Source organism: Anguilla anguilla, chromosome 7 (assembly GCF_013347855.1).
Source record: "Anguilla anguilla isolate fAngAng1 chromosome 7, fAngAng1.pri, whole genome shotgun sequence".
NCBI classification, from domain to species: Eukaryota; Metazoa; Chordata; class Actinopteri; order Anguilliformes; family Anguillidae; genus Anguilla; species Anguilla anguilla.
In genome coordinates, this window is record NC_049207.1 from 51615761 (window position 1) to 51686561 (window position 70801).

The 70801-nt window shown below is 44.5% G+C and overlaps 4 protein-coding genes across 4 annotated transcripts in view; 3 read left to right on the forward strand and 1 right to left on the reverse strand.

The window, feature by feature from the left end:
• Nucleotides 1-4876, forward strand: part of htra3b (HtrA serine peptidase 3b) — an 8256-nt gene extending 3380 nt beyond the window's left edge. Inside the window, exons 2-9 of the mRNA XM_035425674.1 lie at nucleotides 522-621; nucleotides 1056-1278; nucleotides 2230-2424; nucleotides 3027-3059; nucleotides 3187-3301; nucleotides 3681-3738; nucleotides 4058-4153; nucleotides 4581-4876. Coding sequence (XP_035281565.1) covers nucleotides 522-621; nucleotides 1056-1278; nucleotides 2230-2424; nucleotides 3027-3059; nucleotides 3187-3301; nucleotides 3681-3738; nucleotides 4058-4153; nucleotides 4581-4749 — 989 coding nt within the window. The 3' untranslated portion in view covers nucleotides 4750-4876. The remainder of the gene's footprint in view (nucleotides 1-521; nucleotides 622-1055; nucleotides 1279-2229; nucleotides 2425-3026; nucleotides 3060-3186; nucleotides 3302-3680; nucleotides 3739-4057; nucleotides 4154-4580) is intronic.
• Nucleotides 4877-11998: 7122 nt separating this feature from the next.
• On the reverse strand, nucleotides 11999-25821 carry acox3 (acyl-CoA oxidase 3, pristanoyl). The gene is made up of 18 exons (XM_035426662.1): nucleotides 25723-25821; nucleotides 24884-25064; nucleotides 23972-24205; nucleotides 23724-23798; nucleotides 23245-23334; nucleotides 22623-22766; nucleotides 22395-22483; nucleotides 20950-21046; nucleotides 20647-20829; nucleotides 20434-20556; nucleotides 20189-20309; nucleotides 19693-19815; nucleotides 19458-19571; nucleotides 17419-17534; nucleotides 14830-15004; nucleotides 14337-14404; nucleotides 14126-14212; nucleotides 11999-12225 (listed from the first exon to the last, which is right to left on the reverse strand). The coding sequence occupies exons 2-18, from the start codon at nucleotides 25049-25051 to the stop codon at nucleotides 12106-12108; spliced, it is 2127 nt and encodes a 708-aa protein (XP_035282553.1). The 5' UTR covers nucleotides 25052-25064; nucleotides 25723-25821; the 3' UTR covers nucleotides 11999-12105.
• trmt44 (tRNA methyltransferase 44 homolog) lies at nucleotides 25822-38365 on the forward strand. Its single transcript, XM_035426663.1, has 11 exons — nucleotides 25822-26305; nucleotides 26644-26761; nucleotides 27595-27814; nucleotides 28257-28325; nucleotides 28826-28933; nucleotides 29453-29524; nucleotides 30178-30284; nucleotides 30663-30846; nucleotides 31370-31691; nucleotides 35585-35701; nucleotides 37052-38365. Exons 1-11 carry the CDS (start codon nucleotides 25945-25947, stop codon nucleotides 37315-37317), a joined length of 1944 nt encoding a protein of 647 aa, XP_035282554.1. The 5' UTR covers nucleotides 25822-25944; the 3' UTR covers nucleotides 37318-38365.
• Nucleotides 38366-66713: 28348 nt separating this feature from the next.
• gpr78b (G protein-coupled receptor 78b) lies at nucleotides 66714-70627 on the forward strand. The gene is made up of 3 exons (XM_035425256.1): nucleotides 66714-67882; nucleotides 68251-68364; nucleotides 69222-70627. The coding sequence occupies exons 1-3, from the start codon at nucleotides 67215-67217 to the stop codon at nucleotides 69457-69459; spliced, it is 1020 nt and encodes a 339-aa protein (XP_035281147.1). The 5' UTR covers nucleotides 66714-67214; the 3' UTR covers nucleotides 69460-70627.
• Nucleotides 70628-70801: the final 174 nt, after the last annotated feature.

A 70801-nucleotide genomic window follows, 5' to 3' on the forward strand; every position in this document is an offset into this window, starting at 1 on the left:
ACAATTTATAAAAGGCTTAAAATTAAAGACACTGCTTTTTACCAAACACATGGGACAGCAATTGTGGGTATGTGTGGACTCAAACTCAGCAATATTCTTGCGACTGTAAATGTTTAATGGGAGTGAAATTAGCATGAAAAACATTTTCATCCTGGCCATAAAAACACTTTTATAAGTCTCTGAGAGCCTAATCTAGGCAATGTGTCCCATAAGACTCATTACTGCAATGCTGGTCCACCCACAGTGAGCAAAATATAGAATTTAGACATCTAGAGGGGTGGAAATTTAGGTTGAAAGATGTTTTGACATAAACTGACTAGCTTAACCCCAATATAGCTCAGTTTTTCCCCGGATGTAGCCTGCCTGGCATTTCACCGACTTTTCACCACAAAAATGTTCTCTGGGAATGATGCCATTTTCTCCAGCCTGTCTGTATAAGTCTGTCCAACATGTACAATCAGAGTTTCTAACGGTAGCAGTTGTGAGTTTATTAACATGTGTAATTCTTTCTGCTAGTATAGGTCCTTCAAACCCCATCAGTCCCAGGTACAAGTTTAACTTCATCGCTGATGTTGTGGAGAAGATCGCCCCCGCGGTAGTGCACATAGAACTCTTCCTCCGGTAGGTGTTTACATCCTGGAGACTTTCCACACCTGCTTTGTACTTTGGGTCCTTGATTCATTTCATACCAAACTGTGCTTGGTTAACTCGGTTATCCATTCTAGTGCAAGATCTAATCCTAATCTTTTACACGGTATATTGTACATTCAGGAATATTTACTGTATATCACTATGTGCTTGATCCCCATGTTAGACTGGGAGTATGAATTTACCCTACAGAATGGCATTGATTTGAAATTAATAATCCTGGATTCAGAAATACAGTAATCCCTATGTCTGGAACTTCTCTTTGAGGATTTTGTAGGCAGCTTGTTGAAGTGAATCACATGACAGAGAAAAATGAGTCATATTATTCAGTACTTGGCTGTTATATTTGTTGGGAGAGGGGTATAATGAGAGATGTGTTTTGTTCTTCATTGCGTTGTTGCTGTCAGGCACCCTCTCTTTGGCCGAAACGTTCAGCTGTCCAGTGGCTCTGGCTTCATCATGTCCGAGACAGGCCTCATCGTGACCAACGCCCACGTGGTGTCCAGCACGACGCCGGTCTCCGGGCAACAGCAGGTCAAAGTGCAGATGCACAACGGGGACGTCTACGAGGCCACCATTAAAGACATCGACAAGAAGTCTGACATCGCCACCATCAAAATCAATCCGCAGGTGAGCGCGTGGGCTGCAGAGTGAACCCGATGGCACATGTGGCAGGCAGCTGTGACCTCCTCCTTCCCACAATGCACTGCGTCAAAGTGAACATGGCAGATATCATCCGCTCTGTTTCCTGTGCATAAGATTTTAGTTTTATGCACAGTGCCAGAGCCTACATCACAGGGGTTTTCAACCATTAACAATCTAGGGACCTCCACCCATGCTCAAGAACATCCAGGGGACCCCAATATGTTAAAAAGGGTTATATTTTTTATTTTTAAATATTTTCTGAAATATCAAGCCTGGCCAGGGACCTCCTACAGTACCTTCAAGGACCCCCAGGGAGTCTGCAGACCCCCTGTTGAAAACCCAGGCTTTAGTACATAATATAGTTTATATTCCTTGCTGTAAAATAAAGAATCGATGTGTTGTAAGATGCTGTTTCCCCCTGCGTGTTTAGACTTGGCTCTTGTGTTAATTGTTGCCTGCTGTTTCCTGCTGTGTCTGGACTGCGCCCCAGTTTTTGTCTAAAAGCTGGAATGCACAGCGCTGATGTTTTTTTTGTTTTTTTTTGTTCTGGTCATCAACTGTAACACACTGACCTACTTACAATTGTGGAAAGAGTACTTTAACATTGAATCAGTAAAGGGCAAAAGTTGACAATATTTCAAAAAATATTTTTGTTTTTGTTGTGACATCTAAAGACTCTCTCGGGAGTCTAGAGAGAGAGCCAAAAAGAGTTCACAGCTGACACAGAAGAGACTGCTGTTACTGTAAGGCCTGGGTCAGAAGAAGACCAAGATGTGTCACTCAGAATAGCAGAATGCACCCCTATGAGGGAGAGGCCGTGGTAGGTCACATGACTGAATGTGTGTGCTGCGTGAGGAGTTCTCTCCCTCCCTGCCAGCATCTCCACTGATGTGTCTACCTCCTGTCCGCTGCCCCCTGCTGCCCCCCCCCCCCCAGAAAAAGCTGCAGGTGCTGCTGCTGGGCCACTCCGCCGACCTCCGGCCCGGGGAGTTCGTGGTTGCCATCGGCAGCCCCTTCGCCCTGCAGAACACCGTGACGACGGGCATCGTCAGCACGGCGCAGCGCGACGGCAAGGAGCTGGGCCTCCGCGACTCGGACATGGACTACGTCCAGACCGACGCCATCATCAACGTGAGCCCCGGCGACGCGTCCGCCCGCGCCCGCGCGCGTGCTGCTAAAGAGCGCGAGGAAGGGTTTCCCACCTGCTGTGGCTTTAAGGGACAGGCCGCAGTCCGCTGTTCCAGCGCAGCGCAGTGTTCACCGGACACGGTTCTGTTTTAAAATGGAACACGTGTATCGTTCCTCTTAAAGTCTCGACCCATAGAAAGCTCTGTGTACGTTCTGTAGTGCAAGGGCGTGCATTAAGGGCCTCATCTATTTCTGGATTTCATCCCAACTTCTGCTTTCAGTGTGAATTATCCCAATCATTTACGTGTACTAATGTAGTATCTAATTTTGTGATAAGATCATGGTAAGATCACAGAATCTGTTCCTGTGCCACTATGTGAAATATTTTATTGTGATCAAAACTACTAGTGATATGGCTTCAGTTTCTACAGCAAAATTAGCTAAATAAGCCAGGCTAATTGGTCGAAACAAAAACATGCGTACCCTGCAGTAATGAAGTTGGCCACTTCTGCTGTAATGGAAAGGCCCACACCCTGAATGGCACACAAACATTTTAAACAGTTTACATTTTGTAATACGACTGTTTTGTTTTTGTTATTGTGCAGTATGGGAACTCTGGAGGACCCCTTGTAAATCTGGTAAGATAACTTTAGCATTATTGCTGTACATGTCATATTATTTGCGTAGTGAGTTCCTATGTGTATTAGTATTTTTTCCTATTTGATTTGAAAGTTATGAATAAGGTGTAAATCTTGTTTATCTTAGGATGGCGAGGTGATTGGGATCAATACCCTGAAAGTGGCTGCTGGGATATCCTTTGCCATTCCCTCAGACAGAATAACCCGCTTCCTCAATGAATCTCTAGACAAACAGGCCAAAGGTAAGGGGCCAGTCTTGTCATTTTTTTAACTACTCAGAATTTAAGATATTAACCAAGAATTATGGTTCAGATTTTATGAGTTTGGGCTTTTGCCACACAGAAGCTTAAATCTATATTGCAGGAATGTAATTGTTTTATTGCACGTGTTTTATTCCATATGTTTCTGTGTGTTTTCTATTACCAGATTTAACATTCAAACAGTAGGTCTCCTGATAAGAGATATGACTGTCCTTTCATCAAAGTTGGCCCTGACTTAAAACACCCTATATGGAGAGGAATTAGCATTGTTTTGTTTTTATCAGTTCCTGGTTCATTGCCATAAATAAGTTATTGCCATAATTTGTAACTGCTGGTTTTGCATGTTTGTTTGTTTTTTCAGAAGTGAGGTCAGTGAAGAAACGCTTTATTGGAATCCGGATGCTTACAATCACACCAGCGTAAGTGAGATTTACTGAAATAGAAGGATTAAAAAGGGTACACTTAAGAAGTTGTCATTGTTGGTGGCTTGTACACATTTAACATTTAAGTGTTTGAACAAAAGTTAAAGGTGAACATTCAGCTAAAACATGCATGCAGGCACACTCCCCTTAACTCAGAAATCTGACCACTACGGCTCCCGGAATGTTTCTTTGGAATGTGATGTCATAATGAGAGTAATGACATCACATTCCCCCCGGATTGGTGTTAGTGGTCTGGGACTGACTGAAGCATGGCTCTTTACTGACCATGTGATGTGCACCTTTCTGTGTGACGCAGGCTGGTGGAAGAACTGAAGCAGCAGAACCCGGACTTCCCCGAGGTCAGCAGCGGGATCTACGTCCACGAGGTGGTGGCCAACTCCCCAGCGCAGAAGTGGGTGCACTCCAAACCGACTGCAGCGCCACTGAAATATTATTTCTGAGGCTTATCTCACCATTTATCAGACGTTGCCATGAAAAAAGCTCTCAAAATACAGGGTTGTTTAATTTTATTTACCCTCTTCACACATTTTAATATTAATATTAAATCTTAGTATGTGGCATGTAATAAGCAGTAAGCAATGTTGAATGGATTGAAGGCAAAGGCCATTAGACAGGGAGTCTTTTACCATCCAGATTAATTTCTCAGTATTCATCTGAATTATTTAGAATTGAAAACCAGAGCCAGAGTCTGTGGAAACCGCTGAATTCTGAGCTCTGTGTAGACATGTGCAGACGGCTATTAAGTCTAACTGAACTGGAGCAGAGACGAGTTTAAATGTTCCCCTTACTGCGGCTGAAGGGTTTTTCTTTCCGAGCAGAGGCGGCATCAGGGACGGTGACATCATCGTGAAGCTGAACGGCCGCGCGCTGATGACCACCAGCGACCTGCAGGAGGCGCTGCTGGAGGAGACGTCCCTGCTGCTGGAGGTGCGCCGTGGCAACGACGACCTGCTGTTCAACATCGAGCCCGACATCATCATGCAGTGAGAGGGACGCAGAGCAGGGGGAGGGGCGGCCTCGCCACGTGGAACTGTGAACCTGATTTTTAAACATGAAGAAAAAAAAGAAACTGTACTGTGTTTTTTTTTTTTCCCTCTGGGCCGGCTGCTGTTGACTACAAACCCCCCCCCTCATTCGGCTTCTCCCCCCCCCCCAACACGGGGTGTATACGGCCAGTATGTGGGTCTGCCCACCAAGATTCAGCAGCTCTTATCAAGTGTGAATGAATTTAGTTCCCCAGAGTTATTTGGCGAGGCATTGTTTACTCCAAATGGATCAATACTTGCGAATATTAACTAGATATCAGAAGTGGCATGCAGCTGCAGTGAATGGGTGAAGCACGTACTTTTATCGCCTTTATTAAATATAATAATGCCATGTGAATCTATTACGTCAGTGGATAAAATAACCCTGTAGATTATAGTTTTTTAAAAAAGAAGAAAACAAAAACGAAATTATGATTACGTTGACGTTGGTTCCGGAAACCGAATATGTTTACTCCTGTGTGAAAATAAAATGGCTGCCGGTCAGGTGAACCCTTGTGTAAAAACTCTTGTGTGAAGTCAGTGGATGAGTGCGGAATGACTGTTTCCTATCTTACCGCTGCAATCTTGTTGCTGTTTTCATTTGTGCAGGTTTTTTCTTCCTCTATACAGCATTGAGTGATCAACAGTGAACACAAAAAATTAACCCAGTTTCCTAACAGCAAATCATATCTGGACCGTCCCTGAGATTGATTTGTACAAATAAAACATATGCAATAAACAAAATGTGTCATGTTTACGTGTGTATATTGATATTGATATTTGAGCAATACCCCAAAGCTGAAAATAACAGAACTCAAATAATGTTAATAATATATAATCATTATAATAAATGTCAAGGGAAACGCTTACCAGGACCCACGGTGGATGACCAGAAGGCTTTCATGCAGGAATGAGGGTAACAGTTTGTAAGCATGCAACAGGGAACTGTCTGACCTTTCCACTGACCTGTTAAGAAAGCAAACTGCAGAGAGAGGGGGCCCCACTAGATTTATTTGGGCAGTTCACACAGAACAGATGATCTCTCCTTATACCCGGGAGAAGACGTAAGGATTCATGACGAGAAGAACAGACCACTCAGCCCGGATCAGCTGGCCGTTTCCCTACGAACTTAAGAGAGCATCCTGGACTACATAAAGCCCAAACCTGGACACCCCGACGGCATCTGCCTCTGCTTCATGACCTCGCAAGCTTCTCCGCACATTCCTAATGCTCTGGGAAAAAAATAAAAATAAAACTTCCTGATTTCACGTGAAACTCATTTACAGCACTTAAAACAAATAGAAACCATCTGCAACAAAGAAAACATCACCATGTGCATATAAGGAACATGCAGACAGGATTATTACAGGACAAGACACACACACACAGGTTCACAGAACAGTCAGAAGTATAGAAGTCGTGTGCTGGGAAACAGGAAGTCTGGTGTTGCCGTCATTCGTGAAAATATACTCCATAAAAATAAATATATCACAAGGTTTCCTAAAACTGGGGATTACAGTTAGTTGCAATGTAGAATACTCTTCAGCACAAACACGCACACACACACACTGCATGCACGCACACACACACACGCACACACACGTGAATCTTGTACATTACAGTCTATTGTCTGAAGATCAGGGGAGGATCCCAGCATTGTGCTGAACCTGCATGTTTTTAGGGGCACTGTGGGATTATGGGGGATATGGGGGAGTATCCACTACACCAAATATAATGTCTGTTTTTCCCCAACCCCTGTTTCTCTTGGCAGAGACCGCTGAGACGTTATCAGGCATTAGAAGTTCATCACCCCGTTGAAATGCAGGAACCACCCAAACCCGGACCTCACTGGCTAATTGATGCTTGGAGCATGGCCGTCCCCTCCTGCAATTGGAGACAAGGGGCATTTATGCTGTGGATCTGAGAACTGTAGCCAGCTTCTCGTCCTTTAACGTGTTCGTTGTGTCAGTATGACAGAACGTCGCATTATGTGTTCATCGGTCCTTTACCATGACTGATTGCTAAAAGAAGAGCAAGTGAAGATTGAGTTTAAAGGAATTTTTTTTTTAAAAACCTGTATTTATTTTTATAATCTGAAGATAATGTGACCATTCAGAGGCCAATATGAGTAATGCCCAGCTGTATGAGCTAGCCCTCTTAATAAAAATGAGTCCTTGGTCCTGGAAAGCCACCGGCTCTGTTCGTACTTGTTGTTACTCTGCACTAATTAATCAATTAGAGCAGCTTATTACACAGTTAACTCACTTCACCTGGCTGCTTGGGTCTGAATTGGGGGGAAAAAAGCAGCAGAGCTTGTGGCTCTCCATGACTCAGGTTGCTGATTTCAATGGGAAGGAACTCCTGGTAAATATGAAAAGTATATGTACATCAGCATTCATGCTCCAGGCATTTTCTCATTATCTTTGTGGTTTCAAGTTTAATGAAATATGCATGTTCAGTACTTGTTTTCTGCCAGTAAAATGAAACTGGGTGGTTTTTTTCCCCTTAAGTCTCTTAAGGTCAGCACTTAGTCACCAGCCAGTAAAGACTGGGGTCATACCCTTGACATCACTCGTTAGAGCCTGGGCTATGTCATAAGTTTACTATGTCTGGGAGCCTGCACAGGACACAGTGGGCCGCATTTCATCATGGGTTGGGTGGGTTTAAATTGGCCAGGGTTTCTAAGGTTACCGCTGCTCCCAACAACAGTCTCCACCAGCGAAATAAACACACATTCTGGGTTGCAGCACTCAAACACTTGCATACATGTACATGTATATTTACAAGACATACAGTATTTCCTCTAAGAAAATGCTCTAGTCCAGAAGTGGGCAATGAGGGCTGTGTCTGTTTCTGGTTTTCATGGCAGCTTCTGGCCTTAATTACTTACCCTGCTCTAGTCTGTAACATATCTGTTTTTTTACAATGGTTCAGTGATCAATCGTGTTAGAAGTCATCTCTAGTTTTAGTTTTATCTAGCTGGTTATGTACCATACGTGTGCTCTTTTCTGCAAGGAAAGCTCCACATTTCTGTTAAATGAGTTTCAAACGTGACAAAGGACACTGCTTGGATCTATTCCCGAACAATATTCCAGGCTTGGTTTCCACGGTGCTGCGAAAATAAGCTCAAAGGATGAAGTCATTCATTTAACCAGCTTGCGGTGCAGGCCAAGATATTGGGAAGAACTTGCAGACTGAAACACACATCCTTGGGCAGAAATGAGCTGACCATGTCTGAACATACTGTTAAATACTGTCTCATTTATGATTTAGATACTTGCTCAGCGGTTTGATATTACTGTAAGCCAATGTTCAGAGGTGTATAGCATACACTTATTATGGAAATTATTGTCTTTTAAGAGTTCATCCAATGTCTCGCTTTTTCTCTTTCTCCAGCTCCCTCACTCTTTCACTCACACACACACACAGACACACACACACACACACAATAGATCATCCGGAGCAGTATCCGGACTGATCCCACAACTATTTGAACACATATTTTGCACATATGTGAACCAAATAGATCACTGTTACCAATGGTGCCTTTTCAAACAGAACGAGTTAAGGGAAAAGAGGTTGCATGTCCTCATTTTCCCACTGAATCTCAAAATATTTGTCAAATAAATAAATAATTATATACATATATATATATATATATATAGCACCTCAATGTAGACCTGCTGGAATTACAAGCCTTGAAGTGCATCTTTCACAGAACTACAGACTTCACATGTGCGAGTTTCCTTCAGTGCATGCTTTTGTTTCTGCTTCGTTTGATTTTTTTTCTTCTCAATTTTGTAACCCATTCAAGTCGAGGTTCCTTTGACTCAGCACTTGATTATAGGGTGATGTGGATCAGCTGTTGATCTGTGTCTAGGAGTCTGGGAGGTAATTGGTTATTGACAGAAGCTGTAGTGGATTTTCTCTCGATCAATGAGGGCACGACGACACCCTTCCTGTTGGCATTAAAAGGCAGGAAATGGCACATCCAGGTGAATTTCTGATCCTACAATCGGTCTGTCTACGCGCCTCATAGCAGCAGCATTTTAGCTTGAAACTCAGTGGGTCTTTTGGAACTTTTCAGTTGAGATTTTCATTGCTTTAGTTGTGTGACTGATGGAGGTTAAGCTGTAGGACAATTGGGAAGCCTTGCCATTTTCAAGGTGTTATATTTAAAAACACATCTATGCAGGGTCACCTGTACTAGAGCAACTAGCATAGCTAGCCTTGGCTAATCATTGCAAGTCTATATTACTTGCCTAAATAACTGTCTAGCTGTATTGGTTACATTCTGAGAACTCTCCTTCACTCTATTTTTTTATTTGCTGTTCAATTTAAATGATTGTATTTTTAAATTATGAATGGAAAGGGAGAAAACTCCTAATTTAGTTGTCTTAAACTGAAGAGGCATTCATAACTTTATATAAATCCATTCCTTATGTGGTTGGAACTAGGATTCAGATTCAGATAACGGTGCCACCACACCAGTCATTCACCATGCAATTAATTATCCAATCCCCAGTTTTCCTCCTGACTGGACAATAGGCTACCTATTTCAAGGGCAAAAGGGCTGAAAGCATATGTCTCTATGTTGAGTCAGTTTTCTTTTTACATAAACACTTATGAATTTAATTATTGAGCGTAAGGATATTGAACATTAGCCATCATATACTCTTGCACTACCCTGTTGAAGATGATTTCAGCAAATGATAAAGTTGATGGGGCAAAGGAGTAATTATTCTTCCATATGTTTGTTGTTCCTGCAGACTCCATATTTAGGTTGTGGTTTACATTTCATTCTGTTCTGCCAAAAAGTCTCTAGAGGCTTCAGAAAAGCGCCAGGAATGTGGGAAGTTCCGTGGAAAAGCAACAATTATGCCAAGGAATCCTGACAAAATGTGGAAGGAGGAAGGCAAGATACTTAAAGAATTTCTAAAGGCAACACATACTGAAAACCTTACAATGATAAACACTGACTAGTGCGGCACTAACCTTTTTAAGTCAGTTAACCACCAGTTTAAAAATATACATTTCACATACAGCTTAGTTCAAGTTAGCTTTTATTTATTTTTTACTTGAAGATGAGGCACCCAGGTCCATACAAAATCAGTCAAATCCTGATTTACAAATCCTTTATTATGTAATTAAACAAGTCTTCTCAGCCTTTATGAATTTAGACATTATTGACATGTTCCTTTAGGTTTAATGTGGTCCACTTTACCCTGTGTCTTTCATCAATATTAAATTGGTATATTTAGCTTGAGTTCTCCACAAATTAGGCATATCGTAAGCCTGGTTACACCAAATGGGAGCATATGAAAATTTAACTATAAAACAATTAATTTTATTCAACTATTACATTACATTACATTCATTTGGCAGACGCTTTTATCCAAAGCGACGTACAAAAAAGTGCATTTTCATGATCATAGACAACTGCTGAACACGGGTTCAGTAAGGTACAATTACTTATTTTGTACAGCTATTTCTAGCCAAGAACGCTATTTCTATTAACAAGGCATCTGGAAATCACGGCAAATCTGTAAAGCCAGTGAGTAACTCGAGGAACAATCCAGAGAATTCTCTTACAACAAGAATCAAAAAAAGATAACCTAACCAAAATGATCAGACAAAAGATACATACACAATCAAGGTCGTGTGCTGAACCTTTTCAGCACACGACCTTGAATTTTACAAACACTTCCGTCTTGTAGGACTCACAATTTGACAGTTTGACAGTGGAATTTTTGGCACAACCTCTGACTAAAATGATTTCATTATGACATGTAAAGGCGTGTCTGGCTTCCTTGAAAGTATACCGTTTCGAGTAAACAGCAACTCTAGGTCTTAGGTCTCAAGATGGCCGCCGGTGATGTTATTCTCTGTGAGCCCAACCTTAAAGGAGTACCATGGTGATTTTCACAGTTTCTCGGTTTTATGTGCTATTTGCACAAGAGGTATTGAAGAAACACAATGAGTAAAGTATTAAATATGACCGTTCTGTATTTTTTGGAGAAATATGCGTTTTAAATTTATCGTCTTATTTTCAACCGGTTGAGAAAGTTGTCAACTTGGTGCGTCACGAACACAGTAACCACTCCCCTTTCCACGCCCCGTAAACCCATGGATAACTCGAGACCCATAGTTTGCGCCCAGATGGTTCAGGTGAACTTTTATAGTGGGAAATTTAGGCTTAGAAAAATATGTTTTAAAGTACATTGAAATGACTGAATAATAAAAAAATTATGCACATTTGTTTTGTTGTTGCCTAAAGACAACTGGGAAGTGTCACGTTCAACCACCATGTTTCTTGCTTGCTGAACAAGCTTACTCTACAGGGTTGGAGTCCTGATCGATGTGGTCACTTCTGGCACTACGATCCTTACTTCACTCTAGTGTTTCTTTTGCGCCTCTACATCATGAAACCTATGCACTTGTTGTACGTCGCTCTGGATAAGAGCGTCTGCTAAATGCCTATAATGTAATGTAATGTTACTCCTTTAAACCCACTGGAATCTCCTGTTTGGGTTTCACTAAACCAGAGCATGTGAGGGGGAAATGTCACTGTCACTGTAATGTATCGCAGAGCCTTTGGCTCTGAGAAACACAGAGGGACACTTTGAGTGATGGGATTCATGAACAGATGCAGATTCCAGCCTGTCAGCAGGCGAAACCAATGGAATATATTCCACTTTCAAAAAGCGCAAATTGACAGTCCTCAACAAAACGGATTAATTTCTCATCCTATGCATTGAACGAAAAACATTGTGATCCTCTATGATTAGGCTTGAATTTCTATGATTAGGCTTGAATTTCTATCCCACATGCTGAATTTCAGCACACCCTAAGTGATAGCCTATAACGCTGGGCAATTAAGCACACGTGTTAGTCCTCCTCCACTCTGCTGGGAGCACACACAAATGGAGAGCAGACGGGCCACGTTTGACACGGATGGCAACCGTACCGTTGCCATGGAAACACGGAACCGTGCGTTCACGAAACACCATGACTTCCTTTCAGCGTTGATTCCGTTTCCCCAGTTTCCTCCATGCCACGTTTGACTGATGAGTCGTGGACACGCGTTCGTGGCTTCGCAACTGCCAGCTCCCAAAAGCAGCGCACGGCCCACGGTGAAGTGTAGAAGACAGACAGACAGACAGACAGACAGACAGACAGACAGAGGTCACGGTAAATTAAATGGTTGGTGGTTAGGGTGCGGTAGAGTTTAATTTCCCCCAGACGGGCGCTGTTATCGCTGAAGGTCATCCCTGTTTCGTAGCCGGTTCTTGTGTCCCCTGGGCCGCCGGGACGGGGGCTACAGTTTGGCCCGGAGGGAGCCCACTTCGGGCTTGTCGAAGCAGAACTGGGCCCACCAGGACGGGCGCTCCAGCACTTTGCTCTGCTGCAGCATCGTGGACCACATGTTCTTATAAAGCTGGAAAACAACATGGAGATGAAATAATCAGTGCAATAACAGTGTCCCTGCTTCCTATGACTTGTTGGTCCTGGTCTTTGGCGCAGTCTCTCTTGAGTGACTGGTGAGGTCTATGGTTCAAACCCCGGGTCACACAAGTAACAGGACTAGAGGAGGCTAACCCGTATTAAGTAATCATTGTAAGCCTTGCATTGTAAACCTTAGCTTAATATTAGAAATGATGACTCAGTGTGTTGCACTGTTATTTTTCATTTACTGAAATCTGAATGGGGAGCAATAAAAGCTGGCTATCTATTCACCATTCATTTAGACTTGTATAGTTTGTTGGGTAAGAATGGATTTCAAAAAACGTATTGGGTAAATATGTAGCGGTTTCATCCTTTCTATTTTGCAATTTTGCTGGTCTCAAACCGATACACAATGTTCTTTCTGGGAGAGAGATCGTAAACGCAAAAGAAAGTTTAAAACGAATATAAAATAAATTGCAAAATGTCACAGTTTGATGTAATTCCTCAGTGAATGCAGTCAGATGTGGGGAGGTTAGTCAGAGCCATAAACAAGCTGGGTGTGTCAGTGCGTACGGAGGGGTTCAGAGCACTGTGTTAGCAAGAGACTACGCTTTTCTAAACAGTCTGGGTCTCACGCACTTCCTCTGGTCTTCAACCACGAGCCTGAACTCTTCAGTCTTCAGGGTAAACTATTCACCAAATCCCATTCCACAACAAGGGGGACAGAGGACAAAGCCTCGATCAAAAGTGGACACCCCAACGACTGCGAGGGTGGGACTCAACTTCTGACCCATAATTCAGGGTGTGAGGGAACAATATCATGTCCAAAACTGTAACACAATGTTCAGCGGGCAGTGTTGGGTTATTCATTGAACACCATTTTCTAGTGACTCCAACTGCCGACTGTGGCCTGGATTCAAGTAACACTTGCCCTTAACATTGACTTACAATGAAAAGCAAGTCTTCAATATTTGTTTTCTTTTTGAACACAGTTTGGTGGTGTGTACAGCTATCACAAACTAACTTGCCAAACAAAGTGTTTGCAGGCAAGTAGCCTGTAAGGAGAGACACTGACAGAAAGCAGGTCTGTGTCTAAGTCTCAAGGGCTCGGAGACGGGCTGCAGCGCGCTCAGGGGCGTTAGCAGCTGCCCGTTTAGCGCATTCTTGCTCGATGAGGCAATCGGAGCTGGACGGGCCCCCCTCTCCTCCGGCACAGCTGGGTATCGGCCCAGCCCGGCCCGGCCCGGCCCGGCCCGCGAGCCGTTAAATCCGGAGAGGCCTCGAGCCGTCCCGGCCTGGCCGCGCCCCGAGCGTTTATCACCCGCGGACGGGGTCAGCGGCGGGCTCGCCCCATCTCTGAGCTCACCCGAAACCTTACAGCCAGCAGCAGCCTCGCAGACCTTCCAGAACATTCTCCCTCTACCCCCTCAGCTGTCACCAGGTCGGACACGCTGGGTTGATGTTAAACGTGTTAAACTTCGGCTGAACCAGCAAGCGCACGTGCGTTTACACAGGGGTGATAGTTTTTTTTTCGTGTGCTAAAGCAGCGGTTTCCATATTTCACAGCCTTAGTAATGATGGATTTCCCTTCTACTCCATTAGCATTCAGCATGGATGAATACTTTCCACGCAGTCCATGAATGCCATCCATGCAAATGTGACTTGAAAAATTAAGCTCTGTGCATTCCACCTCTCCTTATTTTTGGGGTTTGTTCACTACTGACACTAGGCAGGTAAGGATCCTTTTTATATTCACATATGGCTGTCCTGGCAGTTGAACGTCAGTCTATTCCTCTTTACAACAGTTGGGCATCGGGTGCTACATTATTTTTTTTTTTTTAGCATTTCCTGTATTCAGGACAAGCGGAGCGGTGATTCATTTGAAAGCGTACCTGACCGTCCGCTTTTCCGAGGGCCGAATTCAGAATGAAGTCCGGAGGAGCGACTGCGTCCACCAGGGAAACGGCGTCGTCTTTCAGCTGAGAGACACAGGAAGTGCAGGGTTACGGCGTTGGCTGGTCAAACACGCAGAGGTTCCTGGGGTTAACACTGCGGGGGATACTCCTACAGGTTACCGAGGAAAAGTGGGGGGAAGTTTCAAACCTGAGAGCAGAGTCCGACGATAGCGTTCTGGACGAAATCAACCGGCTCCTTCCCACAGAAGTATCCACCTGTATAAACAAAGCACACACAAACACACACTCAGACACACACACCAACTGACACAAACCGTCACAGTGACCACAGATAAAACACTGAATAAATTCATAATGCACCAGAACCGTCACACTCAAAATATACGTTAATAATAATAATAATAATAATACTGCAAAACTTTAAAATGTGTTACTTTTACTGAGTGTAATACTAACTTTCCTACTACTGCTTCTGCTGCTGCAACAACGTCATAAATTGTCCAGTATTAATTCAACTCTAGAAGACTAACTCTGGACATTTTAGTAGTCAAGTAATAATAATAATAATGATGCTTAGTTAGAACAAAATGAGTACAGAGCCTGTCTGTAGTGTACAGCAGCAGTGTAACTAAATGTGGTCATACGGACAGTAGCCTGTATGGGCGAGAGGCTCAGCACACCTTGGTAGAGCACGGCCATGTGGTTACTAAGCGCCCACAGCCCGTAGAGAGCGGCGAGCCGCCGCAGCGCCGGCCGCAGCGAGAGGGGCGTGTCCTCGGCGTGGACGAGGTCGTGGAAGCGCTGCAGGACGGCGTGCTCGATGAACGCGATGGCCAGCGACCGGCAGTAGTACACCTGACGCAGGACACACACGGAGCAGCCGGTTAGGGTCGCATCGACCGCGGTATGCTTTCCTCCGCGGCGATGGAAATTACCCAGGCTCCCCTGCTCCTGCGCTCACATTCCTCACTGCGGTGTAAACACACGGCCCTGACTGTCTGACCCGCGGGATTCTGCCCTGTAGTTATACAAAGGGTTTTTAAAAGTAGGCATCAGCTGAAAGGAAGATTGGTTCCGTTACTGCATGTGGTCGCAGAGACAAGGCTAATTCATGCATTTTTTAAACATACTCTTGCCAGATCACAGAGTAATGTAATGATGTTTTTAGCCACAGCTAAAGCTTCATGGCTGTTTTACATGACACTCATGAAGCCAGATTGTGTACACAGTGTGTACTTCGGTCTTCGCGTGTCACACAGTTGGATGTTTTGCCTTGTGATGACATCGCACAGACACAGCCCTCCAGCGGCCTGTCCTAAATCCAGGGCCAAACAAAGCGCGGCCATGGCGACGGTGAGCTAATGGCCGCTCTGGGGGAGCAGTGTTATTTCACCTAAACAAACAGGCTCCTCCCCACTCCACACGATGGGTGTGTCCTATTCCAGCCGTGGAGAGCCGGTTCGAACGCTGGCATTTCTTCCAATAATTTCTTCCAACAATTATCCAAGCCTCTGGTTCCCTGCCATATCAGACCACAGCATTTTCACCAAAAACAATGAGCAATCAGCAGCTGCAGTGTGCAATGTGCATGAAGCGTCAAAAACATCAGATTACATAAGTGGTTGGGCTCACGAAGCCAATTAAGACCAGCAGTTAGCATGAAATCCCAAAACGGATCTGACCTCGCGGTGCACCCCTGCCCGACACCGACTCAAAAGCGAGAACGGGGAAGAAAAACAAACTCAGGGGTCTCCTAATCATTCAAAATGTCTGAACCCCACAGAGCTAAATGGCTGATACCCACATGCTGTCGCCACGCTCCCTGGCAGAGCTTCAGAGGTAAAGTTTCCAGTCTGGGGTTCCTGTCCCAGCTGCATGAATCAGCGGTCAGCAAAAGTGCTCTGCAGTGAGTGTGTCACAAGTAGCTCGAGTTCTCTTACAACAGTCCACTGGGGCTAAGAGCCGGACAGCCACGCTGAAAAGCTTTAATTTGCAGGAAGACGGCTGTTGCTTACGCCGTCTCGGTGCACCTTACCGTGACCCCATCCTTGCATTTCTCGTTCTGTTTTACTGGAATGCGCGGTGAAAGACAGAGCCTTTGTTTCACTTGTTATGCAATTGAAACTGTATTAACCGACATCGTATGTGATAAACGAAAAGACTCCAGTAACATTTTTCAGGCAAGTTCAAGAGGACAAGAACACCAAACCATTCCTGTCCAATTCCAATTTAGATGGTTGTCATTTTAAACTTGATCTTTAACGTGTTGCATCGGATAACGTGTGTTAGACAGAGATGGCATTTCTCCTGGTCATACAGCTCAGTATTCCGTCTAACCGGGTGAGCAGCTCTACAGCAGGGCTCCTGCAGTCAGTCAATAACAACGCGATGCAGACGCATCAGATGGGGAGGTTATGGGAAATGAAGGGGTACCAGGAATGGTACCAGGGCTCTCCCTCTCGCCTTCAACCAGTGCCAGCAGCCTCCGCGGGCATCCCCGCTCAGATCTGTCTCCTGTCTGAAGAAACGAGGGGCCATTCTGGGGCAGCTCTGCACTAAATCACAGCCCCTGATGTAGCGTTAGCGCACAATGAGACAGAGCCAGAGCAGGGCTAGCGCTAGCGTACGCCGCGGCCTTTAACGGCTGGTAACCACGGAGACCACGTGACCTTCTTACCTCCCTATTGAAGAGTTCCGCATTCTCCTTAACCCTCTCTCGACAAAAAAAAAAAAAAAACACACAACCATCTACAGTTGAAAAGATTGTGATCTTGAAACACAGCATTCCTTCACACAGTCAAATAAGACCATTCTAAGTGTGTGTGCGCAAGACGCACATGTCCTCTGACCCTCAATGACGAGACACGTGCACACGGGCAATAAAAGCGAGTGACATGCCGGCAGAATTAATTGGAAGGGGCACCGAGACGAACCGGTGGCTGAAAAGCTAAGAGATAGCTGAACGGCATGCTGGGACGGTCGGTATGCGGACCAGAGTAAACAGAGAAGGTTCCCTCTTCTTTAGGACACTAACCGAAGAGGCCAAATAACGGATATTCCAGGGGTGGGGAAACGCCGTGAGGGAGGAGGAGGAGGAGGACTAAGTGCTAGCGTTAGCATTAGCGAATCTCTCCGGGCCATTCCAGCCAGATGAGTTTAGAGTAAACGCAGGGAACAAAGAGCTTAGTGTGCGATGCCTGCCCACAGAGCGGGGAAACCGTGTTTCAGGGAGGGGGGGGGGGGGGGGCAGGCTCGGGGGGGTCGTTTACCTGGCTGTCGTTCCTCGCCTCAAAGTCTGCTTTTCCAGACAGCTTCTCCTGAGCCACTTTCTGAGCGCTCTCTCTCAGCAGGAAGCACACCAACCACTTGTAGGCCGCCAGCGAGACTGAAGAGAGGGAGGAAGATGGGGCTTAGCTTCTTCTGGAATTTCAGGAGATCCCCCCCCCCCAGGGGAAGGATCTGGATCCAGACCGTGTGCAGCAAATGGGCCAAGCATTTTCCACATACCATTTATAAAACAATGTATGCATAAGACAGACTGTGCATATTTATACGAAAAGTAGACTTAAAATAAGCTATCATTCCATCACTAGGGGTAGGCACTTTGGATGCCTCAGTCTTTTTTTTTCTTCTTAAAGGACCAATGAGGGCCAAACTTGTCCCCCTTGAATAACCCTGATCCGCACCAGAGATATAGCTAAACTGACAGGGTTTCACTCTCAAAGTCACGCATTTAATCACATAGCAGATGGCACATTTGGGCACTTAATGTGGTTTCTAATCATTTTTCCCCCCTCTTAATTTAGAAGAAATTCCTCTTAATTTAGAGGAAACTCATTTTTCTTTAGCCTGCAATACACTCCATGAACCAGACAGTGAAATGCATTACTGCAAACATACTTCAGTTCTCATGTGATTCACCATTTACTCTTTTTACTCTTCAATGCAGTACATTGTTATGTTAGGTTACACAGTAAATTGTTCTTCTGCAACGGCACCATTCCTGAAGATAAAAACTAGAATTTCCTAAACTTTAACATCCACTAGAGCAAGACTAAAGTCAGCTCACGCAACACAAATAGCAGAGGCTGAAGAAGTAGAGAACGTGTTTAACCAGGTGAGACCCCACCAGATCTTTTACAGGCCGAGATGTTAAAGCCATTACCCTTACAGAAAAAGCAGATCACATGAAGACCACTGAGAGAAAAGGGAGAGCATTAGGAAGACCAAGTTTTATCTTGCATAGAGCTGGAGGGCTGCACAGGTGCTGGTGGATTTCACTTTTTTGCCTAGTGCTCTTGAGTTTAGGTAAAACTACATTGCATACGATCAGGTTAAAAAGCAACATAATCCAGATTATGGAGAACATGGATTACGAAGAAAACTGCCGCTGGCCCTTTTTTGAGGCTTCAACTCTTACTCAGTGAGGTTTTACGGGAGTTCGAGGAGCAGGAAAAATGAATTAGGCCGGCTTCCCCCTGACAGCTCCGGAGCGGTTGCCATGGCCACCGGATGGTCCGTGACCATACCTCACACCGGGGGCCTCGCTCTCGGCCCCACGCTGGGGGATCGGGCCGAGAGCGCTTCCTGTTAAACTCATCTCTCGCCACCTTGGAGTGCGAACGCGCCCCCCCCACCCCAGCCTGGCCCCTAATTAAACGAGACACGGGCCGTCCGCCTGACCTCCCTCGCTAGGCAACCAGGGGTGAGTCACCATCTGCGCGGGGTTATGATTTCAATAAAGAGAGCAGCTGTTTCGCATCTGTGGAAGGCGCACTCTACGAGGTTTACACTCGTGTGTTTGGCCAGCGCTCGCAACCTTGGGAGTGCGTTCACATCTGCGAAAAAAAAGAAAAAGTGCCACATTCCCACTGCTCCTCCCTGCGCTTTTACTGGAAAAGCTGTTTTTCTTCTCCTTCTTTTAGGAGGGGTGATTTGTGCCCTTCCCCTCAGAAAAACTCTGACCCCGTCTCCAGCAGAGACACAGGCGGTGAAGCAGAGCTTTCTGATCGTAAAAGAGACACCGACCAGCAGCGTGTTGACAGGATAGCAACAGCACAAAAACATTCGTTTAAAACGGCCCTTCGGACGGCTCTCACAGACGGTTGAGCTGTGTTTGGATACAGACAGTCGGTGTAGACGGATTAAAATGAGTAAAGATTAGCTTGTTAAAACTAGCTGCAGTTGAGCAGTGTTTGGGTACAGGTGAGGTGAGGTGCAGACTGATCAGCGGTTGAGCTGCGTTTGCTGTACAGATGCATTATGGGAGACTGCAGGATTCCACACAGGCTGTGCAGGTAGGCCATACCTGCAGAGTCCAGGCAGTCCTCCACTGAGGTGGCAGTGAACCTTTGCTCCAGGATGCTGTTCGAGTCCTCCAGGAAGTTCACAGAGCCCAGAGGAGACTCAAATCTACCTTCATCTGCAAGAAAAAGGTTCTCTATTGTAGCATAACTGTAAGGTGGTTACCAGGAAACTGTAACACGTGCAGCAGTGTGACACAGTTTCTGCTTTCCCTGAAGCGCCTGGCTCTTCACTCTCACCTTGCTGCTTGGCTCTGAGGAAGCTGAGCAGGTAGTTGCTGGTCTGCTGCAGAAGGACGTTGTTGTCACCCTCGTAGGTGCAGTTCGGGTCGTTGTCGTCTCGGAGGTCCCCGAGCCGGCTCACTGAAAGACAGCGCGTCTCAAGACAAACCTCACACCCGTCTGACAGCGCGAGGTGAAAGAACAGTCCACAGCGTGCGTGTCCCAGTTTCAGTGCCTTCTGGGACACGCGTAACATTCTGAGCAGAGTTTGGGACACTTCCGTGTATCAAGCATTTAAGAGATGTTACATTATGTTCGTGAAGCAGGCTCTCTTATCCAGACTAGCTGTATGCAATGTAAGAGGACATAAGTGTATCAAGCTGATTTTTCTGATGGACAGTGCCAGGTCCAGAGCAGGGAGAACGTGCAGACAGTCATGGTGCGCATAGCCCTGCAGGGGAAAGGGGGTGCTGGGACAGGAGCAGGTTTGGGGAGAGACCCCCTGGGGACTCACTGGCCAGGTACCCGTGTCCCCCGCAGGCCTCCCTGCTCTCCTGGATCGCCCGCTGAGCCGTCCAGGAGGCCAGGGGCTTGATGGCGCAGGAGATGGCGTGGATCTCCCGGCCCAGCTCCTCCTGTGGGGCGAATGCAAGAGGAGCTCGCTCACTGGTCTATAGGGTCTACACGCTCACTGCTGTGAGTAAACGTAAAAGTAAAAGTAAACTGTTCTTCTGTGACCCAGGTCTGACTGGTCTTTACCTGTCTCTCACTCTTGTCCTTCAAGATGAGTCCAATTTGGAACTCTATGAAGTTCATGAAGAAAGACTTGTGGAATGTGGAAATGGCATACATAGCAGCCAAATAGGGAATCAATCTCCATTGCTGAAATAACAAAACACATACAGAAATGAACACATTAGTGTTCTTACCTGTAGCTGGTACTCCAGGACACTGTAAGCCTCTCTCTCTTACCTGTAGCTGGTACTCCAGGACTGGCACCTCCTCATCCTTGGTGGGGCCAAACTGGCGGCGGGAGGCGGAGAAGCGGACGGCCACAGTCATTGCCATCTTCAGGTTGGCCACGGACATTCCAACGATGCCCACCCGGCCTCCCGACAGGGCGCCCAGCGAAGCCCCAAAGCGTTTTTTTGGGTCCTGGGGAACAGAAGAGGGAAGGCAGCAAAATTAAGATCACTCCAGCTTTCCCGCACAATGCGCCCATAGCCAAACCTAAACACCATCAGCCCTGTGTTAAACTGGATAACGTGCTCTCACCTTATAGGGAGTGACGTACTGTCCTTCGCGTGTGACATCACCAGTCCTGTTGAGCAGATTCTCCCGCGGGATGCGGACGTTGTGGAACAGCGCGAACCTGGCGGCACAAGACCAGCGACGCGCAGGTAAGTACAGGAGAGTGACACAGCTCAGCGCTTTCTCACACACCACCACGGTTAGACAAAAACAGTGCACCACTTCCCTCCTAAACAAAATTATTTGAAGAAGACCTTGATTTAAACTGAACAAAAAACAGAGTTCAAGCTAAATGAAGTGAATGGATGTGAAGGTCCAGCTGCACACCGGAAGTGACCTCATCCAACTTCTAAGAGCTGCGCTTGCAGTTCCTTGAAATCGCTCCCCAGTCAAATACCAGGCCACTTCAAACCGCAGGCTGTTATCACTCTCTGCCATGTAGCATTTTCAGTTGCTGCCAGAGCATATTTTGTTACGCTCTCCCTAGTTTCCTTTGGAATATGAACTGAAAGTCTTGGAAGGACCACATCCTGTTTTACTGCATCTGAAGCAGAAATGCCCATTTTGTCTGGGGACTCTGTGGTTCTACACTCGTTAACGTTGGAACATGTAGAGCAGCAGGAAGCAGAATATAAATACATACATTTAAATAATGGCTACATTAGGGTGCCAGTGTGTTATTTTGAGGGAAACCCAGTTGGTCAGTATCACCCCTCTCTCATTACGCTAAATAGTAAAGTGAGGTTTTACGTCATGAAAAAGATCATTTATGTGAATAATCACTAGCCGTGTGTACTGGATGACAACCAGCTGGGCAAAAACAACTTTCAAGAACACCTGAACTGCCAGCTCTGAACTGGCAGCCTGTGACACCCAGTGAGGCTACACTGCCATCAAGTGACGAGACAGAGTACTTCAGCTTATTTTCTTACATGCTTTTATGATCTGAAAGCCTAGTCATCACAACAAATGCACTGGAGGACTTTGGACCCAGACAGCTTGCTGGGGTAACTAGCGAACGATAAAGCAGGACACCCTGCCAGCTGCCACCTCCTGTGACCAATCCAGTGGCCCGATGTGCGCCACACTGGAACGATATTGGCTATATTGGACACCGGGCCGATCTGGACTCCACCCAACCATCAGGACACATAAGTGACAGATATACAACTACCGGAACAGCATATGCCTCCCAGGAGTCTCTAGTTTTATTTCCAAGCGAGAGGAAAGCCTAGCTTCTCAATTAACAGTTTTAAGAAAAATTACATTTTTTACAAGGAAGACAAACAAGATGGCTAAATTAGTTAGCTAGCTGGCTTCACTAATCATTAAAAAGAACTATATACACAGCTCAATACTTCTATTCCAAGTTTAGCTTGCTAGTTTAACTAGCTTACTTTCAGTCTGAAGCAGCTTTATCAGTTTTTTTCCTCTTTCCCATCTTCATAAGTAAGGCAAAGATAACTCACCCATTGTCTATGCCATTCAATCCGATCTTCTTGCCTATGTCACCAACCATCACTCCTGGCATAGCAAGGAGGGACTTAGGATCCCTAACCTAGACACAAGAAGAAAAAAAAAGCAAAAGCTAGGATCTTTGCTCTCCTCATAGTAGTACTATCCAGATTTTTTCCGCTTATGTTATGTCACAGTGTTATAAATTATCAGAGGGCATCCCTTCCCAGTAATCTCCATACCTGCACTACGAAGGAATGTAGTCCGTGGCAGCGGCCATCGGGGGTGAAGAGCTGTGCGAACACCACGGCGTGGGTAGCGGTCTTGCCCAGGTTCCCCACCCAGAATTTAGCAGCCTCAAAGTCCGGGGAGTTTATTACAAACTCCTGCAACAGAGTCATCGAGCTCAAGTACCATCATTCACAACTCAGCCAGAGGAGAAAGAGACTTGTGAATTTAGATATGCCAGTGGAGAGAATATTAAAAAATCGTCCTACGTCAGGCAAGTTGGGATCATTTTTTTAATATTACTTTTTATTTACAAAAAAACAATATAAATGATGAACGGTCAGTTGCAGGCTACTATTGGTCTTGTGAGTTTAAAGGTTCTATGAATTATTGTTTCTTAATAGAAAGGAACACCACCATCCTGCTGAATTAAATTGTTTGAGCTTAAAAAAACTCCAGGAAATATGCTTAGTTAATCTATATAAATGGTCAATATTTCATCTTGATCTTTAAACTGTGCAGTGACATTGAATTGCATGCAGTACATGGTAAATGTTAATTCTCAGCATGTACAATGTTATCCCTCATTTGTCATGCGTAGGCTGAGCGGTTGTGGGGTAACTCCGCCACGCTAACCTGAGTGCTGGGGTCATAGGTGGCCGTCGTCCTCATTCCTCTGGTATTAGTGCCATGGCTCAGCTCTGTCAGAGCGAAGCACCCAAAGGTCTAGGTGGGAAAACAACAGGACATAAACTGCTCTTCCCATGTCCAGTCTAGATCATGGTCAGATCAATACGCAAGTGCAAGTTTTTGCAGTTTCATAGAAACATAGAACATTTCAATCTGACTAACAGCAGTGATTTCATCAATATGAAGTTTGGTTTCAATAATCTTTTTTACTCAAACAAGAAAAGAAGATTGACCCCATTATAAATGTGAACCTATCAGAGCAGCAAGTGGGCCAAAAAGCATGTAAACATAACCTTGTGTACTCCGCAACGACCGGTGCCCCATACGCGCAACAGATCACGACGACATTAAAAAATATTGAACCAATTTTAAAAACAAAAGTAGAGAGGTCAGAGGAAAAACAAGCCATCAGACTCCAATCTTACGGTCATGTTGTTCACATCCTCTACAAACTTCTCATGTCTGCTGCACCCGCTCCTGGCTACTGTCCCGCCAAACATCTGAAACAAGAAACAGATTGACTGAGTTACTCCAGCAAGCTGTCTGGCTCCTTTATTTATTTATTTATTTATTTTTAAAAAGAAAGGCCTACATATCCTAATCTGTTGATCTGTAAAGTATGAAGTGTGGAGCATCCAGTACCCAAGATGCACCAGTGCAGACTGCGTTTCACCTGTTGACTGAGGAAGAACTTGGACCCCGTAGCCGAGTCGTACATGTTCAGGCAGTCGGTGAGCACGGTGGACTTCAGGGGGTTCTGCATCATTTCCTCCTCGGGGAGCAAGTCGTGCTTCAGGAGCTGCTTATAGCGGAAGAAGGTGGCCTCGCGAGCTTGCTCCATGGAGATGTCCTCCCCGGGCTGCCGAGCGAAGAAGGGGTCGTTCTCCAGAACCCCAAACACACGTTTCTGAAAACGGGGAGAACGTGGGAACAGATTAGGCCCATTAGACCTCACCAATAACATTACAAAACTTCTCATAAATCAGAGTGTAATTACCCCCTTGCTGTTCCACTGGAACTGACCACATTGTCAAGTCAAAGTCAAAGTGTTTTTATTTGTCAAGTGCACAGTATAACACAAGGTCATTCTGAGCAAAGAAATTCTTATGACAGGCAGCAAAACAATTGCTAAAACCATTCGACAACTTTAATGCACGGCACTCACCAAATTTTTCAATTCTAATGAGAAATGGGCAAGTTATCAGTAATAAGTTTTAATTTATTTTCTATAGGAGGGGGGCACCTATGATCTCTGAGTTCACGCCAAAAACATACTAACGGTGGAATGTTTTTTTTTTTTCCGTCTAGCTTTCTGATAAGTTGCAGTGACTGCTGAATAATCTTCTACATTTTATGGTCAATTGACCTTGCAGATTTTTTTTCCACATCCAGCATAAGAATATAGGCTAGCTCTTGTCAAAGCTGGCTATCAAATACCCGGTTTAATTTCCGAGAAACACAACATTTAAACAACAAAAAGTATGAGAACATTCATCAGAACAAAAAATTCCATTGAGCGACGTTTGTTTAATCACATACTGTATAGTCACATTTCAGCAACAATGCATTAATTAATTAATTTTACCTTAAACGCGATTATTTCTTCACCATCTAGAAACATGACCATGTCCTTCCAGTTGAAGGAAGCCCTTCTTCTATATACATCTAGAGGTCCACCGGGGAGATCAGGAAGATCCGGGTGCATCTTCTCAGGCGGAGTAAACTTATCTTCTGAGTAACGGGGCACACTCATCTTCAAGGCAACTCTACCAGTAAAACACACAAAACACCTACGCTAACGAACAAAAAAGCTCGACCTCTAAAAGGGTTTCCTCAGAAAAGCTTTTTTGTCGCTCATGCACACCTTGTAAATTGTATAAAGCTACTGACATTGCCTGTCAGCAATTTAACTGACAGTTCTCGGAAATTAAGGGAAGTGAAATGTGCTGAATTCAACTCTTTGCGGAATAATCAGGTCAACGTTTAATTCAAGGTACCTGCCAAGCTCAGCCTTCAAAATTTTATGAGCGAGCTACCCACAATAAATCAAAGTTCATTGCCCCTGACTGAAGTCACACGTTTGCTTTCCAGCAGCTACGTGAGCTAGCTCTGCATTACACTTGTAATTACAGTTTAAAATGGCAACACATCTAATGTTCAGCAAACAATACTTAATGTAAAAAAACCAACCTATCCCGAGTCTCGCTAGAGTTTGGACAATAATTTAGAACTTATAGCTAAGTATAACGTTAGCTCTAAGCTTGTGTGTAAGTTAACTAGGTTGTAAGCTTGCTACTGCTTATGCTACCTTGCCAGCAAAATTGAGCAATATAGCTAAGTTAGTATTTCGGAAAATTAAGCAAAGCAATTGCCTATCATAACGTAACAGAAACGGAAATATATATATATATTCGCTGTCATTACCTCTATTGGAGCCTTCGAAGTCACCTCGGGTTCCCTTTACAATCCCTAAAAAAGTACGACATAACCATGAGACGAAGATAACAATTCAGGTGACATCACGTATAAATTACTACGTCACCACCGTGCGCCATGAGCTTGTGCGCGGAGTGTAACGTGTAGTTGTTAAATTCACGCGAATGTTTTGCTAAATAGTCTACTGTTGTACAAAATATATACCAGATAATGTCTAAACTTTCCGAATTTACATTCAAGGGCAGCTGTGATCTTATGCCTCAAGGGTTTTGGTCAGCAATTGATGTATGGATAAATAAACCTCATGTTCTGAATAAACGATTGTGCGGAGTCAAAGTGGAGGAGGAGGGCAGGGAAGTAGATAACCTGGAACTTCAAAACATTTTGTCCGCGCTTTGGGATAACGACACCGAAGACCTAAATTGTGTACTCTCTTATTTGAACGTCGGCGTTGAGTCGAACACTTACATTCACGCGAATCAGAAGGGACATTGGTGTTTTGGAGTAAGGACAGTGGTTCCTAAAGTCAACTCTTATGGCTCTCAAATGCAGAAGGAAATCATCCTGAAGGGTAAATTCAGCTGCTAGTTAGTTGAATAACTTAGATCACTAGGCTCGGATAGAAGAAAAATATAGGTCTGCTGGACAGTTGGCCATCTATACGAGTGTAGCGACGTTGTTATTTGCACTATGCCAAATAACCCAACAAACTGGCCTAATATGCTAACCTAGATACTACGAAGTTGTATTTTGTTGTGCAAGATTAGCACTTTTCGTGTTTACGGTACAGATACTATAAAATGTTCTTAACCATGACTACAAAATGTTCTTAACCATGCACACTTCAAACAAGAAAAATGTTAAGAACGAAATGAAGTGTATCTCTTTATATTACTTGCTTTCTTTCAGACGCTTCGAGACAGTGTGTCATATTTATACCATTTGAAGAAAATGAAGACGGACATACGTTTCCAAAGAAAAACAACATTTATCGAATTCAGCTGGAGGCAGAAAACAATGAAGACTGGTGATTAACAGATAATGCCTCAAGACTCCGTTCCGTTTTTTTTCTTCTTTCTGACACACAATAGGGAATGTTATTTATGATACATCACGATAGAAATTAAGAAGTAATTTTTTTTTAATTAGTTGTGCAAACAACCAGAATTCAGCTGTCCTTCCAGACACACAACAGCACAATGTAGCGCACGTAGGGCCTGCTTGACTAAGACATTTAGCATGTGCAACCTTTGGCACACGCAAAAATAACACAACCAATGGTCACGTTATTGGTTTTTGCGTTTGCTAAAAGGTTTTGCACATGCCGAAGGTCCTAGTAAATCGGGCCCATAGCATTCAGTTATCAAGGTATTTACATTACATTACAGGCATTTAACAGACGCTTTTATCGGAGAGACTCTTAGCAGAGCGGCTTACACAACTTTTTACATAGCATTTACATTGCATCCATTTATTCAGCTGGATATATACTGAAGCAATGCAGATACCTTAAGTACCTTGCTCAGGGCTACAACGGCACTGTCCTAGCGCGAACTCAAACGTGCAACCTTTACGTTACAAGACAAACTCCTTACCCATTATACTACACTGCTGCTATTTTCATGAGGTGACAAGCACACTGATTTTAAACTTCTCATCTACACATGCAGTGAACTCCAGAATTAAGATGTGGAGAGACACTCTGAGCTTTATAGTCAGCTATCAGATATTTTGAATAATTACTGTACTGTATGTTGTGACCACTGGCTGTACAGTAGAGCCGTATCGCTAAACTGATGGTGTGTTGCAGATGGCTTGAGTGGGATGTTAATTAATTTGCAATTTCCTGTTTTTGTCCAGGTCTGTGTCAGTGTCCGCCTTGCGGCCGGATGACTGGTTCTCAGACGGAGTGGTGTATCCCAAATTCCCGTGGCTGGTGGGGGTGCTCCTCCCCAAACTGGCCCAGTGGTCTACGGAGAGCAGGCAGAGCGAGTTCAAGAGCACCCTGTCTCTTATTCCAGTGGAAAAGTACAGCTGCATGTACCAGAAGCTGAAGGAAAAATACAAAGAGATGGTGAAGGTAAACTGGGGCTGAGTAATCCAAGGGGTCCCCTACTGGTCAAAAACAGTATAACATCCAGGTTGGCTGGGGGCAATGGTGGATTTGTCTTCGCTGTGACTTAAATTGATTGCTTGCTTTACTGCAGTGTTTTTTCTCGATAGTATGTGATGATTTAATTTCTTATATTTGCGTGTTCTTGTATTCTAGTTACAGTATAGGCATTTATCTGTCACTTCATTGTCACAAGCTCAGCAGACTCTAAAATGAAAGACATTGTGAAGTAGTAAATATGTTTCATTTTCTTCAAGGTCTTATTCAGGGTAGGACAAAGCACTACATTGGTTTGATTGACAAACAGAAGTGAAGCATCGCTTATGTTAATTCTCTGTCAGTTGTAGATATTTATGTTCATTGTTTTTTTTTTTTTAATTGAATTGAACTTTTTTTCTGAAATCCCAAGGTTTGGCCTGAAGTGACTGATCCAGAGAAATTTGTTTATGAGGATGTGGCCATTGCAACTTATTTACTGGTATGTTTGGCTTCCTTCTTTAAGTCTAAAACTTTTGTGAATTCAGTGACATCACTATTCTCTTTTCTAAATGATGTTGACAAACTATTGTTTACCCTATTGTCAGAAATAGCTATGCATGTTGTGAAGAATTAAAAGTTGCATATTCAAATTGTGCTGTATTGCAAACGTAATGCATTACATAACTGATCAAATTAAAGCATGCGGTGAATCAGTAGTCCCTGAATAGAACATAGGTTTTACAGATTTATCCTAGAAACACTAGATTAAAGGCAATTCAATTCATTAAAGCATTCAAATATAATTGACATATAAGGACTGTCCATAGCCAGTTCTGTGACCATATATATGATCAAGTTCAATTTATTCTAGGTATTAATGAGGTACAGCACCACTTCCTATGTTGTGCATATGTAAGTGCTGTCCCTTAAGGGAAAAATGGCTTTGGTTGTAGTTACTCTTTCAGCTTAAAATCACCCTTTCTTTTCTTTCCATTCCAGGTCCTCTGGGAACAGGAGCGTGCAGATAAATGTCTGACTGCAAAGCAGTCCTTTGTGGATCTGGGATGTGGAAACGGTCTCCTCGTTCACATACTGGGGAATGAAGGGGTGTGTTGAACCTAGTAAAGTTGTTCGTGCACGCGGCTAATCTCTGAACAGGTTGCAGTATTAGATTGTATCATCATGAACTCAGAATTAATGTGACCTCCAGGTCCGCAGCCCTGAATCAAGAATTAATTAACAAATGTTAATACGGCCCTGAATTGGTGTCAAGGTCTAAACCTAAATGAAATGGCCAAATTTATTCTGTGGATGGGATGGCATCAAATTATTGTGAAGTATATTAAGCACTGTTTGTGATGCAAAATTCATCCCTGTACCTGATGCACTATACATCACATTAATTTAGCAGATTTTTTTATCCAGGGTGACTGATGAGTGCAAGTGAACATATGTGCATACATTTGAGTTATTTTCATCTTCAGTGCCAGACAGATATTGCATTTAATGCATGCTAACTATCATTAGGTATTGTTTGTTATTTTTTAATTCTGAACTCTTACTACTTGCTACTGACTTTTATTAATTCTTATTAAAATAGCTTCTTTCTTCTGATTTGTTTCCCAGCACCCTGGGAAGGGCATTGATGTCCGGAAGAGAAAAATCTGGGACATGTACGGTCCTCAAACATGTTTGGAGGTGAGTGAGGCTTCGGGGCTTGTTTCTCGTAGCTGAAGCCCCTGCTGCATGCTGGGTATTATTTGGCTTCAGCAGTGTGGAGCCCCACCCCTCCTCCTGGTTTACATTCCCACACACCTGGAATGTGCAGCATTGTGGGTGGGAATGTCTCAGCACCTGCTGCTTTTGTTTCTTTGACAAGAGAGGGAGAGAAGGAGAGAGTGAGAGGGGGAGAGAGAGAGATAGAGGGTGGTGAGAGCGAGAGAGGGGGGAGAGGGACGTGCTGTGCTCAGTTCTGTAGGTTGCTGTACAGTCTATGCTTTCAGAGCTCAGTGTTCTAATAATGAGCACTCCTTGAAATTTTAACACTGAAAATAAATAGATTAAGTCTTTCGTACATAGTGAATGTGCAGACAAGCGATTTCTTCTCTTCTTTTTCTTAACACACCTCGTTACTGTATCATAGCCTGTAAATTATTCACTACACAGAACAAATGAGACAGGTGATGCATCTTTGTCCAAAAAAAAAAAAGTTTGTTGATGGATTCTCAAAGACAGAACTATCATCGTGCCTTTCAGTCCGGCGAAGGCAGGACTGGGCTGTGTTAAATTATTAAAAGCCTAATTGCCTCTGCCGTCTCTGGCATAATTTCTGTCCTCTGCTTCTATTAAAGGAAAGTGCAATCACACCCAGTGACAGCTTTTTGTTCCCCGACGCAGACTGGCTGATTGGAAACCACTCGGACGAGCTGACGCCGTGGATACCTGTTATAGCCTCCAGGCGAGTAACATGTTTCTGCCCCCCATCTGCATTGCCAGCTGATCTCCCGACTTTTTTTTTTTTTTTTTGAAAAATTGTTTATTTAAAATACGCATTTCGCGTAATGGCCACTAGGTGGGGTTGCTTAGTTTAGTTGTCAAAATTTACATTGGTTTTTGCTTGAAAGATGTGCCAGCCTGTACTGCTATTTAACTTTACTGTGGTGTAGGCCCACTTTTCCTGTTTGCCCTCATTATGGATCTTAGTATTAGTTCTTTAACGTAACTTGGATGGTGGATGGCAAAAAAAAAAAAGAACTGGTTAGTTTTGCTTAAAGGCGATCCTCCGTCGAAGCGACGGGCCACGATGTTCCTCCTGACGCCTGTCCTGTAACCGCAGGTCGTCTTACGCCTGCCGCTACTTTGTCCTCCCCTGCTGCTTCTACGACTTCTGCGGGAAGTACCAGCGGCGGCAGTGCAGGAAGTCCCAGTACAAGGAGTACATCGACTTCATCGCCGAGATCAGCGCCGCGTGCGGGTTCAGCACGGAGGAGGACTGCCTGCGAATCCCGTCCACCAAGCGGGTACGGGAGCGCGGGAACGCCGGGCTCGCTGCGCCCGAGGCTCGCGCGTCGCACAACAGGAAGTGCGAAACCCGAACGTGACGCGCTGCGTGGGCCTGTGACAGCCACTCTGGTTCAGCCTCTCTTTCGTAATTTGCTCTCTAGGAGAGAGTTATCTGTTGAAGTTCTAAATATAAACGCACGTGAACCTGCCAGGGCAGGCCTGTGGGCTGCGCTGGGGGAAATCTGAGAACAGTTACGGTAACATATTCACTGTGCTGAGGTAACACAAGGACAATGACTCAGAAGCTTGAGCCGGAATGGAGGGTTCAACATCAGTTTCCATTTTATCAGTAAAGCTGGATGCTGTTGTTAGATTGCGTCTTGTTGATCTGCAGACCTGTGGCAGTTTGGATAGCGGGTGACATGGCAGAGGGTGGCGAGGGGGACAGGGTTTTTCGGTCTTTACAGCGCTGTACCTACCCACTGTCCCGGTCACATTCTGGGTTTTAGCCTCGCCTGTCTCCTCTGGCGCCCCCTGCAGGTCTGCCTGATCGGGAAGAGCAGGAGCTACGAGCCGTCCGGGGAGGCCCAGGCGGACGAGCTGAGGACCCGCTACATTCAGGACCGGCTGTCCCGTTCCGCGGGCCCCCCGAGGGACCCCGAAGAGGAAGGGGCAGGGGGTCCGGCCGAAACCGGGGGAGGCTGGGGGGAGGGGTTCCAGCCCAGGGAAAAGGCCCAGATCACCCGAAACTGCGCCAGCCTCCCTCGAGACTTCATTGACGGCGTGGTCCTGCGCGTGGGACGCGCGCTGCTGGAGCTGAACCCCGAGGAGAGGCACGACCCGGATGCCTGGAACCGAGGAGGTAACCGCCATTTCAGAAACACCGCGTACACGGACGACTGTGGCCAGCCCTGGTCCTGGAGAGCTGCAGATACAGGGCTGATATCTGTTGTTACTCAGGACTAGTAAAGTTAAGACAGTTTACACACCTCACCTGGTTTCTTGTTTCTAAATTGGTTACTGATTTTAAGAGGAAACCCAGAACCAGCAGACCCTGTGGCTCCAGAATCAGGGTTGGAGATCCCTGTACATGCTAAACATGCCAGCGTTTCCTTGGGAGGGTAGACTGTGACGGTATGAAAATAATACAGAACTTAATTAAGCAAAGTACCATTGGTAGTCATGTGTTGGGTGTAAATGAGAGCTGGTTGTTGTCTGTTCCATTAGAAATTACATGAATGACTGGCAGCTTATTGCTGTATAAATTATGCCTTGGAAAAACGGTGTAGTAAGAATTCATATCATATGAAATAACACTTCAGTGTCTTAGTCACAGAATTCAATACGATACGATTCACGAGTTCCACCCACAGTGCTACTACAACAGGAGCCTGGCCTCAAGCGCGCCCCCTGGTGTGCGACCCTTGCATGTGCAGATACCCTTTTATTTAGCTTCAAGCTCCACTATAAGCCTGGTTAAGGCAGTGCAGTTGAGAGGGATGAACACGCCCAGTTTTGGGGACTTGTTCCGATATTCCCGCCCTCTCGGTGAATGCGGTGATTCAGAGCCATTCAGACACCGAGACACCAAGGGGGGTGGTCCAGCAGCGAGAGGGGGCGTGTGTCTGGTACGTCACTCTTCCGCACTCCGCCATCTGAGTACGCGAGCGGCGGGCAAAGCTGGCACGGTCTCGGCCTGCCTGCCTGTCGCCGTTCCAGATGGTCAGGCGGGAGCGTCACATGATGTAACCGCCTGGCTTTCCAGGCCAGTCTGGCTGGTGCCGTCAGAAGAAACGCCAGGAGGTGATTCACTCAGACTCTCCCACAGCGCGGTCTCAAATGCGCCCTCTGGTGTCCAGCCCTGGTATGTGCAGGTACCCTGTTATTCAATGCCCTCTGTGGTTGGCCCTGCCAGACGTCCAGTCATACCTCCACCTGACATCGTTCCCGGCGACCGCATTCCAAAACTGCCCCCCTGCCGCCACCTCCCCATGCCAACCCCTCCCTGCCAAACCCGCCAAGTCAAACCGCGCGGTGTAATAATGGCACTCCCCTGGGTTATTACACCCTCAGCTGATGAGATCAGCCGAGCTGAAGTTGGCTGATTAAAAAGGGGCTGTCAGCAAGGAGATGAAAGTGGGGGGGGGGGGGGGGGGGGGGGGGGCGGCTGGGGCTGGGAGAGAGGGGGAAGCGACGCCCCCTCAGAGCGCCCCGCGTACAGACGGATGGCCGTATGAATTATGCACTCGTCCGTGTATTATGCAGCAGATCGATTTGCGCTGAGGTATTTCTAGAACTTTCTCCCCCCCCCCCGTTTGAAGCGGACTGGCACAGGTTTGAGGGAGGAGGCGTGGAACTTGGTTCGGCTCGGAAATCACGGACTTTTCCGAAGCGACACCCCGCCCACGTTCAGTTGGACCGCTCCTTCTCAGTGGCTCACAGAATTAGTCGAGGGGGGAAGAAGTTCATCCAGTTATCTAATAGTCTGTCTCGGGCAACTCCTAATTTTTCTCCCCGAATGCGTTTGCTGAATTCACTCTCACAAATCGGCCACTGGTGGCCACAGCAAACTCACATTCCTAATGAAATTATATTCTCAATCCGCCAGAGATTTCACGCCTGTCTCGCTGACGTCAGTGGCTCACTGCGCTGTTCTTCGGCGAGAACGCCGGAGGGCTTCAGAAAACGTCAGGCACGACGTTTGTGTTGATCTCTGCGTGTCGGGATGGGTCTGGTTCTGCTTGATCTTGTGTTGTCGTGGGGTGATTTAAGTCGCATGTTTACACCAACGGCTGAACCCTAGAGGAGAGACCGGTGGACCTGCTTGCACGCGCGTGTGTGTGTGTGTGTGTGCGTGCCTGCGTGCGTCCGTGCGTCCGTGCGTGCGTGCTTATACACTGTATGGTTGCATGTGCGTTGAGGCCAACCTCCAGTCTGCCTCCTGTGCCTGGTCGCCCCTGATACAGCTGTGTGGTGATACCCACGCACCTGTCTTCCGCTCGGAGCAGCACCTGCAGTAAGCAGGCTTTTACAGTGACTAATTATGCCCTAATGGGTGTGGGTGCATGGAATCTTTCACGGCGAAGAGTTGCGCCTCCAGGTAAAACGGTACGTGCTAACGAGACGGTGTCGCTTCGCTTCTCGACGCACTTAGAATCGGCGCGAGCGGCGTGCCCCGTCGTTTCTTTAACGACGCCGAATCGCGTCCGATGCTTTTAATTACCGTGGCGCTGCCGCGGGGGCTCGCCGGCCGCCGGCGAGGATGACTCAACGGCGGCTTATTGCCATGGCAACGTGGCCGCGCGCGCCTGGGGATTGGGTCAGCGTGGGTCCGCCGTTGGGAATGCGATCCGCTCGGCGGCGGCGGCCAGGCTTTCACGGACGATTTGTGAAATATCCCCGTAGATGGGGGGAGGGGGGAGGAAGGGGGAGGGGGGGGTGGAACGGTCACCTTGACACCCTGACGGACAAGCGGGCGGGCGGGAACGGGCTCTGTGGAGGCGCTATTCACAGCTCGGCTCACAGTGCAGCCGAAAGCGCGATTCCAGCTTAGCCGCAGTTCGGCGTGACCGGCTAGCCAAATCGCCAGCTCTTTCTGCTTCTGTCATGCTGGCAAAAACACCTGAATCAGGGGAAAAAGGAAGAAAATGATGCCTTTTATTAGACGTTTTGGGCACGGTCCTGTAATTCTGCCTCTAACTGGCTCATATACGGGAGGTCATGTGGTAAATGAGCTTCTGTCTGCTAAATACAGGGATTTTCTTAATGCCTTTATCACCAGAGTACAGCACACTAAATTAAGAAGGTAAAAACAGTGAGTTGTCTTGACTACGAGAAATGAGCTTCAGGATTCAGACAGTTGAGAGAGAAAAAGAGTCTTAAAGGAGTTGTTAAAGATGTAAAAAAAAAAAAAAATCCAAATGCCCAAACAGAGAACTGTTATCTGTGTGATTTAAATTAAAATAAAATAAAATGTTGAAAATGAATCTTCATCTGGACTTCTGAAAGAAGTAATTGAATTGCCTGAAATGATTTATTCATGTTGCAATTAATTGCTGGAATAGGTGTCACATAAAATGCAGAATACTGAAATTGAATGTGCTTTCAAAGTAGCTAGTACTTCATCGTGCAAACTGCAATTGTGGTCATTTATAATGCAACACATCATAATGTAATCCATATGAATAATTCATGTACATTATGTAAATAATGAATGCTCGGTACAAGGTACAATGCTCGGTGCACCGTTTGGTACTCGGATGCTTGAAACTAGTTTTCCTAAATTCAGAAAATGGTACAAATTTCCCAAAAAATGAAGTAAGGGAGTCTGGCAGTGCTTGGGCATCATGTACGGAGGTGGGGAGCGCCTCTCTTATTTAATCCCTCCCTCTCAGGCTTGTGTTGAGTGTAGGCCCTGTGGGGAAAGGCCCATAGCTGGAGCAGCAGGGAGGGGGATTCTCTGAGCCGATGCACCCGATTGATTGAAGCTAATTGGATTTGATGTCACGTGACCAGCATCGCCGTCCGAAGCGGAAGTGAACCCGGCGCGGTCTTGGTCTTTAAGAGGCGCGGGTGAAGTTTGGCAGAAGCCCTCAGCGCTCGCAGTGCGACGCATCTGTCGCCCACCGCCATCGTTTAACATCGTTTCTTCTTCAAAATAAAAATGCACAAGGATTCTCCTCGGGGTCCTTTTTGGCAAAACCGTCGTCCGAAACGCCCCCCTCACCTTTCCCCCCGGTTTCCCCCCCCCCGCAGGCAGCCTGTCTGTCAGGGAGGTGGCCGAGATGCTGGACAAACAGACGCTCCAGATGCTGAAGAAGGAGTGCGGGGGACTGCAGACGCTCCTGAGGAACAGCCACCAGGTGTTCAAAGGTACACGAGCGCATCCCCGCTGCAGTGCGGGGCGGCAGTGTAGTGTAATGGGTAAGGAGTTTGTCTAGTAACCTAAAGGTCATGGGTTCGATTCCCGGGTAGGACACTGCTGTTGTGCCCTTGAGCAAGGTACTTAACCTGCATTGCTTTTGTATATGTCCAGATGTATAAATGGATGCAGTGGAAATGCTATGTCGGATATGAGCATCTGCTAAATGCCTGTAATGTGTAATATAATATATGAAATTTGAAATGCCGACACAAGCGTTTCTATGGCCAGTTTCACCAAATCACTGTTTTATCCAGTTCACCCAGTCTGGATGTGGTCATTGTAGCTCTGGCTTTGTCTGAAGAGTTGACGTTTGATCATTTCCTGCTGTTTTGAAAAGGGTTTCTCTAGTCAGCCCATAACCTTGTCAACAATTTACAGTTGCACTCATAAAATAACGTCTGAGCTCACAGCAACATCTGCCACAAATAAGTGATGCGGCACTTTCTTGATTTACTTTCTCAGTTCTGGGAATTTTATTCTCTTCCCGGAATTGATTTTTAGCCAAAATGTCCTGAGCTCGGAGGTCTTATTTTTCACTATTTTCTGCAAGGTTTTCTGTCGTTCCTTTAATCCTGCGTGCAGTTAGTTTCAGACCCACTACCGCGACTAAGTACGCCTGTTTTTGGGCCTTTTATGGCTGACGTCAGCCCATTGTCACACTGCAGTTCCTCAGAGGTCCTCCAGGGGGGGGGGTTTCTGAGCACAGCAGACACACTCCAACGCATGGACGCCCATTCATTTTATTTGGCATTTGGATTGGGCTTTCAAGCCAGTTTGGCCAAAGGACTTGTTTTAAAAAAATATTGTTTCCTATTTCTTTCTGTCTTGTACTGTGTCTTCTGTGATTCATGCAAATTCTTCAGGTTCATACTGTATTTGGAGATACTGGATACTTGGAGATTTATTGTTCCGTTGTTTAAGTACTTTTCTTTTTCATAATTTAGTATTTGCTGATGCAGAAAGTGTCGTCATGGTAACTGCATAAAGTGGTGAGGAAAAATTTCCACAGATGTGGGTGACATGCTTATAATATACCTACAGATTTTTGCTAAATCAAGGTTTGTTTCCTTCTCAAATGAAGTTGTACTTGCGGAAACTTTGCCCACGTGCAGTGATCAATGACAGGGCCTGTCATTTTAAGCCTTCCCGTTCCATACCCTGCCACCCCCCACCCCCCCATGAAAGGGCTCTCGAGTATCAGCTCCACTGACCCCACCCCCTGTCCCATGTCCCTCTCGGGACAGTCTCTCCAGTGTCCCCTCCCCCCCACTGACCCCGCCCCCCTCTCTTGTGCTCAGTGGACGGAGGCAGAGTTCAGATCCGGGACTGGAGGGAGGAGTCCGGCGAGAGGCGGTCCCGAGCCCCGCCCAAGAGGAGGCCTCCGGGGGCCCAGAAGACCCGCCCCTGCTGGTTCCACACGCACCACCCCCAGGGCTGCCCCCTCCCCACCGAGCGCTGCGCCTTTGCTCACGGGCCTGCTGACCTCCGACCCCCCACCCACCCCCCCAAGAGGCACAAGAGCCAATCAGCAGCGGCCGTGTCTGCGGCTGAGGGGAGTGCCTGAATATTTACCCCAGCGAAGGGCGCTTTTCAGTCGGACAGGATGGCAGCATCACGTCGTGCAGCTGGGCCCCCTGCTGGTCGAGGAGGTGGCTGCAGCTCGGTGTGTTAGGTTGCAGATGAGGCGTGTCCTGAATGGACAGTGGAAGTCGCAGTGTTACAGCGTGGGCGTGACTGCCCATTCCCAATGGGGGAGAAACATAAATTCCTAATTAAATTTTTCATTTTATTGGACTTCATTTAAAAGATAAAATTGTAACAAAATTTTTTATTAAACTTAAAAAAAAATGAAAAACCAAACCTTTTGTTTACGTTTTACATTATTATTGTTTTATTTTTTAAATTTGATATTCTGTTGTCTTCCTACTGATGTTAATGCCTTTGCTGGGAGGGGCCTGGGGATTGCGATAGTCTTTTGAACATGGACATGCTGACAGAATTTCTCTATACAAGCTAACCGCTCCCCCTTGTCTAATAAAACGTAGCCTGATGTAATGTCTTTCAAAATAACGGCCCCAACGAGCTGTGTTCTGGGACATTTTTCCCTAATGTTTTTTCTTGCTTTTTCTGGAAGTCTCTTGGAGCCCGGAGTAAAACGCTGGCCTCATCCGAAAATTGTCGGAGCTGCATTTTGGACGACCTTTCCGCCACGCGGTCCGCCCTGGTGTTTCACACGTGAGCGAGGGCGCGTAAAATCACCGCAAGAGCTGCTTTGAGATGTCGTGTGCTGCTATCCTCAAGCACATTCACAAAAGTGACAGTTTCAAAAAGTCTTCACTTAATCCATTAGGGTGGTAATGAACAACAGACTGATATTAAATTTAAGAGTGCCCATTGATGTAGGACAGGCAAACTGCCATTGAGTTTAAAAAAAAAAAAAAAGAAAGGATTTTGCAATGTTTTTGTTGTGGTGAGATTTGCTGATTGCCTCATACATCAGTTTATTAGATGATTTCGGGCTCCAAACGGGTTGTTTTCATGGGCTGTCTGGATACACACACAATAAAAGGACCGGCCATGGTGAAAGATAAATAAAACAACCGTGTAAACCACCGTCGCCTTTCAATGCTAAAACGCCGAATGCAAGGTTTCAAACAAGTGAAATCCAGGACTGGAGAGCGGAATTGAGGCTAACGCGTTTCACAGTCTAGTAATCATATTGTAGGGTTCGGCAGTCTCTTGAGTGCGTTTGGGTCACGTGTTATGTCAGCACACACAACAGGGCAGAGCCTCCAGTACAAGCATGAGCAGGGGGAGAAATGACCTGTGTGCCATCCCCCCTCCCCGCCCCCCCCCCCCCCCAGCCAACACCACTCCACCATCATGCCCCCCCCCCAGGACACGCTCTTCCCAGCCAATTAGAAAAAGCTTCCCACTGTTGACTTTAAAAGGGTTACAGAGAGAATGAGATCCATGGTGCCCCCTTTTATCAAAATGTTAGCTTTATAAATAATTAGGAGGGGAGCGTGGGGGGCTGTCCTATCAGGGGGTCACTTTGTTCCCCTGGTCCCCTGCCCCTGCCCTGTCATCTGAAATGCCAGAGAGAGACAGAGAGCGAGAGAGCGGCCGGGGTGGCCAGGGTGGGGGGGGCGGGGGCTGCTCGGTCTCCAGGGAGACGCTAAAGGACCCCCTCCTGTGAGCTCCCTCGTTCCGCACGGCCCTCTCGAACACCACCACAAACGGATTTGATTTTTATTTGAGCGCCCCTCCGGCGTGTGCCCGTAAACACGCGAACACGCTTAGCCCCGGAGCACACGCGTGTTCGCTGGGCGCCGCGGGGCGACCCTAGCAGGTCCCAGCGTGCGCTTTCTGACTCCGTCAGACGAGCGGCACTTTCCGCTCTGCGGATAGAACCGATCGGGATTAGTCGGGAGAGCGGTTTTTCCGCATTTGAATGTCTGCGGTTTACAGCGCAGGCTAGAGAAACGGTTGAACAGGCCGATGGAAACTCGGGATCAGCTCTGAGTCATGAGACACGCGTTTCATTACCGTCCTGGAGCCACAGAAGGGAGGTCAGGACGAAAGTCCGAGGTGGCAGCCAAAATGAGAGGAGTTTGCTTTGGACTGTTACGGGAAAATGGCAGAATAACATTCTTTGAGTATTTAGTATTCAATCGGTGTCACACAATTCCTAGAAACAATCTGTAATGTATTTACAGTATTTTTGTATTTTTTGGAGTAAATCGGGAGAATGAGGCAGTAGGAAAAGGACTGGATTCGGACCGATGGCGTGGGCCGGCCTCGTTGCCGTGACAGCCGCGAGCGATTACGCGAGGCTCAAGCGGTAACGATGCGGTAATGATGTGCGGCCGAGGCGCTGATGGCAATTAGGATGCGGCCCTCTCGTTTTAGTCGCGGTCTGATTCATCCCTAAAAATAAAAAAAAAAAGAATCGATGGCTGATTCCTTGTCGAGGGAATAAAAAAAATTACAGAGTGGAAGTGGGTTTGTGGTTCGCTTTTGACCTTTGACCTCACTTCGCTCCCTCCAGTGCCTGCTGGTCCCCATGTTGCATCACCTTCTGACATTTCACCCCCTACAGTGATTGATTCTGGCCAATGGCAATTCCCCGTTGTGTATACAGTGACCTACCCACACAATGTTTATAATACTCAAATAACGCGCATCCGTGCCACTGTAATGGAAGTGCCGAGTCTTGTAACGCTATAGCCAGACCTAACGGATCATCTGAGACGGTTTTGAAGTGTTTAATCGAGGACGCTGAGAAAATCCAGATCCGGTGTTCTCATCCGTGGGATGGCAAGCAGAGCTTCTAGATACAAAATGTCTGCTGGAGATTTGGGTCAGGGCCGTGTCCTGATAGGAGGGCGATTTAAAAAAAAAAAGCCTCCATGTTTGATGCTTTGAGGCTGTGAGCTAAGCCTGTGGGTGGCTGGGTGGGTGGGTTTGTGTGCGCGTGCGTGGGTGGGTTTGTCTGTGGGATGGGGGTGGGGGCGGGTAAGGTGGGTGGGTGGGTGGGTGTGTGCGTGGAGCGTGCATTCGTGCATGCAAGCATACGTGTGTGTGTGTGTGTGTCAGTGGGTGTGTCTATGGCTGTCTGCCTGTTTGTCTGTGGTGTGGATTTGTTTTTATGTGCTATGCTGCTGTGTTTACACTAGTGATAAAAATTCATGGAAATCTGAAGCCTGTTTATGTCTGGGAATCTAGATAGTAAAAACAGGAGGCTGACTAATAATGCATTTTTATAGGATTTTTTGTTTTGTTTTGGGTTTTTTTTCTTTCCTTTTGTCTCACGGTGGGGTAACTGATACATAAATATGGCTTTAAAGATGATTATATTCGTAATAAGTTGAAATAGAACGAAAGCAATCCCACGTATAATTAAGTTACAAATATTACAAATACTTGTATTACAATGTTATGGTACTTCCTTTACACATTACACAACCATTTAACCTACTTTTATACTATTGAGCTGCGACCAGTCAGATCAGAGATAATTTGATTTCATCAGAGATGCAGTGGTGTTCAGTTTTCATGGTACTCTCTTGACTGAAAAACAGGAAGTGACATCAGTTGCAAACAGTGACACACGCTGTAAGATGACACCAATGCTGCCCATGTAAACCTTATTTACAGTTCTTGTTTCATGGGGTAGGAAATGTCCATTCTTTAAGATACATTCACTTTTATAGCATTCAAACTGCTTAAGAGTTTAGGCTAAAGCATTAAGGCATCTTTACCCAATACTTATGGATTCTTAACAAACTTGAAGAGTTCTTAATGTCTCTGATAATGATCAGAATATCAAACTGCTTCTGAAACCAATATTTATTGCGCAGGACCTAATGCCATAAAAGATATTACGTTTGTTTCTTGGATCATTCTCCACAAAGCATTTCCACAGTGGAGAAGCTCAAGTTTCAATTAAAGAAGGAAAAGTTTGAAAAGAAACTGGAGTTTCCTGTCCAGAGCTCGATAACTTCTAAGTTTTAGTTTTTCTAACAGACACTCTCACCCAGAGTGACTTATTCAGCTTGCATTCTTTCATATACAATCCATTTGTACAGCTGGATATTTCAGTTTAAATACCTTGCTCGTGGGTGCAAAGCCAGTACCCCACTTAAGAATCAAAGATTCATGGTTTGTCTGGACATAAGAAATTGTTTCTTTTAAAAAAAAAAAAATTATCCTCCCCACTCTTTTGTAGGATTAACCTTTATTTAACCAGCTAGGTCAAAAGAGACCTCGGTTCTCTTTTGTACTCAAATGAGATTCATCAAATCCCCCCCTTCCCCCCATTGTGGATTTTTTCTCCCCTGAAGTGATTTTCTGTAGATCTGTCTCGAAGAAACGGGATACTCGTACATGGCACTTACAGGACCGATCAATTTGGGACCGAAGACAAATATGCACTTTAGTTTTTCATCTGCGTGAAGACCAGCTCACAATCTCCCACTGACCTACATTAAAGCTGAATTATATTTTTCTGATCTCAACCATGTAATTGTGGCTGATACAATTACAGCCAGGGTCAGAATTTGGTTTATTAGAGGTTTTAAGAGTCTAGCGTGATATCATTACATGAGTATCATTCCCCTGTCATTTCTTCTCCCGTTGGAAGACAAAGCACTTTGTACAACATTCCATTGTGTTGTGTGGTTAAATATTCATGAGCTTAAAGGAAAGCCAATACACGCTGAATATACAAGCAATTAAATATTCATTCCCACCAAGTGTATTATATCAATGAATTTCAAACTAGGTCCAGGGACTCACTGTGCGTGTTTGTTTTTCGTTACTTTCAATTTCTTGATCAGTTAAGGCTTCTGAAAAAGTTATATTTTCATTTTTTCCCCCTTTAACTTAAATGAACACAAAGCAAGTTTGGCTTGTTTTCTGCTTTCTTTTTTAACTCTTCGTCTTTCCATAAATTGTTTAATTTCAGTGACCATGTGTCTACTGCTTCAGCCATTAGGTCTTAAGTGAACCACTAAATTATCACTACCTCATCAAACTTAGTTAAATGGGTTATTATAATTGCTGCAGCTCTCAGATTACTTATGTTAGTAGGCTATGTATCAGTACACCAAAAGTAAAGACAATAATTGATGTGTTATAAATACAAATTCCTTTTGTGAGAGATGCTGATTTAGATTTAAACAAAGCAAATTAGGTATTTTTATAACTAAGCTCAAATAACTGACTGGTTTCAGTGTAAGTCCTAACTGTAACCCCACACCTCCCTGTCCTGTTTTTTTTGTGTTTTCTTTGTGTTTCTCCTGTCCTGAAGTAGCTATATGCGTTACCAGGGAAACCGAATTTATCCGCACCCGATCGTCGGATTAAGACTGAGCGTCAGAGTGATACAATTTCAGGTATAGGTAGAGCAAGATAAACGGAAAATAGGGATTCAAAATGAGTGAGGTTAGCAATTGCATAGCTCATCCTTAGTTTACTGTGATCTCATTCCACAGCTAATATTACTTATCCAGGGCTTTTATGATAACTATCGGTCAGTGCATGAAGCTGGGCGGAACAGCTGTCGTCGTCTCCCCACAGGGAGTTAAGCGTAGGCTGGGGGCGTTTAATGGCCGCTCCACTCCCGCAATGACGGGACGGCCGCAATATGTAACGGCGAAATAATTTGTCAAACTGTGGGAGTTCGAAACGCGTCCGCTGGCGAGATTCCGCGGCGAGATGGAAGAGCGCCTCTAACAGCAGATTTGGGAACTGGCACACGCTCTCTGGTGGAGTCGGCCCACAAACCATACTTGAAATTCTTTACGCCAGCGAAGTTTCATAGTGCTGGACATCAAGGGCTAAGAATGCTGTACATGAAAAATACCGTTTTATATATCAATGAAAAAGTCAGGTATGTAAAGACAAGTTTACCTACTGATAGACAGCTATGTAAAGCAAAGCATGTCTACAGATACAGTAGATAGGCACCCACTCAAGCCTCAAACCCAGAGTTCCTCATCTGTGACATGTGCACACAGGTGGGGCAGGGAGAGCCTGTGTTTGTGGCGTGTCATGTCCCATGTCCTCAGTCAGTGGTTACCATACACTTCTAGTGCACCAAAACGCTGTGTCTGTCATCTGAAAGGTCTCCACATTTCCGAGTAGTTGCCGGCTGTTAGCTGCTCAGCGCGGTTCTTATCGCGGTATGCGGGCGGAGTTCGATACTCTCGCGTGACCGACGGAGGCCAGTTTCGGGTCTCAAACCCACGACCCACGCCATCTGGAAGAGGGCTCTGTTGTGATTTTATTAGCTCATCACGGTCCCGGGCCTCTTGGTAAGAGAACCAATCACAGCGCTGGCTTCCAGGGGGGTGATCGCCGCACGCACGCGCTGTAGAAGCGCTAACGTGCTTTACTGGACTCCGAAGCGTTCGTTCCTTTCATTAGAGCTTAATGTGAGCAATTCCAACTGAATCTTAAATTTCAACTGCCTCTATTTACCGTACACGACATAAGTCTCCAAATGGACGACTCAGATTCAGTCCCTGATGTTTTGACTTCGAAGTACTGACTCAATACAACAAAGACTGTATAAATGGCAGTTAAATCAGAAGACTGGACCCACAGGTGTGCCACTTTTGAATGTTTATTCAGAGGTACACAAAACCAGAGGAGGGTGTTGGCTCCGGGATCTAGGAGAACACAGCGGCCTTTGACTCCGAGTCTTATGAATCCCTTTGGCAGGCAGATCCTCCGTTCAGCATGAAACGTGTGCGGACCAGAAGGAAAGACGCTGGGTTTGCAGCAACATGCAAAAAGAGCCAAATTTGTTGGCAGTAATGCGTTAGTGAAAGGGCGGAGTCCCTCAGATACACCAAACTCCCTTCATTTTCTGTTTATAATAATCGTGGTAATAAATACAGGGATGGCTTGTGTTTACGTAGCACCTTTCGCTATGCCGTTCCTCCCCAGTATGGAATGGCGGATGAAGCTCACGCCGCAGCGCTGACACAGCCTCGGTCTGCTGCCGATCTGCGAGGGAGCAGACGAGCACGTGCTCCGCGCGCCGAAGCGTTGGACGAGGGCCACGGCGTCTGCTCGCGCCGCGGTGGGCCAGCCAGCCGGGCTTGCGCAGGCTTGAGTCAGAGGAAGGCCCCGAGGAGCTGCACTCTGCGGGGCTTCCAGCCGCCCGCACTGCTCGGATTCAGCAACACGCCACGCTTGTCTCCGTAATGAAACCCCTCTCAGTTCTTTACGGGAGACTCTCTATGGTTGGTTTGAAAAGCGTGAAAGCTCCCCGATAGAACCATTACGCCCGACAAAGAACCCTTGAACTAGATAGGGTTCCTCTATGGAGACGCAGAGGAGCTTTTGGGAACCCTTTGTTCTGTGACTGGACCGTACGGGGACCATTTACATGCGGCTCGCAGCACCTATATAGCGCCTTTTACCTCATGATGTCACATCCCCCTACAGCCGCTTGTCCTCTACCGCCATCGATGTGTGGAGGATCCACCCAGGTTACGCATGCAGCCGTGAAACACTCAAAGTCTGAGTGCAAGAAAAGGAGCATATATTGTTGCAGTGAAGACAGGGAAATGCTACAGAGCAATTGAGAATGTTTGTGATTGTGATTTTTTTTTTTTTTGTAAGTGTAGCGGAGCGACAAACAGCCTCCGACAAGCCCTCCGAAGTCTGACATGCTGACGGGTGTTCTGATGACTGCGCTGGCCTTCGACGGTCCTTGCAGGACTTAGCGGTGACTCATCCTTCCTCCCTTCCTCCCTCGTTCCCGCCACCTCCCTTTTCTTCTCTTTCTTTTTTGTGCCCGGGCGTTTGTGCAGCTGTGAATTATTGAAGGCGGTCGGCTCCCCCCCCCCCCCCCCCCTCAGGGTCCTCCCTGGCGTGGTGAGCGGCTTTCACACGCAGTCCTCGCTCGTTCCAAACGCCTCGTGGGGGTGGGGGGTGAAGTGGGGGAGTGAGGGGGGGGGGAGAGAGGCTCTGTCTGTTCAGAGCGTGCCCACAGTTTTACCCCAGCACACAAGCACGGCAGAGCTCCGTCAACTCAACGGGAAAAAACAGCGGAGAGCCGACGCGTAGCCAAGTCCGTATCTCGTCAGAATATCTTTAATTACGGTGCGCTTTCAAAGCGGCTCCATTTGCTGTTTTCCGGGGCTTAATCAAACAAGGGAAGGGATCATTCAGCCCCAGGCAACCTCAAAACATGGCCTCTCCCACTAATTGCATGGCGTAACCCCGTCTGTGATGTTGGCTTGTTTATCTTTTCAATTTTCGGACCTATCGGTCTAGAATCGCAAGACATTATAAACAAACTTCTGTATCACCAGCATACTCAAGAGATTTCATTGTGTCTAATTCTTGGGAATATTGCAAGTGGTTAAAACATGCCCGAGAGATAAATGGCTCTTTACAGGATGCAACAAGCATATACACGTCTTAAGAAAAACTCTAACCTCTGAAATAAGTCACTATAAATAACACTATTGTTGAACTTAATCAACAAATGATGTAACAATCTTTTAATAAGATTTAAATTCATTTAACCACTTTTTTTGACAGTCACAGTCATTGAAAAGATACTGATACTATTCAAACTTACTCATTTACATCCTATATTTGAAAGAAAATGTCTGAAGGGAATTGCTTTGTTTTATTATTTTTTTATTGTTATTTTGACTGGAAGAGATGGGCTGTTTCACTACTTGTGGCAGTGGATGCCTTTTCTGTGGCTGGATTAGCCAGTTATACTATGGGTGAATTTGGAATGAGAGCAGAGTTTTATTTGAAGGCCATGGCTGAAATGAAGAGCTTTAACTTTAAACGGTCTGAGAAAAGACTTCCTGTCTGCCATTTTGAGTTCCTTTAAGGTGAAGCTCGTATATCCCCCTGGCTTAAGACTAGCGATCGAAGAGCTGCAGTGGAAAGTCTTTATAAAGCAGTTCTGGGGGCCAGCTGGGTGCAGTCTCTCGGACCCCGCCAAAGTCCTGTTACTGTATATCCTTCAAAATGGATCCGGAGAAGGAGCAGGTTACGCCATCGCATTACGTTAAGAGTGCAGCCAGGGTTTAAAATACGGCCGCTGGCCTGTTGAGTTTGGACTCCTCGGCTGAGGGCCACAGTTCCATTGCACCCATTCACCTGCACTTTTTTTTACGTTTGGCCTTCAGGTTTTTAGATAAAAATTTTGATTGTGTGACCATGTGATTTTCTTGGATAAACATTCATGGCTGCAAACCTGAAATAATAATTTTTACAGGGTACATGCCAAATAACTTTATTTTTAAGGTTATTTGGCTAAAAAAAAAATACATTTTTACCAAGACAAGTCACCATTTTTTATTTGTATTTATTTTATTGTATTTCTTTTCTATAATGAACTATCTATACATCAAATACTACTATTGAAGGCTGGGAGCAATATAGCCTATTTATGACCTTGGTTTTTTTTTTTTTTTTTGCCTATGAGAGCAGAGCTTGAAAATGAATGCCTTACCGGTTAAAGCTATTCAAATACACTCTGCGGCTGCTTACCTCATCAATAAATTATGATGTGAGGGCTACACGTGACGTGCTCCAGGCCTGGAGTTTATGGAGTTCAAGCGAGCATTTCGAACGTCGCCTACGGGCATTCGCAAAAGCAATGTTATTACACCGCCGATTTTCTCCGATCTTTGATTCAGAAACAACCACCCCAAAATATGCTGTAAACCTGCAGGACGTAAAAACCAAAAAAAAAAACAAAAAAAAAAAAAAACACATCGGGGACTTCTAACCAGCGCAGTGGCCTTGTTTCCGAAACTCTGCAGGTACAAACCGGGCTTGTAATCCCTCGTTGCACTTGATCACAGGCGCTGTAAGGCACACACGCCGCTAATAAGACGACTGAAGTCATGGATTCAGACGCTCGTCTTCCTGGTTACACGTCCGGCTCCTTAACCACTTTGACATGCGTTAACCGCAACAGTGCATGCCACGGCCATATAATTGGCTCGTATAATAATATCGCCGTTCGGCAGGCGTAATCCAGTGGAAACCTGCTGTCTCTGGGGTCGCATGCCTCCGTCAGGAGCCGTAGCCTAGCCACAACTCGATTAGCCGCGGCGTCCTGCGACGGGGACTTTGGCTGGAGGACCGTTCTGAAATGAATAATTTAGAGGCTCATACCTGTGTGATTTATGCACGCGTATGGGAGCGAATCCTATGCTTCAGGCCACTTCAGACACACGTGCACTTTTATACAGGTCCTCTACTGATATACCGTATGTATGAACGGGGACTTAAAGTGGCAGCCTTCAATTCACGTGCACTTTTCTGAGGGGTACCCTTGCTTATTTTTAAGTTTTATAATTATGGTATTGTTCATTTAAAAAAGTGCTATTTTACAGAATAGGAACGACAGAAAATATGTGCAGGCATTTGATCCCTAATCTCAATATATTTCTAGATAACTATCTTTGTAATTTCCTGCTGAAAATGAATGGAATAGCTAAAGAGAATGTGCCAAAACACCGACCGGTCATATGTTGTAATGCTGTTTGGATGCCCGGACTGACTGCATAGAGACTTCAAAGAATACCACTTCTGAAGAATATAGAACACAGGGGCTCTTACTTATTGAAACACCCACTGTGTGGAGGATTAGTCCTATGCTTTGTATTGCCCATTTGAGCATGTGATATTTTATTGGAAAGCAATGGCTTTTATTAAATTCACCAGCCCTTGAATTAAGCAATGGAGAAACAACACTTTATCTGCAAATGAACCTCTCACTGTTTTTTTTTAAATACAGGAGTGTATGTCTTATGAATGAGCGCAATAATGAATGAATGAATGAATGGATTAATTAATTAATTAATTAATTAATTTATGAATGAATGAATTAATTAATTAATTTATGAATGAATGAATGAATGGCAGCACACCAAAGTCATACTTATTACCTCTGTGGTCCTTTGACATGTTCATTATAGTATGATAGAGAACACTAATGTAGTTTGTTCAAATACATTTGTCATGCTTTTAGTTTCTTAACTCTGTCTATGTCTGTCTGTTTCTGTCTTCCTGTCTCTGTCTCTCTTTCTCGGTCTCTCTGTCTCTCCCTGTCTCTTTCTTTGTCTCTGTTTCAGTTTTTCTTTTTCTATCTCTCCTTCCATTTCATTCTCAACCTCTGTCTATCTCCATCTCTTTATCTATCTCTCTCTCTCCACCTGTTTCTCTCTCACTATCTGTCTCTATAGTCCACCTCTCTCAACTCTCTCCCCCCTTTCTCTCCCCATCGCCCCCGTTTATCTCGCTCTACATTTCTCTCACACATTTGCCAGCTTTCTCTCTTTCTCTTTGTTCTTTCTGTGTCTCTATACCTCTGTCTCTTTCATCTCTCTATCTATCTCTCTCTCTCTCTCTTCTTCTGAGTGTACCTTTGTCACACGCGCAGGCAACAGGAAGGGGAGACAGATTGGGGCCAGCCACTGATTCTGCAGTCCTTTACAGGGGTGCCAAGGGAATTCCACCCTTCATATGTAATTCGGCGCAATGTATTTAAAGAAAGAAGGTGCTAGAATGCGAAATAGCGAAGGTGGTGGTGTGAAAAAAACCGAAGGGGTTTGGGGGGGGGGGGGTGAGGTGTAAAAAATAGAGACGGGACGGAGACGCACGTGTAGCCCCGCCCCCCAACCCCCCAGACATGCCCTCGCTGTGGCCTCGGGGGAAGCCGTCTGCCAAACACCAACCGGCACGCTATCAGGAGACGAGGATCGAGGTCCAAAAGTGGCTTCAGTGCTCAAAGCAAGCACCATAGCAGAGGCATAAAGCCATTGTATAGCCAAATGTATAGGAACAGCCTAGAGAAGCACCATTTCATTGCTCATTTTGCTTCAAGATGTGATATTCGCCGTCATGACCGTGGTCTCAAACCTATTTCTTTTACCTTGAATCTAGCACGTTTAGAACGGGAATTTGAGGTCTTTGCTTCAGTCTTGAAGACCTGGCATTGCCCTTGCCTCAGTCTGGTCTTATTTGTGCAGTAGTAATAAATACACACGGATAGGAGGAGAAGAGTCGTCTCTGCCTGAATAATGTTCTTATTCTCTTGCCCTTTGTGTTCAGTCATCATATTCATCCAGGTCAAAAGTCACCTGAGATCCCAGGTTTTGGTCAGTACTCTGGCCAATACTGCTTGGGGTTAGGTTGCATTTTCTCTGTGTTTCTCTTACACTGCTTGGGCTTCTGGTTACATTATGCCACCACTAATGCACAGTAAACATGCCTGTGTATTGCTACAAGCATTCACTATGCAGTGCTTATGAAGGATTTATATAGCCATCGTGAAGTATCGTTCGTAAGAAGTGTTACCAAAAAGCTCTTTTCACTGTAAAGCCCTCCTTTTTCTGAGGCTACTTGAAAGGCTTCTTGCAGCACACCTGGCGGTGCGTTTCCTGGGCTTCTCCCAGTCAGACTGGCAGGTTACTTACGCGCACCTGCTCTTTGATCAGGGTCAGACAGCGTCTGTCTGCCCGAGTTATCGGGGTACGGAGGGGGACCCCGCAGCAGCGAGTGCCTGTTTAGAGCCAAAGCTGACCTTTCACCCTGATTACCCAGGGGGCCACAGAAACGCGTGACAGCTGTGCTTTTAAATCACACCCATGCCATTAGTGCCCTACAGGACCTCCAGCACAAATGAAACCAAAAAATTCCCTACTGTCACATCAATTCTAATAGTGCTTCTATGAGTCCGACAGGGGCAGTACGTACTCTGAGAGTTAGGCTAAAGGTACCCCAGAGTTGATTTTACACCGAACATCTTACCGTGTAGTCATTCCATGCACATAATAAGGCGCGAATATGTGAGATCATACAATCAGCGGATGGACTAAACTAAAGAGCTGTGTATCAGTTGCCAGGTGAATGTTTGCTTTGCCCCTTTGCAACCACGGGGACTCTCAGGCTTGAATCCGTCAGCGTTTGTCAAACAGCGGGACACTCAAGGTACTGACCCCATAAATGTCAAACGGGAACACAGAGATAAGAGCCGAACAATTAAATCACATCAAAGGCGGTGTGGTGCGATATTTATTCGATCTGTGGGTCATTCCTCTCCTTCTGAAGTAAAATATTGTGCTTTCATTTCAGAAGGTCAGCAACTGGCAAGGCAAATAAAACAATGAGCGACAATTGACAATGAAATGACAATTTTAATGAAATATACTTCCTGAAATGCAAGGCATCCCTTGATGTTTTTGAAGAGCTGTTTTTGTTGCATGCCAATGTAGAAAGTAGAGGGGAAAACAAGATTTCTAACTAGATGAAAGGGTTTTGACACCTGTGCGTCTTGTTTTTTGTTGGGGCTTTCATCTCATCCCACAGACCGCCTTGTTAGCCTGGCACCTTTTTCTCTTTCTCTACCGTGCCATGGACGATCTTCACATTTTAAAACGATTAACTTTCTGAAACGAGCAAAGGCTTACAGTAACAATATAATGTAATGTGGAAACATTTCAGCATTCGTGCCAGAGTTTAACAAATAAAAGGATGAGTAAGCAAGTTTAAATTACAGTAGTAAAGTGATGACAACAATGTACAGTCCAGTTTAGAGGAAGGAGGTTGTTGATGGGATGAATTTGACTAATCCACCAAGTGTTCTTATCACTTATGGCCAGTAAATAAAATATTAAAATAGATTAGGTGTTTAGTTTATTTGATTTGATTACTAATTTTGGCTAGCTGCACCCAAGCCAACATTTTTTTTCCCCTAAAAGTAATTTTTAAGCTACATCTACATTTAAATAGCACCTGTCTCCTGCAGGACCAGTGTCGAGGATGATGGCGGCTCAAAATAGCTCTCGCCGAGAAGAAATGAATCAACTCGGCACCTCGCGTTTAATTAAAGATTAAAGATCCGTCAGCTGAAGAGTGGAGGTCTCGGAGAGTGTACTGTCCTGATTAAAATTATGTAACCTTAGTTAATACTGAATGCCTACTGAAAAAGTAATGATATCTGAAGCTAAGGTTTGCAGTGAAGTCCTTTTTTTTTGTTGTTTTGTTCCAAGGACAAAATGCAGAGTGTGGTGTGGGACCGAAAGAGGGTCCAAATAGGAGATGGAGGTGCGTTGCGTTGGGCAAAGATGTGGAGTCGCGCTGGGGCTGCGAAAGACTGTGAAATAGCACTGAGGAGACGCCATGTTGAGTGGCGAATGAGCGCGAGCGTTCGGTACAGCGGGAAACTGTACAGCGGCCGCCAGCTGCTGCTGCTGCTTTTCACGAAGCCGTGAAGTCGGAGAACCAAAGCGACGCTTTAAACTGCTTACTCACTGGTGGCCCTTTGTGGTTGGCCTGGGAGCTTTTGAAGGTCAAGGCAGGGGGGGAAGGGGGGGGGAGAATAAACACTGGCTGTGTCCGTGAATGACTGTCCCGAAAAGGTCACAGGAGCAGGGCGAAAGCAGGAGGCTTTCAGAACGCCGAACCAACATAATATAATCTGTCAGCCGCAGAAGCCGAAGTCACGGCGGTGATCGGCTGAAATGAAAGCCTATGTCCACAACCTTGTGTGTTTTGGAAAAATCCCCAAAACCAGGACAATGGCAAAGAAAAACTGCCAAATGACTTGTCGTAGAAAGCTCCTGACACGCAATCCAACAATCCATCTTGGCAGTAAAACTCAAAATACATGTTTTCGCTTTTATTTTAATAGATTTTTTTTTCTCAAGAAAATGAAGCCAAATAAGCTGTTTCTTCCCGCAGGTCTCAGTAGATGATCTGTGTCAGTCTGTCCAAAGGTCGATGTATGCTCTTTATTTCCCCTCTGATTTGTTAATTTCATTGAGGTTGCATCTTACGGTTTATAGACATGTGATCTTGGTGTCCTCAAGGTAGCTGTGATCCTAGTGGTAAACATTTTAATAGCTCAAGTTACTTTGCCCAATCACAGATTCTGGAGCCGAACCCGACCAAAGAAAGATGGTGGAAATGTCCCAAAATGACCCAGCGTGTTGCTCAGAGGTCCACTCAGGGCTCGGTTGAAGGGCGATGGGCTGCTTTTAGGTGCTTCTGTGGCCTTCTGTGGTTTTTGTTAGCCAAAAGGAGGAGAGTAGTAGCTCTCTCTGCTTTTCACATTTTTCCTTTTGTAGGATTCAATCATTGTTCAACCATGTTTTGAGGAAGCCATGTCAGACCCTGCCCGCTATCCCGGATATCTTAAGTGCTGCTGTTGTCAGCTGGGACCTTGTGTAATGCTCTCTTGGGTCTAGGCAAACAAGTGAAGGCTGTTTGGGGTCCCTCTCTGTTGAGTTTCATTGAATAGGAAAGCATAACATATGCCTCAATGATGAAGCGATCACACGGTGTTTCTGTTTACAGGCTAACCCGCAATATTTATTCAAGGAATACACGTTTTGGTTTTTTTTTTACCCAGAAATGCTTCAAATTCATTGGGCGTCAACGCAAATTCAAAAAAGCAGTTGCAAAAATACAGTAGTTAAAGGATTGTTCCAGAATACGCTGCAAGTGAGAAGGCTTGGCATTTAAAGCAATGTATAAAATACTATCAGAAGGTTTATACAAGTCATCGATAATTCTGTCTGGTAAAACTATTTTTCAAAACTTTGATATCGTTTGGTTTTTACGTTTCCCTTGGGAATCAAGCTTATCGGAACGGACATTTCAAAGCAACTGATTGTCACCGCTGCACAAAGTCGCAGTTGAAGTTAAGTGGTTGAGAAGCTGTCTGGAAACATTTGACACTTGTGCGAACCTGTGAAAGTGCTGTCATGGAGAACATGATGTAGGTGGACTGGGAATGCTCTGTAGCTTCACAGCCTCCGTCAGACTGGCAGTCAGGCCCATTTGGCCACACAAAGGCGCACAATGGAGGCTAAGGTCACATTCACTGCCCAATCCCTCCTGGCTCTCGAAACAGACATCGGAAACTATTTTAACTTGCCTTTCCGAGACACAATATCTACAAAGGAAGGTGACTCGTCTAAAAGCAACGTGCTACCCACTTGTGTCAAAAATGGCATCATTTAAGTGAAAACTCATCATTTGTGATATTTCGTTAATGTACTCAGACATCGCAAGGACAGCGAGAAAGAGAAAAAAATTTTTTATCCTTTTTCTCTGACATTTCAAAACTAAGCCTTCTGAGGCATTCAGCCACAGATTCAATCAAAAAATAGTCCATATTTTTACTCAGAATGAAATGTCATTACTTTTCTGTCTGTGAACACAATTTGGCATGTTCGGCAATCACAAAAATGTGACAAACTGAGTGTTGGGAAGGAAAAAGTTGTACTTGTGTTTATTAGTAAGTGAAAGGACACATGTTGATTGAATTCAGGCGCTGCTGCAGTCTCCTAAAATAAACGGAGGAATGGTGCAGTGGTGTACGCAGTGTGTTTGAGTTTCATTTACTAGTGTCGCAAACCCAAGCGCAGCTATTTCCTGTGAGGGGAGGGCAGGATACATGCTGATAAAATGGCTTCCTCTCTGGATGGATCTCTGCCCAGTGAGCAGAAGCAGGAATCTAGACGTCTAGAGGGGGCGTAAATCTAGATTGAGAGACATTCAGACATAAACGACCTAGGTTAACCCCAGTGTAGCTCAGGTTTTGCCCGGATATAGCCAGTCTACGTCCTAGTCAGCTAGAAGACTTTCATTTTTCAACCCTACATGGCTGGGTTTTCAGAAAAATGTTCACTGGGAGATCAGTGTTACCAGATACAATGTTGTTGTTTTCCTGATTAAGAAAACTTCTCTGACATGGCAATGCTGTTTTAATTACATTTTAATGGTCTGCTCAGCCGAGAGGTTCACTACATTTGGAAACTTTTACCAAAACCCAACAGATCAAGTGAACTTACTTAAATGAACATTTGCATAAAATATGCAGTTAGTCCAAAAACATACGTTTTTTTCTATTATTGCCCCAAGTACTAAAACAAAGCAAAGAAATAATTTTTCTCCAGGTTTTTTTAAGGTGTGCCAGATAAAGGATTAAGTAGACAACTGAGAATAGTGCAGCTTGTTTTGGCTTTTCTTTACTTTTCATGTCTTGCTCTCGCTAATAATGGTTTCTGAATAATAGCGGATGCTGCATAGCACGGCATAAATTTTTTTTTTTTTTCTTGGCAGTGCCTTCTGACGTTAAATGAAAGTTCCTCCTTTTGTGCGAAGAGTTTCCAGGGAAGTGAATTAAATTCAGCATTGCAGTCTAATAAATGAGTCTTCCGCAGCATATTGTATGTATTTGTTCAAAACCTGCCAAGTGAAGATAAGAACTTTGTTTTTCCACAAGGGAACCGTGCACAACGAACTTACTGCAAATACCCACAACCCAGAGTAAGCTCACACAGTCCTGGCTGGCGAGATGGCACGGTGGTGCAGTGGGTAGCACTGAAGGTTGTGGGTTCGAATCTCAGGGTGGAGTGTGCATGCTCTCCCCATGTCTGCATGGGTTTTCTCCAGGTACTCCGGTTTCCTCCCACAGTCCAAAGACATGCAGGTAGGCTAGTTGGAGACTCTAAATTGTCCATTGGTGTGAGTGCGTAAGTGAAGGTTTAGTGAATAGTGTGTGTGTGCCCTGCGATAGATTGGCGGTCTGTCCAGGGTGCATTCCTGCCTCTCGCCCAATGCACATTGGGATAGGCTCCAGCACCCCCTGTGAGCCTGTCCAGTGAAAAGTGGGTATGGATCATGGATGAACCCTGTCCAGGATAAGCGGGTATAGATGATGGAGGGACCCTGCCCAGGATAAGCAGGTATAGATAATGGATGGACCCTGTCCAGGATAAGCTGGTATGGGTAATGGATGGACCCTGTCCAGGATAAGCAGGTATGGGTAATGGATGGACCCTGTCCAGGATAAGCTGGTATGGGTAATGGATGGACCCTGTCCAGGATAAGCTGGTATGGGTAATGGATGGATAGATTCAGGTTGGTAGAGCGCTTGAGTAGATTCTGTCCTTTTATAGACCGCCGTCCTGATGCAAACAGGCCTTTATTAGATCATTAAAAAGGTGAAAGGAGTCAGAGATGATATCCTCTCGCTTTTTACGTGCGTGATGCTGGAAAATTGAAAGGCTCAAAGGCTTTTCTGCCTCTCCTCTCCTGTTTTGTCTCATGTTGTAAAGCAGATTCAGATTTGCGCTGGTAAATTACACAAGCAGCGTCAAGATAACTGTTATGTGAATGTGATATGGAATGACAGCCCGTGTCATATCAGGGATAGGGGGCGTAGGATTGCAATGTAGGCAAATCCCTAGCTTTGTCAATATTCATGCTATAACATGGATTTGCATTGTATATCACTTTTATAAAAACAGATCGATCCGCAGAAATTGACATAAATGCATACATAAGCATGTATATTCGATATTATGAGTACAGTTACTTAATAATTGAGACCTACGATCCATACAATACAAATTATGTGTGTAAAAATAACTCAGTTGACTTATTTAATTGGTCCCTCTGGTTCAATATTTTCCCGTTTGCTTTAATGATCTAGTACAGATTGTTAAATCTTGTTCCCAAATTCGCTTCTCTTGGCCTAAGAAATGCCTTTGAAGATAACCTCACAGTCACTGAATAATTCAAGGCTGCTGTTAATTTGTGGTACCTGTTAACATAATAGCACAAAATGGCCTCATCAGCTGTCTAGCATTACTTTGGTAATTAGGCCTGGGAAATGCAGAAAGTCATTCTACACCCTAACAGCCTGCAGGTGGCCAATTGCGGGACTGTGTGCAAATATTCTTCTGTTGTGGTCTCGCTGTCAGTGGAAAGGAGTTTGAAACGTGACCCGTGTCATGCGCACGTTCATTAATTTGCAGTTTACCACCAGAACACAACCACTGTGCCCCCCCCCCCCCCCCCCACCTCCACCCCCAACCCTGCTATTTCAGTGACAGTGGTGTCTCTTCAAAACAAATGAATGTGATTTGTTTTAACAGGCATGCTGCTCCTTCCTTGCCTGTCACGTATAGTGGGTTTATTAAACTATAGCTTTACATTTGTCAGAATTGTCACCTCATCTCTGCGTCTTGCAAGCTCTCACCCACTGTGTCCAGAGCCCACACATCCTCACTGTTTATTAAATTAATCAATTTAAAATGTCAATTCGTTTTTTTTTTCTTCATTTAAACAAAATCTCCTCACAGAAGAGGGACATCATTTTATCTTTTTCCTCTGAGGGCTCTGGTTTTGTTTTGTTTTGTTTTGTTTTGTTTAGACATCTGGCAAAACAGTTTGGTTTCTTCATTTCCAGTTTTCTGCTCTTTGATTATTGCTCTGTGTTATTTGTGTCATTGCATCTAGACGATGACAGGAATAGTTCACTGTGAAACCCCTGTCTAATCTGTGCACCTCAGTGGCTACACTGGAGAGCCTGTCTGCTGGCGGCCATGACAGCATCTTCACGAGCTGTTTAATCCAAAGACTAGTCACTTTGCTCTGATTGGCCCTGGCGTCACTGCAGAGTCACATGATCACTGGCAAACTTAATGAAGCATTCTAAGAGAAAAGGTCATAAATGTTCCATTGCACCCTTTTACACGGTGATATACATTTTACCCGATGAAGGCACAGGTTATTATCAGAGCTTTTGTGAAGAAATGAACAAGAATCAATTGTCTTGATAGATTAAAAGTCAAGTAATGGTGACAGAAAATAGCCAGCACTGGATGTGCATATATTAGTATTGATCTTTCAATAGAAAACAGGCACCATTAGGTAGCATGGCCACTGAAGCTCTTTATTAGCCTCATTAAGCCGAAGCAGATACTGTCCTCTCCAGACCCATCTCCCCTAGCAAACGAGGCGTGTGGACCCAGTGATGGGTGTTTCTGTTTTGGGATTGAATACAGAAAATCTAATAGACGTGGATCGTCAGACCGCGGCGCAGACGTTCAAATGTCAAGAGCAGCGACTGTCTCCCGTCCTTCGCCGGCCTCTTCAAAGACGAGCCCCCCGGTTTGATGTGCGTTCGAGAACAGGGCGCGCTAATGGGACGTGCGCCTTCCTCTTTTGTAAAAAGAGGCACGGCTGCGGCTTGACTTCATTTTGATGTTTACAAGCGGCGGCTCGGCTCAGAGAAGATGTCGCTCGCTTCATCAAGACGTGTTGCGTTTGAGTCAAGTCGTACCTAATGCACCTCCGGCTGAATTCAGGATAGATGTAACGGGTCTGTTTTTCTATTACACACACACGCACGCGCGCATACACACACACACACAGACACACAGACACACACACACACACACACACACACAGACAGTACAACTCCATCAAAACCACTCCCTGGGGACTAGCTCAGCATCCTGTGGACTTCAAAGGTATTTTACCTGTAGCGTACCGTGCACACCCCTATTAGGTCAAACAGGAACCGAAGTCAGTTTCACCCGTCTCACGTGTTCTTATCCGGGGGCAGGAGGAAAAAAAAAAAGGTATAAAAAACTTGTAAACAGGGAAAGCCAGAAAGGGATGCCAAGCAACACTTCCCACCCCTCGCCAGCCAGAACGCAGTCGCGCGCTCGAGAAATAAATAAACCAGCGGCGGCATAAATAAAAGAACACGAGGACGACTGCTGAGGTGATTATTCGCACAAGATCGAACCCATTCTCTGCCTCCCGTAAGAAAGCATGGCTAATGTCAAAGCTTGGCCCTGGATGAGGACACCGTGTCCTCCTCTCCTTACAGTCTGCAGGGGTCCCGAATAGCCCAAAAAAAAGGGGGGGGGGGGGGTTGTGCCACATGGAGGAGAAGACAGGGCAACACGTGGAGAGACAGCACATATTCAAAAAGTGAAAAACTCAAAAATTCTGACAAGTGGCCAGAACTATGGCAAACACAGTGAAAAAAAGGGGATGGAGAATAAATAAAACACAGTTCAGGACAGGGGTGTCAGAGTTCTGTCCTGCAGGGCACCCGCTAGATTTTGGCGTGTTTTAGTGCTTTCTGATTAATTCAGGTCACCTTCTTTGGGGAGGTCTAAATTAGCCGCTGATTGAAAGAAACCATGAAAGACCCACAGATGCTACAGTGCTCTGAGGAACCCAGTCTGACACCCCCGGTTTATAACTGCATTTGGACGGACTTGTTTTATGAGGCTGTTTGCTCCTGTGTGTCTTCAGAGGACAGCAGAAAACAGGAAGCTGTGAATTGTAGCGTAGCATGAGGCTTAAGGCCAGTGCCTGCGCAGTTCATAAAGCTGCGTGTTGTGTCTCCCAGTTCTCTGAGACGTCTCTGTCAGGAAGCTAGGATGTGTTCTTTTGTCACTCCTCCCCACAATAATGTTTAGTGAGGTCGCATGCCATTAATCTGAATTGTAACGTTTTATTATTTTTTATTTTCTTGGAAAAGTGCTTCTTCTGGTAACAACACTCTTGTAGATTGCTCCCCATAGACCCTTGGCTGACCTTGGATGTTCTTTATTTGACGGCAGGCTTTCTGTTGAACTGCAGCACCTCTTGGTGCAGGCAGTTGAGACATGCAGTACAAGACAGTTCAACATTCCTGTTATTTACTGCCAATTTTCGTTATTATTCCAATAACACAGCTAAAAGCCTGTCAGCGGTACGAGATGAGCTGTTTTCCCTGGCTTCGTTCAGTATGTATCTGTGGAACAAAATGGAGGAAAGGAATGCCAACGGTTGATGACACTTGCATCAGCTTGCACATCTTGGCAACAAAGTTGTGAGTTTTTAGAAGAATTTAGGAAACATTCATTTTTAAATGTTTCCCCAAAATAGTGTTAAATTCTCAGCACTCGTTGTTTGTTGCCAAGATACAGTAGCGAGGCATAAATGCTTCAAAGCCATCATCTCAAACGTACCCTCGTTTAAATGAGTTTATGTGAAAATTGATTTGATTTATTTAGGGATTTGCAGAACAAGCATGATTACCCCCCATCTTATATATCTTTGGAGCATGATCCTTTTGTAAAAACTGACATTCCTTTTTGAGGTCCACCACAAGTCAGAAGCAGTTGGTATGGTAGATCCGACACGGGCTTGTCATGAGACAAGGATGACCAAATTTAGTTTTGATGACAGGCTTATTAGGACAGAAGTGAAACACAGTATAACTGCATAACTGACGCATGGATAACTGCATAACTGACGTAACACGCAAGGGGTTAGAGGTTAACATATTGCTGTTATCCTATTGGCTAAGAGACATTACTGTTTACCAAACAGGGTTCTTTAAATCCACATCAAACGAACACTAGGTGATAGCTCAGTAAGAGGCATGAGTTGCTATGGAAATACAATGCGATTATTATGCGGTTCTGTTGTTACCTGCACCAGCAGGAACCATCCCTTGGCTGCCATTTCACCAACCTTTGTTTGCCAAATTTCACACCATTCATAATGTATGTGCTTTCAGTTGCAATATCATCTCTTACAAAATGTACTGGTCCTTATTAAATGGATTTTGTACTTGGACAGTGACTTAAATGTACTTTCAACAGGCGTCATATGTGGACTGTTACATTGGAGTGATGGATCCTGAGGATGATGTTAGGATTATTTGTTATAAAACATATCAAGCGAATATAAGCATTGTGATAACGTGTGAGCATGTGACAAGTGCAGTTCAGGTCAGCACAGGACAGAATTCTTCATCTTGGCAGCTATTTAAGGTGAATTCTCAGGCACCGTCTCAATCTGCTCCAACCTGACAGGCAGCCTTTGGAAGTGTGACTCGGAAAGCCTTTTTGGAGAATGACCCATCAATCAATGCTTTCGCTGCAAACACCAGCTCATGGGGGGGAGGGGGCGACTAACTGACCAGGAATTTACCCCAGCATTGCCGGGTTTTTCGGTGGGTGGGGACTTGGATACAGCATGTTTTTCTCTGGTCTTGATACACACCACTATTAATGAGCCCCATACAACTCTCTTGATGGATGTAGCAAGATGTATGTTACATGCATGGAAATGTACTACAACAAAAAATTCTAAATCTTAAATGTATATTTTCACATTATTGCTGAGCTGGCTACCCATGAGTCAAGCGGAAATGCCATTAGGGAAATGGATCCAGAAGAAGCCACCATTTGCTGAGAAAGGACAATGCATAATTTGCATAGCGAGCTGTGAAAAAGTCTCACCCAGACAGTTCTAAATTGGGCAGAGAACTAAAACTTCATCTAAAGTTCACATTTTTTTTCACAGAGCATAATAAAACAATAAAAAAATTTCCAGAAAACAGTCTGGTTGAAATATAAATGAACCACAGTTTTGGAGAAGAAAAAAACAAAACAAATAAAAATATGTTTAATTTGGCCCGTTATTGGCAAAGCCTACTGTCTGCTCGATTATCCGATTAAAGATTGTTTCCCAGTATAGTCTGCGATCTGCTCATGGCTGCTGAATATGTTTCCCATAGGAACACGGCTATGGTAAAACAAACCCAGGTATTTTCATTGTTATGTGCTAGTCATCCATCATCTTTATCACAGCAGATTGCACATGAGACCATACTCTTAAATGCCTCTTTATTCCCCTCTAATAATATACAATTGAATGAGCTGAATCCAGTCGCTTGCCAATTTGAGGTTCTGACGCACCAATCATCGGCTTTCACCTTCTTCCACATTTCTTGTCAAGTCACTGTATCTGTCTTGAACGCTCTTATTTATTTATTTTTTTTCTCCAAGGGCTGAACAGGCACAAAAAAAGACCCGAGCAGCTTATGTGTCAGAGCACACCAGGCAGCAGGTTGCCTGGGTGACGCATATAACCCGGCTGACTTGGCAGCGCTCTGTAGGTGTGAGAGCATAGCGCCCTGAGCAGTGTCATAGGTGTAATTGTGTAAGTGGCGCGTAGCCGGTCATGCAGACAGTGTCGAGCGCAGCCAGCGCACACTCTGAAGTTCGTCGTGTTTATTTTCAGAGCCCCGAAATCCCGAGGTTTTCCCGTTTAGCCGATTCTTGCTTTGCTCCGCGGTCGCAAAAAACGGTTAATCTCGATTAATTTCCGATCAAAACGCGGAGAACTAGCGATTTCGGTGCGAGATAACTTCGGTGACTTTTGGTTCCAGGGAGCTCCAGGCCTCCGCGGTGTCCTTAACGCTGCCCCTCTCAGAGTTTAAAGTTCACTGTAAAGTTGTTCCGAAGTCCGTCGCCTGTGCCCCTTCATGATTGATAGGCGGTATTATGCCAGTAGTGGCTGCACACCTCAGGTGAAATTGCCCCAAACTCAAGGGTCCAAAGCACTTTAACGGCTGACGGCATGCAGATGCTCTGCATGAGGTCCACTGCCTTCACATAAATACATTTCACTGGCTTCTGTTAAAAGTATTCTCTAAATCCAATTTCCTTTCGACATACAGATATTATGGCAAATATATCCTGAAGTACATGCACACAATCCAGCTTGCTATACTCTTAAAACAGTTCAGACATCTTTTGCTGCAAATAATAATTGGTCTGAAGGGCCTGAAACGTGTAATATGCACAGTATAGCTATTGTAAGTAGTCATTATCAGCTTAAAATGACACTATGTAGAATTTACTACTCATGACATGAGCTTTTATCTTGGAGGTGAAAACAAAAGTATAATATTTCAGTAGTACCCAAAGTACAATTTAATGTTGGGTACATTTCCAAATCAAAATATGCATATCTTCTGTTCATTTGCAGCTGAATTCACTTAATGCACGTCACTTTGGATAAAAGCGTCTGCCAGATAAAAAATGTAATATAATGTAATGCATATGTAGCTCCCATCTGAACCAATGGCCTTTCAGATGTGACTGTGGTATTTGCATAATAAGGGTGTTGCAGGGTTTTCAAGGCATTGCCAAGGAATGTCTATCTCACTGAGAAAAGAACATTTTACTAACTGCTGGGTTGTTATGAAAACACACTGCCAGCACTGTAATGGCCAGTGACATCCATTACATTTACATAACTTGTTTGCACACTGGAGAGGCCTGACTGGAATTTTAAGAGCATATTGCAAAACATGACTTTTAAATGACTTGGGATAACCATGTTGCATCTCGGGGCTCTCCTTCACATCTTCATCATTATATCGGTCTCCATTGTCTGCCTCTGGCTCCTTAATGCTTCAACAGTGTTACTCCAAAACCCTCTTTAACCCCAGACCAACGTGACTGTGTTTCTCAGGCTAAATGAGGTCTTGTTCATTAAGGCTTTTCCAATGCTTTAAATCTGGGTTAGGCAACGGCACTACAGGGAGCCATGGGGTATGAGGGTTTTTTTGTTGTTACTCTACACTTAATTTATCAATTGAAGCTGTTCACTACCAAATGTCTGAAGCCTCGTCTGGCTTATTGACTGAAGTAATAGCTGATTTTAAGCGGAAAGAAAAAACCAGAAGACTCAGCTGCTCTCCAGGACCAGGGTGACATACCTCTGATCTACAGTATACTGGGGATTTAGAAAGTGTTATTACACATGAGTTGCATGAATTACAGATAAGCAATGCTTAAAATGCTTTGGGTGCTTAACACATGAATATGGAATATGCACAGCATGCTGACATTTTGAATAAATCAACTGAACACATTCAGTCACATACATTTTTAAAGTAATTAAAAACGTAATTAAAATTGTACTGCTGGGTTAGGTTGTGATTTCTGTTTATACAAAAAGCATTTAAAGAATCTCTAAAAACTCTACTGCATGGTAACCTGGTAAAAAAAAGAGAATATTGATGAACAAAAGGATATCCCAGTTACTTTCACAACATGAATTCCCTCAGCATGGTTATTGATGCAATTAAATGCATCCGCTTATAATCATCCTAAGGGAATTCATATTTGAGAAGTCAATGCGGTTCCCCTCAGTGCGGATGAAATCACAGAATTAATACCAGCTGCACAGATGCGGAAATATACATAAACACAGGGCAGACGCCTGAACGCAGCTATAAATAGACACGCGTGCCCTCCCTGTGACCACGCACCTGCAGCATGCTTTCAGACACAGTTTTTTTTTTTTTCATATTTGATAAATCATACGCGGGAGGCTGGCTTCTTGTATTACGCGGCTTTCCTTGGTTCTGACTCACCCGGCCAACCCCCCCCCCCCCCCCCCCCCGCCTCCCTCGGGAATCCTAAACATAGGCAGAGTAGGCAGAGGCTCCCGGGGACCAGCTCATTAACGGGTTTAGCACTGGGGAGCGGAGGAGGAGGGGGGACGGCTCACCTGGCCTGGCTGAGGAGAGCAGAGCTTGTTCCAGCCCATTGCTGTCATGGGGGGAAAACAGGAATGCCCTAATAACAGCACTGGCCAGCTTTGCTCACAGCCTCAGCCCTGTAACCTGTGCAGTATGTCATTGAACTGGGTGAACCCAGTCGCTCAAAGAGTAAGATCACAAATATGTGTTTGGAATGTTCTTAACTGAACATTCTAATGTTGATGAATGTTGATGTAACAATCACTGCTGGTAACTGAAAGCAATAGTGTTCTAGAACACTGACTTAGAATTTTGAAGAAAAAAAAACATTCCAAATAGCCTACTCTTCAAAGGGTTTAATGATCTCATTAATGATACAGGCTGTTGAATTGACGTGTGCTTAAAATAATGTTTTCATGACAAGCTAGAAAAAGAAAATGGCAACCCTCACAAGGTGTAAACAAGGATAAACCTGCCTGCCACATCCACATCTGACTATCCAGGAATGGTAAATACTCTTCAAGGAACACATAACACAATCTGCTACAGCCAGACAAATAAGGCTGGCAGCAGGAATTATAACTCGCCAGACAAATAAAGAGCCTATGCAGTCTTGACAAAGAAATATCAAGCAATCCAGTTAATCACACATGCAATGGCAAGATTGTGCATGGCAAGATAGCTGCTGTTTCATAAGCAGAATTCTAGAGCTTGTTTTTGCATATATCACAAGCCTCAAACATACTGGAAAATACCAGGGCAGTGACGTCACAATGTGCAGCCAATGAAATATTGGCAACCTCGGCCCCGATCCAAAATGGAGTCCGCTCTATTCTATTCATTGAAGAACACTGGACTGATCACTTTTCCCCACCTGAAGGACAGCATGACCTGACCGTGGGGTGAAAGTAGACTACTGTTTCCCTTCATGTGGGGATCATTTTTCATGTGGCCATTCAAACCTTTCTAAAGAAGATTTCAGCCTCTACTCAATTAACATCTGTCCTTAGGTTTGACAGGAGTGACAGCAAGATATTGGCAAGTTCATAGATCACTAAAACTGAGTTTGAGTAATGCTTGAGTTTACTAGTAACTCAAGGAAAGGCAAAGGAAGTTAAGGAAAAATGCAAATTGAACATCTTGACTTCCGGAAGACTGTTATGTTGTGTGACTTATTCATAAGCAAAATACAGAAAAACAGTGAGAATTCAATTAGGGAACAGTATTTGTATCAAATCACTTCACGCATTAAACACCTGATGTTCTATCTATAATGTTACCATGCTATTGCAATAATGTGTGTATAGAATATGTATTAGCTTGCTGCCAGGGTTAAATACCACATGCCTAACTTTAAAAATAGCTCATTATCTCAGCGCTAGAAGAGACCATCTATCAAGATACAAATTAGCAGTCTCTATTAAGCTCTAAATATAGTAAGTTATTCTTACAAAATCTGTCAGCCAGTGATTTAAACTCCCTCCTACATGATAAAAGATGTAGAATCTTAGACAGTAGATATTGTAACCTACATGCGATCCATTGCTGAGAAGAGAAATTATTAATAATTTTACACAGCAGTGAACCTATTGGGAGTATACGTATTGAAGATGACTCTTGCACTGTCAAATTAAATCTGACAGGAAATGAAACCCTGAAATAAAAGACTGTCTTGGTACAAAAGGCAAAGTAAAAAAAAAAAAAAGATATAATCACATTTTAGAGGAGTCATTTCATTTAATAGCAATGTGGGCAGACATGATATGGTTTCATATGTGCTAGAATCGTGATTTCCAATGCAAGCCTGTGGGGCCACAGATAGAGACTTTTTATTATCATACCATAAAAAATGAATCCATTTAGTAAATGTTGTATCAGCTAGTATTTTAAGTTTTATTCTTTAATTATTTTTTCAGCAGATTTAGTTTTTTTCTCCTAATTTTCCAGGTCATGTTTCTAAGCCTGTCGTACCGCAGCCTTATTTGGGAGAGCATGCAGACCAGCATGTGCATCCTACAACCCAGGTTCAGCCAGTCATATCTTCCGTTGACTTGGCAGTCTCTGAGCTGAGCTGTGCAGCCACTGCGCCCGATGACTGCAGTTCCTGCGCAGTGTATATGAGGCCTGGCTGGCCATAGGAGGTGCTCTTGTACTGCTCACTTCTTGTTACAATACACATCACGGCCGTTTAGAATTTTGAGTCCTAAATGACTCCTACAAGAAGAATAGGAAAAAATCACCAGCCCTTACAAACCTAAAATAAGAAAGGCCCATGAACACACCCCCATCCTTTAGTACTTCTATTTCTACACATTCCAATTCTGTCTATTTGCTTCCGACATGAATTATCCCACACGCAGCACACCACACATGCATACTATTAAGTACACTTTCTGATTAATAGTTTTGTAATGATTAACCACACGCTAAACTTTTAACTTGTGCTGCATACTTTGCAGTACTACTACACATGTCTATAGTAGTTAAGTTGAGGGATTCACCAAAAATCATTGAAATGTATAAAAAACGACAAATATTACACTTCAATTTCACGCAGAACCATGTGGCAGCCATTTTATTGAATTAGACTTCCTCATCCACTGTGATGAACTCCCAAGCTCCCCACACAGCTGGCGGGTGCTTGATTGAGCGCCATTTCTAATTATCAAGGATATCCCTCATGCCCAAGCACCATGTACAACAAGCTGGAAATGATCTGGAGCAATTGCACGTTGTCAGGAAATGAAACGGCTAATGGCGGACCACGTCTCCAATCAAAATTCAACTGTGTCATGAAAAATAGCACTACTGTAGTACTTTGCATAGCAAACACTGATGTCATATTTAAAAAGAAGGAACAATACATTTCACAGGTAAATAACAGGACAATCCTAATTTAGATTTAGATTGATGTAATGTTTCACTGATTTTATTGCTTCTAAAGAGTATTAATAGAGTACTCTATTATTACTCAACATAGTGCCTCCAATGGGCACTGCAGTCTCTGTGGGCATCAGTAGTGAGATAAGCCACTGGCTGCAACTCAAAGTGGTGAATGTTCTCATTTTGTTACAGATTTCTCTGCATTAAAATGGCCTTGTGCAACTGAAAGATGCTTTGGGTATGGCTCACATACTATATATTCAGAGCATCTGAAGTTTAATGGGTACAGAGGATGGCTGTAGTTACTGATACTGTAGAATAGGCTACATGGCCATCTGTTTCATTGCATGTGTTTCTCAGCTGATACACAATGAAGCTGTCGACACAATTATACACTTTTTAACACCATTATGCATAACGGTTTTTGTACGAGGTTACCTCAGAAATCTTTGCTTTGAATTTGTGAGTTCACGTGAAGACAGCCATCAATATTGCCTTGCGCAAGTTGTTTTCTTGTGCGCATGATCTGAGCAAAAGGCGAGGGAAAGCCCTGCCATGGGTTTTCAAGCGAGGTAGTCATAGCAGCCTACGACACGAACGAAACGAATGCATTCTCGTCCATGTGAAGGGGGAAAAAAGCATTAAATATCAATAAAAAAATTAGGTCCTATGTACCCGGGAGTCGGTGCTTTAAACTGAAGAGCAACAGAAAGATTACTGATCAAGTTTGAACATAGCAATGCAGGATGCTTGGGATTGTCGAATTCAGAACGCTGGACAGCTCCGTCAGAACGCTGGAAGTCTTGTAGGAGTTAAATTTCCCGACGAGGAATGAATTGTTGAGGATGTGTGACAGTGGATCAAGCAGGGGATAATGCACAGATATCGACAAACGCCAGTAATCAGCTGGTGACATTTTGGATTGAGAAATGGACTTGGCGGAAATCCTCTTGGCGTTGTTTATCGGTGTGATCGCGATTGTCTCTTTATTATCGAACTTACTGGTGCTGCTATGTTTTGTCTACAGCACCGACATCCGCAGGCAAGTTCCGGGAATATTTACCATGAACTTGTCTCTCTGCAATATACTTATTACCATTTTAAACATGCCATCGACGTTGCTGGGGATTATTAAAAACCAACAGCCTTTTGGAGATTGCGTATGTCACACTGTAAGCTTTCTGGAGACTTTTTTGACTGCAAACACAATGCTGAGCATGGCAGCTCTGAGCATAGACAGGTGGATCGCTGTAGTCTTTCCGCTGAGTTACTCCAACAAAATGAGATACAAGGACGCGGTAATCATGGTGTGTTATTCGTGGCTTCATTCCCTCACTTTTTCGTTAACCTCTCTGCTTTTGTCCTGGGTCGACTACAGCCACATATACGCGTCCTGCACCTTACATTTGAACGAGGAGAGCGAAAGGACAAAGTTTACAGTATTCACCGTCGTGTTCCACGCAACGAGTTTCATGCTCTCCCTCCTGATATTATGCTTTACTTACTTAAAGGTTTTAAAAGTAGCGCGGTTTCACTGCAAGAGGATTGACATAATAACCATGCAGACCCTTTTCTTGCTGGTAGATATTCACCCCAGGTATTTATGCGAATTTACTGTTTACGCACCAAACAACTACTATCATTATACATACTATATCGTTATATCAGATGTCGATGTGTAATAAAACACTTTCGGGTAAACCAGTGCCACAGGACAACGTGCAGTACATTGTTTATCGTCCGAAGGCATTCACAAGTTAAGCTACAAGTAATCTAAAGCGGAATGGGTTCATGAAAAAATACGCATGCCATGTTAACGTGTAAAAAACGTAATCATTTTTGGAACCCACCTTACTGTCACTTTTATTTGTTATATATCAGAATAGTGCGTGTACTGTTTTCACGCAATTATTGGTGTATCTTATAATGAATATCTTATAATCATGAATCTCTTATTATATCTAGTGTTAAGCAACGCTGTCTCGCGGAACAGAAAAGGAGGAAACAACGGGCTACCAAGAAAATAAGCATTTTTATTGGATCGTTTATTTTCTGTTTTGCCCCTTATGTTATCACGAGGTAAGGATATTCCATAAGGTCAAACATGCACATGAAACACTGTTTTAAAAAGATAGTAATGGTCCATTAGAAAATGTCAGAACGTGTGAAGTATGTTGACCAGTAGATAAATTAAATAGCAAATAATATAATTTTGTGGAAGTATCCATACATTTTATGAAGCACAACGTATATACTTTTAAGTATGCAATGAAAGTGTATGCAATATTACTATATTACTATAAATAATGTTTTTGTGTTTTAAACTACACTTTGATCCTTTTTGGGGGGAGTGGATTCATAAAAGAAGTTACAGACTATAGTCATGCTTCAAACATTGAAGACATCGTCCACTTTTTATAGATTATGCCATAAAAACCTGTCCCATCGTTTGGTTTAGACTACAACATTGGTTGTTTAATGTTCATTTTTACAACAGAATGTAAGTGGACATTGGGACATACCATTACATCCTTCCACAGTATCACAAATTTGAGCTATTTTCTAAGTCTACTTTTATTGTGTGGCCATAAAAAACAGCGTTGCTAGCTTTGTTCATATCCCCCGCATGCAACCCAGTAAACAGGATGAGTTGGTATTGGTCAGGTTCGGGTAGGCTACGACACCGCAGTTGAGCTACCCATTACTCCAGTAATACTTACTAATTTTCTTTGAACCTAAGTGGCTCTTCAAACAAAAGCAGTTTCTGTCATCCAAAATGCATGTCATCAGTGTCAATATAACGTGTGAAAAACAAACAAACCGTTCCATGAAACTGCCCGTACTGTACTAGACTGTTCCTTTGGAACTCTAGGAAATAGACATGTCTACCTGAGGGCGTGTCAGCTTTGCTAACGCCCTCCCCATCTTCTCCGCAGGCTGACCGAACTCCTTCCGCACGTGGGGATTAACCGCCATTGGGGCATCGTGAGCAAGTGCCTGACGTACAGCAAGGCAGCCTCCGACCCCTTCGCGTACTCCCTCCTGCGGCAGCAGTACAAGAAAGCGCTGATTAGCATCGCCAACAGGCTGCTGAAGAGGGATCTTTATCCCTCCTCTGGGCCCAACAGTTCCTTAGACACGGAGAACGACTACAGCCTACAAAGAGTGAGCTAGCGTGATGCGCGCGGGCAGCACCGCTGGAGACAGTAATCAACACCTGGGATTATAGCAGAGTCGTGTCCTTTCAGAGATCACCATTCAAAGCCCGTACAAATAAATTATTGACCGAGCTAAACATCCGTGACTCAGACCATGCCAAATTGAGGAACTGGATCACGCGGAAGGATGCTGTGGCTGAGGAATTTTCTGACAAGTTACAAAAACAAGAGCGCATCTACTGGCAAGCTCATTATTTCCTTGCAAAATCAAAAACATTCCGTAAACCAATAGCTGAGATATATTAGCAACTGAATATCTGCTGTATATCGCTTATAAAGCTACTTTTATATGACCGACTTCATTTTCCGACTTTGCGCCACTAGCGCTACATGGTGGTCCTCCAGAACTGAGGGCTGATATTACCATAGAAATAATAAAACTGCTGGAGCTGGTCCCTGGTCATGTATTTTGCACGCGAGGGAGACGCGATAAGGGCATCAAGACAATTTCTTTAAGTGGAACTATGTTCTTAGCTCTACATGGGGCTACACACAACTGAGAAGCACATCTGGAACAATTCATTTTAGCTTAGTACGCTCAATGTGGACATCGTAGAGCTACTTTGCTCACAATTCTAATGTAGTCACTGGATATTAATGCACTTTGTTGTTGTTTCAGAGCTATCAGTTACAAGAAAAATGCCAAAGGCAGAACATCACTTTTTTTTAAAAAATAGAGTATGACCTTAAAGCTTATGTTATGTACCTGAATGTACTGCCAGATTCTTTTAACTGAAATGTATTTGTACTATTTAATTTTGCCTAAAAAGTGAAATATTTATAAAACTTTATATTTATATATAACAGTTAGGCTACCTATTTTGCACTGTCCAATAAATATGGTGTGTATTTGTTAGACTGTACTTTTATTCAGTAGAGAGAGAAGAAATAATCCATTTTGGAGCAAATATTTTAATGTTCAAGTATTTTCAACTACAGTATATTGTGATTGTGCCAGGTTTTATTGATAAAGTATTTGATATATGGGCTTATTATGCCTTGAATTTCAAATTGTTTTGAAGTGTACCTTCATCATGGATTATTCTGAAAAATAATGTCTGTGCTTTTGTGCGTGAGTGAAATAATTTGTGAAATTAGTGCAATAAATTTGAGGAAAATTTGCATTCTTGGTGTATTTAATTTGATAAATCATGTGGACAGGGCAGGGGGTATAAGGGGTTGGAAAGTGAAATATTACAGTATGCAGGTTTAAAAGAACATTGCTTCAAGGATTCTAGAAGACATGGCAGTCATAAAGAAGGTCTGAGACATAATTCTTCTGGAGCCATTTATTCCGG

What these genes read in the sequence shown, in the direction of transcription:
- acox3 (XM_035426662.1), bottom strand. Translation starts at nt 25,051, where the DNA reads ATGAGTGTGCCCCGTTACTCAGAAGATAAGTTTACTCCGCCTGAGAAG. An exon ending in TACATTCCTTCGTAGTGCAG is followed by an intron (nt 22,484 to 22,622) that starts GTATGGAGATTA and finishes TCTTGTGTCTAG; the next exon opens with GTTAGGGATCCTAAGTCCCT. An exon ending in TCCTGGAGTACCAGCTACAG is followed by an intron (nt 20,557 to 20,646) that starts GTAAGAGAGAGA and finishes TTGTTATTTCAG; the next exon opens with CAATGGAGATTGATTCCCTA.
- trmt44 (XM_035426663.1), top strand. Translation starts at nt 25,945, where the DNA reads ATGTCTAAACTTTCCGAATTTACATTCAAGGGCAGCTGTGATCTTATG. An exon ending in ACATACTGGGGAATGAAGGG is followed by an intron (nt 28,934 to 29,452) that starts GTGTGTTGAACC and finishes TTTGTTTCCCAG; the next exon opens with CACCCTGGGAAGGGCATTGA. An exon ending in CAGCCACCAGGTGTTCAAAG is followed by an intron (nt 35,702 to 37,051) that starts GTACACGAGCGC and finishes TCTTGTGCTCAG; the next exon opens with TGGACGGAGGCAGAGTTCAG.
- gpr78b (XM_035425256.1), top strand. Translation starts at nt 67,215, where the DNA reads ATGGACTTGGCGGAAATCCTCTTGGCGTTGTTTATCGGTGTGATCGCG. An exon ending in CTGGTAGATATTCACCCCAG is followed by an intron (nt 67,883 to 68,250) that starts GTATTTATGCGA and finishes TATTATATCTAG; the next exon opens with TGTTAAGCAACGCTGTCTCG. An exon ending in GCCCCTTATGTTATCACGAG is followed by an intron (nt 68,365 to 69,221) that starts GTAAGGATATTC and finishes TCTTCTCCGCAG; the next exon opens with GCTGACCGAACTCCTTCCGC.